Source organism: Nicotiana sylvestris, chromosome 12 (assembly GCF_000393655.2).
Source record: "Nicotiana sylvestris chromosome 12, ASM39365v2, whole genome shotgun sequence".
NCBI classification, from domain to species: Eukaryota; Viridiplantae; Streptophyta; class Magnoliopsida; order Solanales; family Solanaceae; genus Nicotiana; species Nicotiana sylvestris.
Window position 1 is genome coordinate 17,092,616 of NC_091068.1, and position 72,089 is coordinate 17,164,704.

The 72,089-nt window shown below is 36.5% G+C and overlaps 2 protein-coding genes, 2 long non-coding RNA genes and 1 pseudogene across 4 annotated transcripts; 1 reads left to right on the top strand and 4 right to left on the bottom strand.

The window, feature by feature from the left end:
- Positions 1-2,728: 2,728 nt before the first annotated feature.
- Positions 2,729-4,112, bottom strand: LOC138884239 (uncharacterized). Its single transcript, XR_011404418.1, has 2 exons — positions 3,653-4,112; positions 2,729-2,908 (listed from the first exon to the last, which is right to left on the bottom strand). It is a non-coding gene; the product is annotated as an uncharacterized lncRNA (long non-coding RNA).
- Positions 4,113-13,007: 8,895 nt separating this feature from the next.
- On the bottom strand, positions 13,008-15,347 carry LOC138882729 (uncharacterized). The gene has a single exon (XM_070163353.1). It carries the CDS (start codon positions 15,345-15,347, stop codon positions 13,008-13,010), a length of 2,340 nt encoding a protein of 779 aa, XP_070019454.1.
- Positions 15,348-20,940: 5,593 nt separating this feature from the next.
- On the bottom strand, positions 20,941-22,335 carry LOC104249588 (uncharacterized). Its single transcript, XR_716799.2, has 2 exons — positions 21,897-22,335; positions 20,941-21,130 (listed from the first exon to the last, which is right to left on the bottom strand). It is a non-coding gene; the product is annotated as an uncharacterized lncRNA (long non-coding RNA).
- Positions 22,336-30,158: 7,823 nt separating this feature from the next.
- On the top strand, positions 30,159-40,695 carry LOC104249586 (B3 domain-containing protein REM10-like). The gene is made up of 7 exons (XM_070163354.1): positions 30,159-30,227; positions 38,140-38,434; positions 38,792-38,928; positions 39,217-39,493; positions 39,742-39,869; positions 39,983-40,214; positions 40,457-40,695. The coding sequence occupies exons 1-7, from the start codon at positions 30,159-30,161 to the stop codon at positions 40,495-40,497; spliced, it is 1,179 nt and encodes a 392-aa protein (XP_070019455.1). The 3' UTR covers positions 40,498-40,695.
- Positions 40,696-41,204: 509 nt separating this feature from the next.
- On the bottom strand, positions 41,205-51,381 carry LOC104249585 (TMV resistance protein N-like; annotated as a pseudogene).
- Positions 51,382-72,089: the final 20,708 nt, after the last annotated feature.

Genomic DNA, 72,089 nt, shown 5'->3' on the forward strand with positions numbered 1-72,089 from the left:
AAGACAATTCCTAATTAAATTGTAAAATCAAAAATAAAACTACACAAATATTAATTAACACTTACAACAATTAACACACAAATTAAAACCTTAAAATAAAAATCACCCAATGACAATAAATAGAATAAAACGCATATTTTTGTGATTTTCCTTTTAGAGCCAAATGATGGTTTAATTAATTCCTAAATGCATAATTAAATCCTAAGTATGCATGCAACATGTATTTTTTGTATTTTTCAATTAACTACAACAAGGTAAACATTTACGGACAAAACACAAATAATTATCAAAAATGCCACACAAATCCTAACAATTGTACACCAAGAGAATTTTGTTTTATTTTTGATTTCTTTTGGAGTAGTTTTCGTGAAGCAAAAATCACGTGCTCACACTTGCTAAACGAGTAACTAACAATGCCAAATCAGAGTGCAATTTGTAGGATTTCAAAAGCCATGGTTGTCCAGGACCCCACACTCTAGTCTTAGAGTTAGAATAAGCGATGAAGCAAAATTTTCCAGAATATCCTAGCAACAGTAGTGCTCCCACATTCTCTGTAGAACCTATGGAGCTAAGGGCATGAAATTTAGTCCAAGATCCCATACACTTAGAGCCACTGCAGTTACGCGAATGGTTACTAAAAAGAAATTAGCACAATGAACAAATCAAAATAGACTCAAAATATGTTGATCATTGAATCCCCCAGTAGACCCATTCACATCTTCAAGAAGTACTTTAACAAAATGCCTTGTACTTAGAATGGCACCCTCTTTCTCCATAATACAATTATCAAGATATTGATCTTCAAAAATTATAGGGTCCATGAAAAATTCAGCAAGATACATGTCGTCAAAGGTTGCCAATTCAATTATCCATGTAGGAGGGTTGCTATCAACAGAGGAGGCATCTATGTACCTCGTTGACATATCGCGGCCCAGTTGCTCATGTGACACTATATGAATTTGTGTACCTCTTGAAGCTTGGCATCTAGAGAATACCCCTCTATTTTTCAAGCTCTTATGTGTTGCGAGATTTTGAAAACCATCAGGCACCAAGGACATAGATGGTCGATCTAATAGGTAAGGAGAAAACTTTGCAATCTCATCACCTTCACCATCTAAATCAGTTTTGGTGATAAGTGGAACAAATCCATCAATTTGTTTTAAATCGTCATATTTAATAGATAAAAGCACACCTGAATCATCCTTAAAACCTTACCTTGTGTCAAACCAATAGTCCATGGAATTAGAAAATGTGATGGTCCTTATTATTGGTTCCGACGCATAGTATAGATATGTGCAAGACCTCGTATGGCAGCCAAGACAAGTATCAAGCATACAACCAGCGTTTAAAGTGTCACTGATGTCACACCCCTTTTTTACCCTTCCAAAAGATATGTACAAAATGTAACGTGTTATGCTACGAATTTGTGGGTTAAAGAGTTTTTCCAATTAAAGTGACAATTTTGAAATAGGGATTATTTTTGTTATTCAGAGTGGCCACTTGGAATTGATTTGTTGGTGTTCCAAGTCACCTTTTATTTGAATCCCTAGTCAAAGGAAGGTTTGACTCTTTTATTATTGGTCTGCGAAAACAAAGTCCGGATAAGGAATTCTGTTGACCGAGGAGAAGGTGTAAGGCATTCCCCGAGTCCCGTGGTTCTAGCACGGTCGCTTTATTGACTACTTTTGGCTTAAATTAATTTTGGATAAACTGTGATTTATATTATTTTTCATATTTTTACCTATCCGCTTTTATCTCTTGATTATTAGAAAAATTAAAGAATATTTTTTAATAAGAAGATGTCATAACCACACTACGCAAGCGAGTGCATGATCGACGAAATTTATTATTTAGTCATAACGGCGCTACGCAAGCGAATCCGCAGTCATGACAAACGATTGTTAGCATGTTATTTACGTCTAGAAAAATTACTACATTTGAAGAGATTTGTTTTGAAAATAAAATAAAAAATCAACTATCGCGCTACGCAAGCGAATTCGCGATCTTAACAAAAAAATATACTAAATTAAGAATTAACTAAAATTAATGGGCATGGTATGAGATTATTAAATTAATTTATCGAATATTCGAACATCACGCTACACAAGTGATTCCGTGAGTTAAAGCTCTCCTACTAATTGCCTAGCGTTTAAAAAGGAAATGAGTTAATTAAAAATAGTAGAAAAATCTGATATTATTACTATTTTTCTAGCTTTATAGTTGGGAAAAATTAAGCAAATAAAAGTTGGACCAACTTAATCTATTTTAAAAGAAATGAGCCAACTTCTTGTTAAAAAAAAATGGGCCAGCTTGTAAAGAGCTCTTGGGCTGCTGGAATTTGTTATTAAAATGGGCCAAGAAATGGATTTTAATTGGCCCAATGCTATATAGAAGAAAAAGGGGTAATTTTGTTGTTTAAAGGTAAATGGGCCAGCTTTTATTTTTTGGTTCAAAAAGGCCCAAAGTTGATACAATCTTGGTTCTTTACTTAATTTGCATTTATGACCATTAACTACATAGTCACAATTGTATAAACGCACACTTTACAAAAATAGCCACTTTTGCAAATCTGGAAAAATGGCCAGATTAAAAAAAAAACTTATCATAACATTCCTAGAAGCATATGTTGGCAGTGAAATTTCAGCAACTATAACGAACGCATGCTATGTGTTATACATCTAGAGTAATTCATGGCATACTTAGATATCACATTCAAAAAACTTGCAACTCAATATTCAAGTATTATGAAGGACTATATTCACATCATCACATGCTTGATACATAACAATAACATACAAGCTCTTTTGTTGTCAAATTATTCATCATATCAAACACATTTAAATGGTGCAGTATGTTCAAGTTGTTCCCATTGTTGAAAATACGTACGTTACGAGTCTTAAAGGATTACCTGGATAACAAAAGAATAAACAGTAGTTCAGCAACTAAAGCAGCATAAAAACAGCAGCAAATCCGTGTTAAAACAACCCAAAAACTTAGAGAGGAAACCCAGAAACGAACTCTAAAGAGGACTTATATTTTTCTAAAAGTTTGCACTCTAAGATTCACTCCCAAAGCTCACCATTTCAGCTCACTTTTCATGTGTTCAACTGCTGATTTTTTTTTTATGTTTTTGTGTGTTCAAAGCAATTATTCCCTCCCCCTGGAAGTGTGATTGAGTCCCCCTTATATATCAAAACAACCAGCTATTTCAAAAAATTAAAAATCAATCTTTTTGACAGATTTTCTACAAAATCTGCTCTTAAATTCAAAAGGCCAGACTTTCTGGTTCAAATCTTGTCAAGTATTTCAAACAAAATCTGTTCTCCACTATTCAAAGGCATACTTTTATTCAAACACTGTCCAAAAGTCTACATTTTCTTACCAAACAATTTGACTTTTGAGTATTGTACTCAAAGAGTCTTGAACCGGTAAATAAACAACCAAACAAGTACCATATACGCTTAAGTATTCTCCACTACCTCGCTTTTATTAATACAAAACTATTTTACTACTTCAACAAGTGCAAAACAGAAAATTGAACATTTCAAACTTCAAAAACTAATGCTAAAATAATTAATAATAGACCAAAATAAAATCTGAAAATTAAAAATAAAAATAAATAATCAGCCATGAAAAAGAATAGGATTTTTACCATTTTACAATTCAAGTGTCCGAAAAAATGGTGGTATGCCAAAAGAGGGTGTTCGGGGAGGTCGCCGGAATTTGGCCGGATTTGGGTCGCCGGATTTTCAGGGTGAAATTGGCATCAATAGCTAGGTCTTGAGGAGCTCTATCCATTGATGTAGGTATTGTGGGGTGGTAGTGGTTGGAGCTTCAAGGATTTGGGCAAAAAAGTGACGGGAAAGTTTCCAAGATCTAAGATTCAAGGAAGTTTGAGGGATTTTTGAAGGATTTGGTTTGGAGATATGGAAAGAGGAAGTTGTGGAGATTACATGGTGTGAATTTGGAGGTGTTTGGAGGTGGTCCGCCGGCGGCGGCGATTTCCGGCCGACGGCGGTGGGCGGAGATGGGGCGGCGTAGAGAGAGTGAAGAGAGAGAGAAGAGAAAAGAAGGAGAGGGAAAAAAGAGAGAGGAAATAAAGGGGAAATGGGGCAAAATTTTGGGGATTTTGGGCTTTAAATACCTAGGATGAAGATCAAACTAGGACCTTTGGATTAAATCAAGATGGGTGGATGAGATTGAATCTTGTTACTTAACCAAAACGACGTAGTTTCAAGACCAAACTACGTCGTTTTAAGCTCTTCTTGGCAGCCCTATTTTGGACCGGATTTGGGCTCTTTGGGCACAAATTTTGGGCTAATTTTGGCACAATTTTAATTAAATTACACTATCTCAATCCCTACCCCATTTATCAAACAATTACTCAACTCTTAAAACCTATACATACACAAATAAGAACAAATACACACACACACACACACACATATATATATATATATATATATATATATATATATATATATATATATATATACAAGGCAAAAATTAGGCATTTACAGCTGGTCCTCTTTGCTCGAGAACGTGAAGAGTTTTCATGCAAAGAAAAGTGAATGTCTTAGCTAATTTTTGCTCACATATCACTCCAATGGAAGCAATTTTTGAAAAAAGGTGACCGAACCTTGCTTCCGAGGTTGCCTACATATCCTTGGCTATAAAGGAATCAGGTCAGTATAGTTTTGGAAAAATTTGGTAGTTGGGACTACCGGACACTAGAGTTAAGACTGTTGCTGTTGTTGTTGTCGTTGTTGCTGTTGTGGTTACTCGCTTATTACATCAAAAGAAAAAGAGAAGGGCATTATATATGTCTGCAAACTAAGAGTATAAAATTCCTATACAAAATTCCTATCCATGTGTCTTCTGGAGTCAAATCTTGATTCTTGACTTGCTCGCATGTGTTGACCGTAGATTGGATCTTGATGCTTTTTGAAGAAAAGATTATGACTCAATCTCGATGGCTTGCTTTCTGGATCAGAATTTGAGAAGATGAATCTCGAGAAGCTGGGTTGCTGATACATTATCAAAGCTAAACTCCGACTATCTTGTGATCGAAGGATTTCTTTCTTCTGATGAGAAAACTGAAACTACAAGCTTTAATCGTCACTTGCGCTATATGGCAAAGCCTGCAAAGCCATCAAAGACAAACAAAAACGAACAAAATTTTTCTGCCCCAGTCTGGCACTAGGAAAATTTTGTGAGTTATTAGACAAATCTGTAAATTATCTAATTTATTGAAAAGGAAAACAGAAATAGTAATATAAACTAGCTAAAAGAGATAAAATTTGGTAACGAATGATAGTTTAACCAGGGATCAGTACCTTGTACTATTGAAAGGAAATGTAATCAGGGGCTGGTACCCTCTCTTACTGGAAGGAAGTAGAATCGGGTGTTAGCACCATGTATTATTGATAAAGTGTTGAATCCCTCTAGGCGAAACGGTTCTACCTGAGTTAAACTATGTAAAATACCCTGAGCGAAGAGTACTTCTACCCGGAAACTATGAGCTGGATCCCCCTAGGCGAAAAGGTTCTACCTGGGTTAAGTTAATGTAAAACAACCTGAGCGAAGAGTACTTCTACCCGAAACTATGAGCTGGATCCCCCTAGGCGAAAAGGTTCTACCTGGGTTGATCTACGTAAAACAACCTGAGCGAAGAGTACTTTTACCCGAAACTATGAGCTGGATCCCCCTAGGCGAAAAGGTTCTACCTGGGTTAAGCTAATGTAAAACAACATGAGCGAAGAGTATTTCTACCCGGAACTATGAGCTGGATCCCCCTAGGCGAAAAGGTTCTACCTGGGTTAAGCTAATGTAAAACAACCTGAGCGAAGAGTACTTCTACCAGGAACTATGAGCTGGATCACCCTAGGCGAAAAGGTTCTACCTGGATTGAGCTACGTAAAATCAACCTGAGCGAAGAGTACTTCTACCCGGAACTATGAGCTGGATCCCCTTAGGCGAAAAAGGTTCTACCTAGGTTAAGCTAATGTAAAACAACATGAGTGAAGAGTACTTCTACCCGGAACTACGAGCTGGATCCCCTTAGGTAAAAAGGTTCTACCTGGGTTAAGCTAATGTAAAACAACCTGAGCGAAGAGTACTTCTACCCGAAACTATGAGCTGGATCCTCCTAGGCGAAAAGGTTCTACCTGGGTTAAGCTAATGTAAAACAACCTGAGCGAAGAGTACTTCTACCAGGAACTATGAGCTGGATCCCCCTAGGCGAAAAGGTTCTACCTGGATTGAGCTACGTAAAATCAACCTGAGCGAAGAGTACTTCTACCCGGAACTATGAGCTGGATCCCCCTAGGCGAAAAAGGTTTTACCTAGGTTAAGCTAACGTAAAACAACCTGAGCGAAGAGTACTTCTACCCGGAACTACGAGTTGGATCCCCCCAGGTAAAAAGGTTCTACCTGGGTTAAGCTAATGTAAAACAACCTGAGCAAAGAGTACTTCTACCCGGAACTATGAGCTGGATCCCCCTAGGCAAAAAGGTTCTACCTGGGTTGAGCTACGTAAAACAACCTGAGCGAAGAGTACTTCTACCCGGAACTATGAGCTGGATCCCCCTAGGCGAAAAAGGTTCTACCTGAGTTAAGCTACGAAAATGGGAAGTGTGAACAACAGTGATGCAAGCTGAAAATAATGGAGATTTTAAGGAGCTTACGTTTGGTGACATTCGTTCATTTTGGATCGACATTCTACACCGCTTTGTTCCTGCTTCAAGCAAAGAAAAATTTATGAGTTTTCAAAGTGGTGGTTGGTTTGTGGCCTTTATGCCCTGAGTAGCTTGATTCACGGCCACTGCTGTCGAAAAATCGATTCAGTCAGCGTGGTACCGAGATGCTCTGCCTCTGCATCATTTTCTAGAGACCTTGTCTTTACAATGCTGCCCCCAACTGTTTTATACCCAAATGTTCATGGTACCGCTACCCTTGTATCTAAGGCAAGGCGATTTTTCTTTAAAATCAAGCTCAGTTGTTTTGCACCTAGTATAAGTTTGTGTCTGTAGTGCTCATCAACTTTTCTCATAAAGCAGGTCCTGCTTAGGTGACCTTTTCAGTTTTTTTTTACACTTTGTTTGTCTTATCGAATAAGATGAGAGATGGATTCGTGCCTTCGTCAATGCCATATATGCCCCAAATTGTGCTCGACATTACGGGGAAGCTGTAGCCAGTTTTGCAGCCCTTTCTTTGCTTCGATTTTGATGCAGGATTAGACCGAAGGGGACTCAAAGAAAAATTATGGGTAAAAACAGAATAATAATTGGAAGCGAAAAAGAAATGTGCTTAAACAAAAGGTGTCCCTTTCGGGGAAAGGAATAGAGAGACTTATCCGGAGGTATGTGCCGACTTTAATGAATCATGACATGCATTTTAGACTGGATGCCTAATTTGTCTGAGCTGTCTAATTCTCAAAATCCACCGCAAATGTTCATCTTGAATTTGTCTTGGTTGTGCTCATGCCGGAGAATCGAAGACCCTTATTCGGCTAGTAGCGCCCATTGCAGGTTTTCGCTAACTAACCTCTCTCATTTCTTTACTAACCATCACCTTATGGTGCCCATCTGGGTTTTCACCAATAAGACTCTATCATTTCTCTGTTCACTATCGCCTTATAGTGCCCGTACGGTTTTTCACTGATAAGACTCTCTCATTGCTTTTTTTTTCTCTTTTTTATTCTTTTTTTTGTGACTATGATACTGTATGAGGGAGGTTTCCCAACATCTTTGGCATGGGGACTTCAATCATTCTTAAAAAACATCGATCAAAAGTTCTTGAAAGGTAAAAAGGCGAAATGAACCTTGAACTGAATTACAACTTTTGGAATCATTTTTACAGAGAGAAAAAAAATCGTGAAATAAAACAAACTTCTGCCCCAGTTTTGGAGTATTGGGAATATGGATTTTTTGTTCTGATGGGACCGAACCCATGGTAAGGCTGCCTACGTATCCTTTCGGAATCAGGTCGGACGTAGTTCAATTTTTTAGATTTTTTTTTACAAGTTCCAAGAAGTGAGAAACAAGGAAGACAAATACGGCTCAAAAGGATTAACAAAAAGGGTGACACCTATTTGGAATAGCGAGCGAATGATAGCCTTCACCACTTCAATTTGAGAAAATCAATGCGTGAAAATTCTACAATGGGTATATATCAGACATAATATCTTTTGACTGCATCTGCGTTAATAGTCATGTCTGGTACCCGTCTTTCTTCATCTACCAAGTGCAAGGCCCCTTTTGGTAACACTTTCTTGATGATGTAGGGTCCTTGCCAGTTCGGGGCGAACTTTCCTTTAGCTTCTACCTGGTGCGGAAGGATGCGTTTCAAAATCAGTTGGCCTACCTCAAACTGCCTTGGGCGCACTTTCTTATTGTAAGCGCGTGCCATTCTTTGTTAGTATAACTGGCCGAAACACACTGCTGCTAGCCGTTTTTCATCGATCAACATCAGTTGTTCTAATCGGGTCTTGACCCACTCAGTGTCTTCAATATCTTATTCCACAATAATTCGGAGAGAGGGAATTTCGACTTCAGCGGGTATCACAGCTTCAGTTCCGTATACAAGAAAATAAGGAGTTGCGCCAACAAATATGCGAACAGTCGTACGGTATCCCAAAAGAGCAAAAGGCAACTTTTCATGCCATTGCCTGGAACCTTGGATCATCTTCCTAAGAATCTTCTTGATGTTCTTGTTTGCTGCTTCAACTGCTCCATTGGCTTTTGGCCGGTAAGGGGTAAAATGGCGATGCATGATTTTAAATTGTTCGCATGCCTCCTTCATCAAATGACTATTTAGATTGGCTGCATTGTCAGTGATAATGGTCTTTGGGATACCAAACCGACAAATGATGTTGGAGTGAAGAAAGTCTACCACTGCTTTCTTGGTGACTGCTTTGAAAGTGACGGCTTCCACCCAATTGGTAAAATAATCAATCGCAACCAAAATGAATCTATGCCCATTTGAAGCCTTTGGCTCGATCGGCCCAATAACATCCATTCCCCAAGCAACGAAAGGTCAAGGAGAGGACATGGGATGCAACTCCGAAGGAGGCGAGTGAATCAAGTCACCATGAATCTGGCACTGGTGACACTTGCGAACAAATCTAAAGTAATCTCGCTCCATGGTAAGCCAGTAATACCCTGCCCGTAGAATCTTCTTCGCCAAAACATATCCATTCATGTGAGGTCCGCATACCCCTGAATGCACTTCACTCATGATCCGCTTTGCTTTTGTAGCATCTATGTATCTCAACAAGTTTAAATCTGGGGTCCTCTTGTACAGAATTTCCCCATTCAGGAAGAAACCACTGGCGAGTCGCCTTATAGTTCTTTTTTGATCTCCTTTGGCATGCTTTGGATATTCTCTTGTTTTCAGGAATTGTTTTATGTCATGATACCATGGTTCACCATCTGGTTCTGTCTCGATTGTATTACAGTAACCATGCTGATTCCGAACTTGGATTTCTAATGGATCAATATGGGTGTTGTCTGGATAAGGGAACATCGAGGCTAGAGTAGCCAAGGCATCGGCTAGCTCGTTGTGAAACCGGGGAATGTATCTAAACTCGATAGATTTGAATCTTTTGCTCAAGTCTCGTACACATTGTCTGTACGGAATAAGTTTGATATCTCGAGTCTCCCATTCGCCTTGGGCTTGCCGGATAAGCAAGTCAGAATCTCCCATAACTAATAGTTCATGCACATCCAGATCGATGGCCATTTTCAAACCCATGATACAAGCTTCATATTCTGCCGTATTATTAGTACAGAAGAACCGAAGTCGGGCCATTGCAGGGTAATAGTGTCCAATAGGTGAGATGAGGATTCCCCCGATCCCAACTCCTTTGATATTGACAGCCCCATAAAAATACATTTTCCATATAGGGTGATCGTCTGGAACCACTTCCTCTATCGAGTTGACCTCTTCATCCGGGAAGTATGTGCTAAGTGGCATGTACTCATTATCAACTGGATTCTCTGCCAAATGATCTGCCAAAGCCTGTGCTTTCATCGCGGTGTGAGTGACATAGACGATGTCAAACTCTGTTAGCAGGATTTGCCATTTTGCGAGCCTACCAGTGGGCATTGGCTTTTGGAAGATGTACTTCAAAGGATCCATTCTGGATATGAGGTAAGTAGTGTAGGCCAAAAGATAATGTCTCAACTTCTGAGCGACCCAAGTCAAGACACAACATGTCCTTTCTAAAAGGGTGTACTTAACCTCATAATCGGTGAACTTCTTGCTCAAATAATATATTGCATGTTCCTTTCTGCCTGTTGCATCATGTTGCCCCAGAACGCATCCAAAGGAATTATCCATCACTGATAGATATAAAAATAAAGGCCTACCAGGTTCAGGTGGAACCAGTAAAGGGGGTTTTGACAGATAATCTTTGATCCTGTCAAAGGCCTTTTGGAAATCGTCCGTCCATCTGACAGCGGCATCCTTTTTCAGCAACTTAAAGATGGGCTCGCACGTGGTTGTGAGCTGAGCAATGAACCTACTGATGTAGTTCAACCTCCTGAGCAAACTCATGACCTCTTTTTTGTTCTTCGGGGGTGGCAGATCTTGAATGGACTTTATCTTAGATGGATCTAATTCGATGCCTCTCCGGCTGACTATAAAACCGAGGAGTTTCCCAGCTGGGACCCTAAATGCACACTTGGCTGGATTAAGCTTAAGGTCATACCTACGAAGCCGTTCGAAGAACTTTTTCAAATCACACACGTGATCGGCTTGTGTCTTTGATTTTATGATGACATCGTCGACATATACCTCAATCTCTTTGTGCATCATGTCGTGAAAAATGGTGGTCATGGCCCTCATGTAAGTTGCCCCTGCATTCTTTAAACCGAATGGCATGACCCTATAACAATAGATACCCCATGGCGTGGTAAAAGCGGTCTTTTCTGCATCATCCTCATCCATTAGAATTTGGTGGTACCCAGCATAGCAATCCACAAATGATTGGGCACATGCTTTGCGCAATTATCTACAAGAATGTGGATGTTTGGCAAAGGAAAATTATCCTTTAGACTTGCTTTGTTCAGGTTCCTATAGTCAACACAAACTCTAGTTTTTCCATCCTTCTTTAGCACGGGCACAACATTGGCCACCCAGGTGGTGTATCGGACAGCTCTGACCATATTAGCGCTTAGTTGCTTCATTATTTCTTCTTTGATTTTGTCGCTCATATCTGTTTTAAATTTTCGTTGCTTTTGTTGCACTGGTGGAAAACCAGGATACGTAGGAAGCTTATGAACCACCAGATCAGCACTTAAACCCGGCATATCATCGTAAAACCAAGCAAATACATCTTTGTATTCAAATAAAAGTTGAATCAAGATATCTCTGGTTTTTTGTTCAGTGTGAATGCTTATCTTCGTTTCTCTAACTTCTTCAGGACTTCCGATATTAATCGTCTCAGTTTCATTGAGGTTTGGCTTAGGCTTGCTTTCAAATTGTTCCAACTCTCTTTTTATTTCCTCAACAATCTCATCTTCCTCATATTCAACCTCTTCATGCGTTATTTCGATATTAGACAGCTTTTCAAGATCTGGGCATGAATTCTGCATGCATGTCATGTTATTAAAGCCGGCATTAACAAAACTGAAATGAGAATAAAATGACAGGAATTAGGAAAAGAAAAATATAGGAAACTTAATAGGAAACTAAACCGCATTTTATTGAATTCGAAAGGATAGAAGGGTTAACATCAAACAAACAATCATCCTGAGATATTTGGATTACAACCCTGAAAGTAACCCAGAATACAAAAAAGGAAGCTGCAAAAGCAGACTACCAAGACTCCTCCCTTGTGGGGAGAGGAGTTGCTTCCCAGTTGGCGAGCATGGTGTCTGGGTCAATTAGTTGCACAACGGCACAACTAGTGCCTTCACCAGCCTGGATCATATTCACTTCAGAAAACATCTCGCTGAGGTCATGGCAAATTTCATCAATGTTTGCATGCGCCGAGGAATTTTGACCCTCTTAGAGTCGTGGCTTGACAAAAGTGTAGAAAATATGAGGGATAGGCTGTTGCAAGACCCATCCACTCTTTTTGCAGTGTTTGGATTTGTTTTGTCTGCTTGTGTTGGCCTGAAGCCTAAGCCAAAAGTACCTCGGTTTCCTAACGAAGAAATAGGCTCTGAAATCCCTTGCAATGATGCCCCCAGACCTTTCCCTGGCTCATAACCTTGTCTCATCATAACCGTAGCCATCATTACAGATGTGGCGGAAAGACAAGGATGCAAAATGGGCTTTCCTTCCTCGACATGGTCCACAGCAACCACTTCAAAAGCTTGATAGACAATGGACTCAGACCCTTCCTTGGCCTCAATACAGGGGATTAACGGGTCTTTATAAATGGAAGACTCGTCTTCTACGTGAACAATAATTTCTTGCCCGTCATGTTCGAATTTTAGCATCTGGTGTAAGGTGGATGGCACAGCTCGGGCTGTATGGATCCATGGCCTTCCAAGAAGAAAGTTATAAGAAGTGACCATGTCCACTACTTGGAAAACAATCTCAAAGTCCACCGGCCCAATCGTCATGGTGAGGTTGATTTCCCCCATGGTATCTCTCGCTGAGCCATCGAAAGCCCGGATGCGAACATTGCTGGGTCGGATTCTGTCCGTATTGATCTTCATGCTTTGCAAAGTAGAGAGAGGGCATACATCTACACTTGAGCCTCCATCAACCATGACTCTCTTTACATAATGCCCCTCACATTTTACTATCAAGTTCAACGCCTTATTGTGCTCAGCTCCTTCCTCGGGAGGTTCATCATCGGTAAATGAGATTCTGTTTACCTCAAAAAATCTATTTGCCATCTTCTCTAACTAATTCAGTGTGGTCTCTTCTGAGATATGTGCCTCGTTCAGGACCTTGATTAGTACACGGGCATGCTCTTTGGAATGTATGAGCAGAGATAGTAGAGAGATTTGGGCAGGAGTCTTTCTTAGCTGGTCAATGATTGAGTAATCCTAAGCTTTCATTTTCTTCAAAAACTCTTCTGCCTCTGCTTCAGTGACTGGCTTCTTTATTGGAAATTGGCCTCCTCTGATTTGCTTGGCCTTCATCAACTCTTCTGGAGAATAACACTTCCCCGATCGAGTCAAACCTCCAGTTTCCCCCACTTCCTCTATGATTTCCTTGCCTTTGTAGGTCATCACAGTTTTGTTGTAGTTCCAAGGGACAGTTTTCGTGTTTGTCACAGGGGGTTGCATGGCAAGTTTGATTATGATCGGCTCTGTTATGCCATTCGCACCACCCCGATTCTGCCTTGTGACGGGGTGTCCTCCAAGGACATACAACCTTGGGCATGGAACATTGAAGCGAACCTCTAACCTCGAGACCTTGGGCACAAATAAAGTTACCTTTTCTGAGTTCAGGACGCCTTTCACAATTAACGGCACATCTCGGCTTGGTCTTACTTCCAGACTTATTCCTTCTTGAATTGCTCCCACTGTCATTTCTGTTTGGCCGACCGGCTTGTATTCCTGATCTCGGTCAATCATTCCCACGAAATGAACATCGTTGTGTTCCGACAATGGGTTATTTGTCACATTAGGAGGGTCCTCGCCATTCGTTACTACAATTAATTTTTCAGAAATGAGTCTTTCTATGGCTCCTTTCAGAGTCCAACAATCATCGGTGATATGCCCTGGGGCACCTAAATGATATTCACATCTAGCATTTGCTTGAAATCCATATGAATTCGGATGCATATGGTGGGGAGAGATGGGTCCAATCACGCCTATTTGCTTCAGCTTCTGGAATAGACTAGAGTATGATTCAGCCAATGGGGTGAATTTTTCTGTCGGCCTCTGCTCTCGACCATAATCCTGCCTGGGACGAGCATTGTAGGGTGACCGAAAATTTTGTTGCTGAGGTCGGGGGCCCCTTGGAGCTGGTGCCCGTACCTGATGATTGGGAGGCCGAGCATATGATTGAGCATTGAACACCATACATTGTGGTGGTCCCACAGAGTATTGAGGAATTGGCGGGGAATAGTAATGTTGAGGGTAGCTGGATCGCCCCTGCTGAACTTGCACATAAGGGTGTGATGCCCCTCTTTGAACTTCCCTAGATCCCGAGGTCATCATAGAACCTTCATCTCTCTTTTTCCTATTTGCAAAACTTCCCGACCCATTTTGGATGGCTTGAGTGGTGGATTTGAGAGCAGCCTGACTTACAATTCTGCCAGTCTTTAAGCCATTTTCGACCATTTCCCCTACCTTGATTGCTTCAGCAAAAGGCCTACCCATTGCAAACATCATGTTTTGGAAATAATCAGGCTCTTGAGCCTCCAAAAAGACAGTGATCAACTCATGATTATCCATGGGTGGCTTAACTCTGGCCGCCTGCTCCCTCCACTTGATGGCGTACTCCCTAAAGCTTTCCGTCGGATTTTTTTTCATATTGGATAGGGAATTGCGGTCTGGTGCAATATCAATATTGTATTGGAATTGCTTGACGAAATCCTGGGCCATGTCATCCCAAACATGCCAGTGAGAGATGTCTTGGTCAATGAACCATTCGGAAGCTACCCCCACAAGGCTTTCCCCAAAGTAAGCCATTAACAGCTCTTCCTTTCCTCCCGTACCCCTCAGCTGGTTGCAGTACCTTTTCAAGTAGGCGATAGGGTCGCTGTGTCCATCATATTTCTCAAATTTTGGGGTCTTGAACCCTCGTGGCAAATGGATGTGAGGGAACATGCATAGATCACTGAATGAAACACTTTTGTGACCACCTAGTCCCTGTATGTTCTTTATATTCTGTTCAAGACTTTTCATTTTCCTGGCCATCTCATCGGGCTCAATCATCGTGGCAGGCATTTGATTTTCCACTGGTGATTCATATCGAGGAGTCTGATTGTATGGAGCCGAGACCCCAAAAGCCATATTCGAAGAATAGTATTGTCCATCATAAGCATGAGATGGTGGCTCATTATTTGGCTTCGTCACAGGAGGTGGTGGCGGGATTGTACATACCGGTGCGCCAGACACGACGAGAGGGGTGTTCCTGACCGGTGCGGCTGGAGGTCGCATATTAGAGGTACTGGGGGCAGCATGGAGGCTGTAATTCGGCACATACCCTGGTGGTAGAATGGGGTCGCTCGTTGCATGGAGCGGTAGTTGAGTAGCCTGGGGTATGGTGTAAGTTCCCTTTGAGGGACCCTGGGGTGGAGGTCGACCGGAAACCCAAGCTTGATATACATATGATAGTTGTTGTCTCAATTTTCTTATCTCTTCAGGCTCTTGCTCAACTGACTGACCCTGCGGATTGTCACTGACCAACTCGATTTCATCACTGTTATCCATTACTATTGGTCCCTTAGATCTTGTGAAGTAATGATGTGCTGCCAGATTTACCACAAACCAGCCACCTTAAACTTACTGGATTAAGAGCCAACAAACGTGTTTTGGTTAGGCATTTTATAGATATGAATTACACGTAATATGTCATGCTCCTAACATTGCCACTATTTCTAAAATGATTTTGGAAGGCTTCAATGTTTCATTTCGGCTTATCAGCTTGTTGATTATTGTTATTTCCTTCTTCTCTTTTTTTCGTTTTTTTTTCACTCGCCTTATTTGATCCCTTACTTTAGAGCCATTTAAAATAAAAACTTGATCGAACCTTTTGTGGGTTGCCTACATATCATGTCACCGCATAAATCAGATCATTACGTAGTTCAGTAGTTGTTGTTTTTTTTACAAAACAAACATCTTTTTGGTTCATTTTAGAATTTTTCTAAAAAAAAGTCTTTTCATTGATTTTCAAAATAATTCTTTTTTTTTATACAAGACTCAAAAGGCAAGAGTTACATAAAGATAAACAAGACCAAGCCTGACTAAAACAGACTTTTTAGGATAAAAGGCAAAACAACAAGACTCAAAACGCCAAAAGACTCTTACAGACTCGAAAACAACAAAAGCATAATGAAAAAGGACTGATAACTAAAAGAAGACTTTGATCTTTGCAGTAGAATCCACCAACATCGCTGTAATCAAGGCTCTTGTTCCTGTGCCTGACCCCCAACGTTGCGGTATATCCTCTCCAAGTCTGCAGATATATGACGAACAATGTTTAATGATACTTCTGCAAACCGCTCGGGCGTCATTCCCTGGCAACTCCTGCGTGCTCTTGAGGTATATGTGGCTACCTCGAGGATCTTTCCTTTAATGTATTCCTGAGCCACATGCAACTCTTGATTTTTCTGACCACGTGTCTCAGCAAGATCTAGCGCATCATGCTCGCGGTCCAAGGCCATATCTTTCTGGCGTCGATTTTCTAGTAACTCCCCCTCCAACCGATTTATCATACTCTGGTAGTGATGTCTTTCTACTTCAAACTCCGCGATCTGTCTCTCCTTACTTGATTCAACTCCCTCTAATTGATCCCTTAAACCTTTGATTAGTGGAGCGTAACTCATGCGCTCATGATCACGGACTACCCTGAACTGGCCTTCTCTCTCTTCTTGTTGCTGTGCGGTTGTGACCATGTTCTTCTTTCGAATTTGGGATTTGAGTGCTTGCCTCTCTCGTGCCCACTGAGATTTCTCTTTCTCAAAAGCATCATACAGCAAATCCTTGTCTACTTTAACAATGCTGAGCTCTTCTTGCAGTGCTCCAAAGTCAGATTCATAACCCCTTTTCATCTCTTCCGCAACCAGCCCAACTCTGTTTCGAATTTCAGCCTCCCACTCCGTGGTGCTCTTCACGACTATACCTGGTCTATCTGCGAGAGCATCTTGGTTATAGAACCACTCAAGATAAGAAGGATTCAACTCACCACTTCCTCGATCTGCCACCATGGTGCCACGCTCGAGTATCTTAGTGTCATTCCAAACACGTTGGGCATAAGCTTCACGAATGGGATCCTCTAATGTTGCTTCCCAGATAAAATTTTCCATAGTCTCTACTGGGGGAACTATTTGTTTGTGACCCAGCTGACGTAGAACTCTCATGGGAACATATGGCTGATAACCTCGAAGCCCCATTAAGATCAAAAACGGATGGCAAGATGACTTATAGATGACATATTCCGCGGTGAACCAAGGATAATTCCATGTGATCTGATCATCTGTTAAGGAGTGAAGATACTTTCTCCAATCATTGACACTTTCTGGGAAATTGCGGATCTCTGACTCACTCTTCAATCTAGCATTATACTGGAGAACATGATTACCCCAACAAGTACGGTGGTCTACCTGATAAGGACGATGGAAAAGATGATCCATGAACCACATCTAGAGCAGGAGGTTGCAACCTTCAAAGAAACCTTTTCCTTCCCAGCACCTGGTCAAGGCGCGAAAGGTATCTGCTAACACCATTGAAAGAATATAGGAATCATTTCTTTTCATCATCGCTGTGACTATCCCAGATAACCGAATGTTGATCATCCGATCCTCTCTCGGGAAGACAATACACCCCAAGAAAGCTACAATGAATGCTTTCCGTCCATGGCCTCGCCATGTGTGTTGGTTATGTTTGTTAATTAGCTTCTTCCCATATTCTGAGAACCCCCTTTCATGCCCATACATGTCATACAAGAAATCTAGGTGGACCTGCCCTTACGCCACATGTGCTATCTCGATGTGGTTGATCCACATCTGCTCAAGGAACTTGGTAGCAGTAACGTCCTTGGGAGCCAAAAGTCTCTTTGTTTGACTCTTATGCCCCAGGTCGGTATATTCAGCGAATTCCTCCAAGGTAGGAGTCATTTCAAACCCATTGATACGAAACACATTATTCTTCGGGTCCCAGAAATAAACCAAAGCCTCAATGAGTTCTCGTTTGGGCTCAATCCCCATAATGTTTACCAAGTTTTTCAAATAATCTTTGATCTTTCCTTGCTCAAATCCATCCATGTTGTTCCACCATCGCTTCAATAACCTGGGCACTTTGTCGACAATCTTAAATGGCGAGTGCTCTTCATCTCTCAGCCTCTTGTCAGGTCTCCCACTAACTGAATCCATATCGTACCTATATAAATAAAATTATGAGGTCGGGTCCAAATCTTAACTCGAAGAAATGACACCAAATTCTGGATAAGACAACGGACAAACTTTATATGATAAGAGGGCTAGACTCTGGAAAGATTACTTAGGTATCTCGCCGAGGAAAAAAAATAGCTGGACAAAGGGCAAATAATAAAAGGCGACGAAGAGGACAAGATGGTTATTTTTATGAAAATGGCTCTTCAGCACCTCCAAGAAAAGTACTAATGCAGTCTCGATAAAAACATCTGAATACATGGATAAAAAATAAATAAAAACTTAAAAATGTAATGTTGACATTGGCAAAAATGGCTGGGAACAAAGGACGACATGACAAAAACAAAATGACTATTTTTACGAAAATAGCCCTTCGACACTTCCGAGGAAGGTTGAAAGGCGGTCCCGGCAAAACGGTCAAAAATAAAAACGAAATGGTAATAGGTGTTTAAAACGACCAAAGTAATCATTTTGTATGAAAATAGCCCTTTGGCACTTCCAAGAAAGGTTTTAAGGCAATTTCCGCAAAAATGGTTCCACATTGGGGAAAAATGGTAAAATATTAGCTATATCTACGAAAACAACCCTTCGATGGCTCCGAAGAAGGTTTCGAGGTTGTATTGAAAAACATGATCAGACGTAAAGACAAAAACAATAAAAAAGTAAAAGAGAAAGAAAAGAAAAAAAAAACTATCGATTTATTTTTATTTATTAAAAGAAAAATATTATGGACACACCGATTTCAAAAACTCTTACAAAAATGGGGGCCAACCCTGATGAAGGTTTCCTACGTACCCCACTAAAATTGTGAGAATCGGACCTGCGTAGTTCAAACCAAGACTAGGCCATTTTTATATTATTTTTTTATTTGGTAAAAATGAATTACCTGTACAAAACTGGGGAATGACTTTTCTTTTTTTTTTTTCTTTTTTCGCTCAACAAATTTTCTAAAGCCGGTCAACAAATGCAAGCAAGCCTTTCAAATGATGCAACAAGTAGCACATAAGTGAACATGATGGTCTCAAAAAGGATACCTGTCTTATACGGACTCGGCCCCTATGCCGAGCTTCGCTAAGTCAAGTGCATATGATGCAACAAAACGATCCTACTAGGGATAACCAGTCATATGGCTTGTTCTTCTATGTTTCAAAAGTCTTAGGGGATGAGGCGTATCTAGACTGGCCATAAAACGAGCGAACAACTCGAGTTGGGAAGGGGTAGCGTACCGGGAGCAATACTTCTACGGCTTAACTACTGGACCCTCCTCGTTCTTAAATATGGGTGACTAATAATCCTTCACCGGGAGCCCAGGCCCACCGGCTTTATCTCAACAAAGAATGAGGCGCGTATCCGCGATTCCCAAGGTTGTATTCAAAAGACTCAGAGGGGGGTGCGCAAGAAAACAATTTATCAAACAGTTCAACAATATCAAAGCGGTATAGAGCAAGCAAGTAGCACATTATGCCTAAATAGAGTTATAAAAAAAATTAATAAAGCCAAATAAAGTCAATGTACAAGCTCGAATTCATGCCGGATGTCCCAACAGAGTCGCCAGAGCTGTCACACCCCTTTTTTACCCCTCCAAAAGATATGTACAAAATGTAACGTGTTATGCTATGAATTTTTGGGTTAAAGAGTTTTTCCAATTAAAGTGACAATTTTGAAATAGGGATTATTTTTGTTATTCACAGTCGCCACTTAAAATTGATTTGTTGGTGTTCCAAGTCACCTTTTATTTGAATCCCTAGTCAAAGGAAGGTTTGACTCTTTTATAATTGGTCTGCAAAAACAAAGTCCGGATAAGGAATTCTGTTGACCGAGGAGAAGGTGTAAGGCATTCCCCGAGTCCCGTGGTTCTAGCACGGTCTCTTTATTGACTACATTTGGCTTAAATTAATTTTGGATAAACTGTGATTTATATTATTTTTCATATTTTTACCTATCCGCTTTTATCTCTTGATTGTTAGAAAAATTAAAGAATATTTTTTAATAAGAAGATGTCATAACCACACTACGCAAGCAAGTGCATGATCGACGAAATTAATTATTTAGTCATAACGGTGCTACGCAAGCGAATCCGCAGTCATGACAAACGATTGTTATCATGTTATTTACGTCTGGAAAAATTACTACATTCGAAGAGATTTGTTTTGAAAATAAAATAAAAAATCAACTATCGCGCTACGCAAGCGAATTCGCGATCTTAACAAAAAAAATATACTAAATTAAGAATTAACTAAAATTAATGGGCATGGTATGAGATTATTAAATTAATTTATCGAATATTCAAACATCACGCTACACAAGTGATTTTGTGAGTTAAAGCGCGCCTACTAATTGCCTAGCGTTTAAAAAGGAAATGAGTTAATTAAAAATAGTCGGAAAATCTGATATTATTACTATTTTTCTAGCTTTATAGTTGGGAAAAATTAAGCAAATAAAAGTTGGACCAACTTAATCTATTTTAAAAGAAATAAGCCAACTTCTTGTTAAAAAAAATGGGCCAGCTTGTAAAGAGCTCTTGGGCTGCTGGAATTTGTTATTAAAATGGGCCAAGAAATGGATTTTAATTGGCCCAATGCTATATAGAAGAAAAAGGGGTAATTTTGTTGTTTAAAGGTAAATGGGCCAGCTTTTATTTTTTGGTTCAAAAAGGCCCAAAGTTGATACAATCTTGGTTCTTTACTTAGTTTGCATTTATGACAATTAACTACATAGTCACAATTGTATAAATGCACACTTTACAAAAATAGCCACTTTTGCAAATCTGAAAAAATGGCCAGATTAAAAAAAAACTTATCATAACATTCCTAGAAGCATATGTTGGCAGTGAAATTTCAACAACTAAAACGAACTCATGCTATGTGTTATACATTTAGAGTCATTCATGGCATACTTAGATATCACATTCAAAAAACTTGCAACTCAATATTCAAGTATTATGAAGGACTATATTCACATCATCACATGCTTGATACATAACAATAACATACAAGCTCTTTTGTTGTCAAATTACTCATCATATCAAACACATTTACATGGTGCAGTATGTTCAAGTTGTTCCCATTGCTGAAAATACGTACGTTACGAGTCTTAAAGGATTACCTGGATAGCAAAAGAATAAACAGTAGTTCAGCAACTAAAGCAGCATAAAAACAGCAGCAAAACAGCAGCAAAACCAGTAGCAAATCCGTGTTAAAACAACCCGAAAACTTAGAGAGGAAACCCAGAAACGAACTCTAAAGAAGACTTATACTTTTCTAAAAGTTTGCACTCTAAGATTCACTCCCAAAGCTCACCATTTCAGCTCACTTTTCATGTGTTCAACTGCTGATTTTTTTTTTATGTTTTTATGTGTTCAAAGCAATTATTCCCTCCCCCTGGAAGTGTGATTGAGTCCCCCTTATATATCAAAACAACCAGCTATTTCAAAAAAATAAAAATCAATCTTTTTGACAGATTTTCTACAAAATCTGCTCTTAAATTCAAAAGGTCAGACTTTCTGGTTCAAATCTTGTCAAGTATTTCAAACAAAATCTGTTCTCCACTATTCAAAGACAGACTTTTATTCAAACACTGTCCAAAAGTCTACATTTTCTTACAAAACAATTTGACTTTTGAGTATTTTACTCAAAGAGTCTTGAACCAGTAAATAAACAACCAAACAAGTACCATATACTCTTAAGTATTCTGCACTACCTCACTTTTATTAATACAAAACTATTTTACTACTTCAACAAGTGCAAAACAGAAAATTGAACATTTCAAACTTCAAAAACTAATGTTAAAATAATTAATAATAGACCAAAATAAAATCTGAAAATTAAAATAAAAATTAAAAATCAGCCATGAAAAAGAATAGGATTTTTACCATTTTACAATTCAAGTGGCCGAAAAAATGGTGGTATGCCAAAAGAGGATGTTTGGGGAGGTCGCCGGAATTTGGCCGGATTTTGGTCGCCGGATTTTCAGGGTGAAATTGGCATCAATAGCTAGGTCTTTAGGAGCTCTATCCATTGATGTAGGTATTGTGGGGAGGTAGTGGTTGGAGCTTCAAGGATTTGGGTAAAAAAGTGACGGGAAAGTTTCCAAGATCTAAGATTCAAGGAGTTTGAGGGATTTTTGAAGGATTTGGTTTGGAGATATGGAAAGAGGAAGTTGTGGAGATTACATGGTGTGAATTTGGAGGTGTTTGTAGGTGGTCCGCCGGCGGCGGCGGTGGGCGGAGATGGGGCGGCGTAGAGAGAGTGAAGAGAGAGAGAAGAGAAAAGAAGGAGAGGGAAAAAAGAGAGAGGAAATAAGGGGGAAATGGGGCAAATTTTTGGGGATTTTGGGCTTTAAATACCTAGGATGAAGATCAAACTAGGACCTTTGGATTAAATCAAGATGGGTGGATGAGATTGAATCTTGTTACTTAACCAAAACGACGTAGTTTCAAGACCAAACTACGTCGTTTTAAGCTCTTCTTGGCAGCTCCATTTTGGACCGGATTTGGGCTCTTTGGGCTCAAATTTTGGGCCAAATTTGGCACAATTTTAATTAAATTACACTATCTCAATCCCTACCCCATTTATCAAACAATTACTCAACTCTTAAAACCTATACATACACAAATAAGAACAAATACACACACACATATTTATATATATATATATATACAAGGCAAAAATTAGGGCACAACAAGTATTCGACTGATATGAAACTTATCATCTGGGACCAAGCTAGCAAAATGATTTTTAAACATAGTTGAAGAGTGACTGAGATGTTCTCGTTGAGGACTTCGAACAAACACCTGGGCTTTCCCAAAATTTTCAGTTTCCAAATCAGATTTCATCATAGAGATAAGTGTCATTTCATCCAACAGCTACTTAGATTCACCAAACAAACTCTTAGAAAAAGTAAATGGCTCAATTTCACTGGGTACAAGCTGATCATGTCCAGCAAGAGAAACGAGTAGTGCGTTATCGCTTGCAAATTGAAAAGGCATATCGGGTTCATTACTTTGGAGAATTCGTCAAACACCTTGCCCTTAATTGAAGCGTCACTCTCCAAAACGAGATCTTCAGAGATATGAGTAGATTGTGTAATGGAAGCACGAACCTCATTTTGGTGAGAGCATTTATTGAACACTTGGACCTCATTTGAAGATGCATCTTTTGAATCATATTCCATAGCTTCAGCAACGACGTTAGTATCTGATCGCCCAGTAGCAAAACAAACCAATGACGGATTGGTCAAACTCACCACCAGACCTGCCAAGCTCCGTTGTGGAAATCGCAATCACAATTTTGTCGTAAAATGCTTCCAATCCAATAATTGTTCGATCCAATACAACCAAGTGAACCAAGTAAGAGCTTCACCATCAAGGTATAAGTAAGGAAGAGGTAATCAATCCTTCTCGGAGAAGCCAAGGTAGACGAAGTACTGCTCAGCCCGGCAAATCCAACTCTCGATGTTGTCGCTGCCATTGAATCGATCTAGTACCGCCATTGGAGTACTCTGGATGAAAGCACCAATGTAACAAATCAATTCACAACACAAACACAGACTTATATATTCTAATCGCTGAACGGAATTACACTCAAGTAGGAAATACTATTAGAATGAACAACAACAATTAGTTGGGAATTGAAGGAACTAGAAAAGGACAAATAGAAAGATATGAGAAGCTTCAGATAGTAGAAGGATAGAGATGAGGAGCATAGACTTGGCCTAAGCATAATCACAATTCGCATACCCCTCTTCCTTGCACAATATGATAATTATACAACAACACTTTCCTCTAGCGCAATAACTCTTTGACACGTGTACTTCAACCTGGGTCCCAACGGCAGTCCAACAACCTTGTTTTGGGTTGTTTAATCATTTGACCCCAGCTAAAACCATTCTCAGGCCCAAGTGCCTCATTTTGTTCGGCCACATTCACAACAAAATATATATATTATCTGCTATATGTATGGTATAATTTAAAATATAGACACCACCTTTTAATCGTGTATCGCAAAACCAAAAGGTGGTGTCTATATTTTAAATGCCATAATTTTTTTAGTGTAATTTAATTCCATATTTTATTTCTTGACAATGTGACAGAAAAGCCGAGCCCCAGCATCAAGTCGTCAAATAAGGCTTCTTCCCATGCAAAAGCAGTTACTCACTTTGAATGCACTATTAGACCATATTGCCTTTCAAGAAGTTTCTTGGTATGTCTCAAAAATTTATTTCGCGCAAATTCTTCAAGAATCTTTGGCTAAAGCAATAGCATGATTTTACATAATTAGCAGTGTCGACTTATCGTGAAATTTAAATTCAGCTTTGTATGTTCTACTGGTTTAGCTCTAGAGCGATAGGATTCTAATGTTGTTCTTCCTCACCCAAATTTGTTTACTTTTGTATTATTTTTCAAGTGTGTTCTTTAAATTTAATTAAAATTTTCCAGGTGACAGATGATAGTGCAACTACTCGGATAAAATAAAGCATGTGCACTATTTTTGTTATTCTTTATCTTTGTTAAGTGAATATGTGAAGAATATGAACTGTTTAATGATGTATGCAAATTGTTATACACCACGGCAGATTCTTCCTCAACTATTTGCAAATAGTCTCACCAACAAGATGTGCTATTTGATTATAAGAGTTGAAAGACAAAGGTCGTGGAATTTAAAGCTAAGTTCTAATTGCAAAAATCGAGTATATATTGGAGGTGGCTGGCGTAAATTCGTTGCTGATAATCGTTTAAAGGAGGGAGATCGTATTATGTTTGAGGTGTTGGGAATAAACCCCGTAAAAATAGTATTCACGGTATTAGTGATAAACGCAGAACACTAAGTTATGGTTAAATCAGCAAGAATAGAAATGCAGCAATAATGACACCAAGATTTTACGTGGAAACCCTTCTGAATAAGGGAAAAAACCACGGCCAAGAAGAGCAACTGATATCACTATAGCGAGGAATTTTACACTGTGTAGTAACGAGTAAAAAATACTCCTAAGACCACTACACCCTCAAAAGAAATAAACACTCTTTTGCTTTTTCCACCTCACTACAATATCTCTCACACTCTATTTTTCTTCACAAACTATTTTCTTATAGTTTATGGAATACCTTGCTCTCTCTTTTCTCTCTTTGTTGGTGTGTAGAAATGAGAGTTAAAGCTCTCCTTTTATAGCCAAAACCTCACTCTCTAAAGCCTACAATATTTGACAATTTACACACCCTTTTCACAATTTCAACAAGGTTGGCTACCAAACCAAACCAAGTCAATAAAATTGGCTACCAAATTATACAAATTCAACAAGGTTGGCTACCAAACCAAACCAAGTCAACAAAATTGGCTACCAACTCATTTGAATGAGATGGACACCATATCAATCTCCCTCTCCAGCCTCATTCATCTAGAGGAGGTAGCACTGTCTTCTAGTTTGAGTGCATGCCGACAAGTTCTTTGCATAACTCGAACTTGTCTCTTGGTACCACCTTGGTCAACATATCTGCAGGATTTTCACTCGTGTGAATCTTTTTTACTTGAATTGATTCGTTCTCCACTTGCTCACGAATGCAATAATATCTGACGGCAATGTGTTTTGTTCTCGCATGGTACATGGAGTTTTTGCTCAGGTCTATTGCACGCTGACTGTCGCAATAGACAACATACTCCATCTGTCGCAATCCAAGTTCTTGAAGAAATCTCTTGAGCCATATCATCTCTTTGCTAGCTTCAGTAACCGCAATATACTCCGCTTCAGTTGTAGATAGTGCAACACACTTCTGCAACTTCGACTGCCATGATATAGCTCCCCCTAAAAAAGTAAACAAATATCCAGTAGTGGATTTTCTATTATCAAGGTCACCTGCCATATCAGAATCTGTATAGCCCTTCAAAATTGGATTTGATCCTCCAAAACATAAGCATTCACGTGAGCTTCCTCTTAGATACCTGAGTATCCACTTTACAGCTTCCCAATGCTCTTTTCCTGGATTTTCGAGAAATCTGCTAACAACACCGACTACATGAGCAATATCTGGTCGAGTGCATACCATTGCATACATCAAACTTCCAACGGCAAAGGAATAAGGAATCTTGGCCATTCTCTCTTTTTCCTCCGTTGTTGCTGGACACATCTTCTTGCTCAACTTCAGATGACCAGGAAGAGGTGTGCGAACCAACTTAGCACTTTTCATATTGAAGCGCTCCAGTACACGTTCTATGTACTTCTCATGTGACAAGTAAAGCTTCCTTTCGTTTCTCGAACGAGTAATTCTCATGCCCAAAATCTGCTTAGCATGACCCAAGTCTTTCATTGCAAAAGACTTATTCAACTGTTTCTTCAACTCGTCAATCTTAGAAGAATTCCTGCCCACAATCAACATATCATCCACATATAGCAAGAGGATGATAAAATCGTCATCAGAAAATCTTTGTACAAACACACAGTGATCTGAAGAAGTCTTCTTGTAGCCTTGCTCCCCCATAACAGACTCAAACTTCTTGTACCACTGTCTGGGAGCTTGCTTCAATCCATATAGACTCTTCTTAAGTTTGCATACAAGATTTTCTTTACCTTTTGCCTTGAAGCCTTCAGGTTGTTCCATATAAATCTCCTCTTCTAAGTCACCGTGAAGAAAAGCAGTCTTCACATCCATCTGCTCAATCTCCAAATCAAGACTGGCAGTCAAACCAAGAACTGTCCGAATGGAGGACATTTTTACGACAGGAGAAAATATTTCGTCAAAGTCAATACCTTTCCTTTGACCAAATCCCTTGACAACCAATCTAGCTTTGTATCTGGGATTCAAACTATGTTCTCCAGCTTTAACTTTGAATACTCACTTGTTCTTCAAAGCTCTCATGCCCTTAGGCAATTTCACCAACTCATAAGTATGGTTCTCATGCAGAGATTTCATCTCATCTTGCATTGCTTCAATCCATTGATCCTTGTGCTCATCTTCTATAGCCTCCGCATAACATTCAGGTTCTCCCCCATCAGTGAGTAATACATACTCATTGGGTGAATAACGGGAGGAAGGAGTACGAGGTCTAGAAGACCTCCTGAGTGGAATATCTAACTCGTCAACAGCTTCGTGAGTATGAGCATCTACCTCATCAACATTAGCATTGTTATTACCATAACCATCAATATGTTGATCTGGAATATGGTTCTGGGCATCACCATCATTATTGAGCCCACCAGCGTCATCCCCATTTGTATGAGGAACTTGATCAAGATTAACTAAACCTTCAGAACTTGAAGATTTTAACTTCTCCGCTTTGTTAATATCTTCAATGGTTTGATCCTCCACGAAGATAACATCACGGCTTCTCACAACCTTCTTCTCAATTGGATCATATAGCCTGTAACCAAACTCATCAAGGCCATAACCAATGAAGATGCACTGCCTTGTCTTGGCAGTTAATTTTGACCTCTCATCTTTAGGCACATGTACAAAAGCTTTGCAACCAAACACTTTCAAGTGGTCATAGGAAACATCCTTGCCATACCAAACTTTGTTTGGAACATCACTTTGCAAAGCAACCGCAGGGGTAGATTAATAACATGTGCGGCGGTCAACAAAGCCTCACCCCAAAAGGAATTCGGCAACTTTGCTTCAAAAAGCAAACATCTGACTCTTTCCATCAATGTCTTGTTCATCCTTTCTGCTAAACCATTAAGCTGGGGAGTCTTAGGAGGAGTCTTCTGGTGTCTAATACCCTGTTGTTTGCAGTATTTGTCAAACGGTCCACAATATTCACCACCGTTATCAGTACGAATACACTTCAGCTTCTTTCCAGTTTCTCTTTCAACTGAAGCCTGAAACTGCTTAAAGACACCTAACACTTGGTCTTTAGTCTTCAAGATGTAGACCCAAAGTTTCCTTGAACAATCATCAATAAAGGTAGCAAAATAAAGTGCACCACCCAAAGTTCTTGTCTTCATTGAACCACATAAATCTGAATGCACCAACTCAAGCAACTCTGTCTTTCTTGAAGGAGGTTGAGACTGGAAAGAAACTCTTTTTTGTTTTCCAGCCAAGCAGTGCTCACATTTTTCTAATTTTGCACTTTCAAAATTTGAAAACAATTTCTTCTTGGCCAGAACATTTAGTCCTTTCTCGCTAATGTGGCTAAGCCTCTTATGCCATAATGTTGAAGAGTTATGGCTCTCAACGGCATTCACCATATCAACACAGGTAGAGGCCGTAGTCCAGTATAGACCACGACGATTTCCCCACGAGCCACAATCATGGAGCCCTTAGTGAGCTTCCACTTTCCAGCACCATTGGTACTGACATATCCTTCATCATCTAAAACACCAACAGAGATCAAGTGCAAACGAATATCAGGTACATGTTTTACATTGTTTAAAACTAGTTTATCTCCAATACTAGTTTCCAAACAAATCGTTCCAACACCAGCCACCCTAGATACAGTCTCATTACCCATACTCCGAGTTCCAAAGTCACCCTGAGTATAGGACGAGAAAAATTCCTTCCTTGATGTCACATGAGATGCGGCACCACTGTCCACAACCCAGTTTGACTCATCACAAGCAATATTTATCAGATCCGCATCAAGGACTGTAACAAGATCTTCTGTAGTGACGGTGGCCACACGATTGCCATCTTCTTTCTGTTCTTCCTTGTCTCTGTTCTCCTTTTTCAAAATCCGGCAGAACTTCTTTGTGTGCCCTTTCTTCCCGCAATGATAGCACTCAATATCTTTAAGTCTGCTTCTGGATTTGCTTCTATTATGTTCTCTATTTTGAGAACCCCGATTCTTGCTTCTCCCCCTAGAGTCAGTCACCAAGACATCTGATGAGGAGGAACCCTGAGATTTTCTTCTCATCTCTTCATTTAGAAGGCTGCTCTTGGCAAGATCCATAGAGATCACACCATCCGGAGCAGAATTTGATAATGAAGTTCTAAGAATTTCCCAAGAATCTGGTAGGGAACCAAGTAGAAACAAGCCTTGAATTTCTTCATCAAATTTAATGCCCATAGCAGATAACTGGTTCATGATCCCCTGAAAATTATTCAGATGATCTGTCATCGCGGAACCATCGTGGTATTTTAAACCCAACATCTGCTTTATCAGAAACATCTTGTTGTTTCCAGTTTTCCGAGCATACAAACTTTCAAGGTGCTCCCATAGGGTCCGAGCATGTGTCTCCCCAGAAATATGGTTCAAAACATTATCGTCAACCCACTGTCTAATAAAGCCGCAAACCTGCCTGTGTAACAGATTCCACTCTTCATCTGATTTATTATCAGGCTTTACAGTGGCGAAGACAGGTTGATGAAAATTCTTGACATAGAGCAAATCTTCCATTTTGCCCTTCCAAATGGCATAATTTGTGTCATTCAAGGTAACCATTCTACTAGTGTTGGCTTCCATCGTTTATCACAAATACAAATACTATTTATTAGGAGACCAAAGTAATTCTTTTCTGATGTGGAAGTTCAGACTGTGCTGCAACCACAGAACATACTCAGACAGAACCTTGGCTCTGATACCACTTGTTGGGAATAAACCCCGTAAGAATAGTATTCACGGTATTAGTGATAAACGCAGAACACTAAGTTATGGTTAAATCAACAAGAATAGAAATGCAGCAATAATGACACCAAAATTTTGCGTGGAAACCCTTCTGAATAAGGGAAAAAAACCACGGCTAAGAAGAGCAACTGATATCACTATAGCGAGGAATTTTACACTGTGTAGTAACAAGTAAAAAATACTCCTAAGACCACTACACCCTCAAAAGAAATAAACACTCTTTTGCTTTTTCCACCTCACTACAATATCTCTCACACTCTATTTTTCTTCACAAACTATTTTCTTATAGTTTATGGAATACCTTGCTCTCTCTTTTCTCTCTTTGTTGGTGTGTAGAAATGAGAGTTAAAGCTCTCCTTTTATAGCCAAAACCTCACTCTCTAAAGCCTACAATATTTGACAATTTACACACCCTTTTCACAATTTCAACAAGGTTGGCTACCAAACCAAACCAAGTCAATAAAATTGGCTACCAAATTATACAAATTCAACAAGGTTGGCTACCAAACCAAACCAAGTCAACAAAATTGGCTACCAACTCATTTGAATGAGATGGACACCATATCATGAGGTTGTTACTGATGGAAGTACATCAATATGGAAATTTCAAGTTGTTAGTGATGCAGAAACTCCAATTGAGAAGTCTCAAGGTAAGTTTTCTCATCTTATAATCAGCAATATGATCTTTTTCATTGTCATAAGAAGTTACTATTTTGTGTGGTATTTATAAATATTACTCTAAAATTTCACTTTCTGTTTCTTCTCTATATAAATAATGTAGTTAAGAGAGTTATATGATTATCATTTTTTTTTCTTTTTTCTATTGGGGTACCTTTTTATTACTTCTCAGAGTACTAAATACATCTTCATTGGCTTCAAATCAAAGACTAAAGTGCAATTTGTTGTATGTATTCACTCAACTCCGTAGATAACTAAACTGTAAAGGCCATTTCCACTTGAAAAAATAACATTCAAATTCACTGATTAGGAGGCGAGTTATTTCATAATTGAGAACGAGAAATTTCGATACAGTGACTTTTGTCTGAAGCAGAATTCGAACACATAATGGTGTTCTTACACTAGACCAAAGCTCTAGAGCAGGAGGTTTGTTATTTTAAATTATTAAACTGTTTGATTTAATTAGAATCTAGTCAAGTTCAAATTCAAACTATTGAACTTTATTTTCAAATCATATTCTGTTCTAATTAATTATTTCCTTTCAACATGATTTGAGGAGTAAGAAAACTTTTTAGGGATATGTACATATGGGTTATTTTGTAAAAACAAATTGAATTCTTTCTTGATTACATAACTAGACAATTATTTTGAACCAAAATAAAAAAATAAATTGGTTACTTATTGTGAACCGGAGGGAGTGTCGCACCTCCTTTTTGCCGCGCCCGCGAGGCGCGTGGGGAGTTTTCTCCAATTAAAGGACAGTCGAAACGGGATTTATTTAATCATTTAAGAGTCGCCACCTGGGAATTTTAAGGCGTCCCAAGTCACCAATTTCAATCCCTGAATCGAGGAGAATATGACTCTGTTTATTATTCTGCGAACCAGAAATCCTGAGTAAGGAATTCTGTTAATCCGGAAGAAGGTGTTAGGCATTTCCGAATTCCGTGGTTCTAGCACGGTCGCTTAACTGTTTTTATTATTGGCTTAATTATCTTGATTTTATTAAATATATTGATGTTACATGATTTTTTACTACCGCTTATTGAGGACCCTTCTTTGAATCGAATTACGCGTACGTATATTCGTGTTTTAAATTTTACAAATGCGGAATTGTGTCACGCGTACGTGTACACGATAACTTTTAAACAATCGTTTTTCGAAATTGTGTTGAATCAAGAATATTTGTTTTTCTTGAATAGTGAATCGTACATCTCGGGTTTTTATGAAATTGATTTAACGCCTTTAAAAAAAATCCTTTTTTATTAAATATTCGTTCGAAATTGCGCGTACGCATAATCCGAATTTTTACTTTTTTAAAAATATAATCAGGGTACGCGAACGTATCCCTAATTGCACAAAATATTCGTAATAGTTTAGGGATTTTCCACAATTTGTTTATTATATTCATGTATTTCTTTTATGTGAAAATCATGAGAAACTCCTATTTAGAGGCCTATAAATTCTTTGAAAAGAATTCGCAATCTATTAAAGGTTGTTCGTCGATTATGATTTCCGAATATAAGTTATATTCATTCCAACTATTCGAATTCAAAGAACAGAATAAAAATATGATTAATACTATTTTTAAACAAATATGACATATATATATATGCCAAAGAATAAATTGCATATGAAACTGAAAATAAATGATTCATAAAGGAAGGAAATATTTTCCGAGAATTTTCATTATTTACTTAATGCAAATTCTATTTCTAATTATCATTGATGTAAAGTGTGGCAATTTATGCTTGTACATCTCTTTTCATTCTCATATACTCGCTTTTAATCTAATAGGCCTAATTATTTGGTCACTTTGTTTTATGAAGGTAGATAAGCATCGAATTTATAGAAAAGGAATTATTATACAAGTTAATTCAACAAAGTTACCTTACATGCAACCTAACTGTTTGGCGTAAACATTCATAACGTTTTAACATCATGATGAGCTATACCAACTTACTTTACTCATATGATTATACCTGTCATCATACCATATAATAACTTATACCAATCTAAACAAAATCATATTTGTTACAAGATATTCTACTAATGTAACTTCTTAATCTTTACATTTAGCTAATGGTATTATGGGATGTAATCAATGGCCCATTTTTATGCCTTACTCCCTGTTTTGACAATTCACATATACCTATACCAATGAGATTTCGGAATGGCTAACATTATTACAAAGCTTTATATGAATTTCAAAATAAGACAATTAACTCATAGCTATCAAATTGAATTCACTACTAGTTAACTAACATGAAACAAAAAAATGAAATTTAAACTAATGAACTTGGACAATTGGAAACAGAATTGCAATTCAGGCTTCATGGATTTGTCATGTTGAATCTCTTTTCAACATAAAATTCAAAAGATAAGTACCTGGAAATGAAGGTAGAAGAAGTAAATTTCAGCAGTAGCAGCAGTAACAAAATACTGGCAGAATATCAGTATTTCCACAGATTTGAGCAATAACAAGACCCGAGAAACCCAGATTCACAAGAGTAAAGCTTCTTTTAAGAGACTTCAGATTTTTAACTGAAGAATGAGATCGAACAAATCCGGACAGATTCAATACCAAGAGTAATATTTCTGATTTTTTCTGTTTTCTGTTGCTGTATATCTGTGTGTGTGTGTGACTGCTTTTTTGTTCCTTTTCTGTTTCTTTTTCCTCTCCTAAAATCTCTCAAATTCTCCTCTTCTGAAAACTGATCCTAAAAATCTGTTTGCTTCCCTAATTTCACACTCTCTTTTTCTCTTAAAACTCCTTCTCTCTCTGAAAACTGATTTTTTCTCTCTTCAAAATCTCTTCAAGTCTCTCCTAAAATTCTCTAAGGTCTGTCCCAGTCTGCTGTCCAGCTCCTGTATTTATACAGGGCTGGTTGTACCTTTTTCATGGTGGTTGGACCCTTTTTCCCTTTAAAAATTAAAAAGTTTCCATTAAAACTACTTTTTAATACTTTATGTGATCCTAACATGATTTTCAGCAGCCCCATTATCCCTTGTTCCCCTTTATTACTTAAATTATAGCCATTACATTCCACTTTCAGCCCACTACTATTATCACATTACCCTACTGTTTCATTCCAGAAATATCCCAGAAATCCTACTGTAATTACTGCCTTTAAACTAAAATTCAGAATCTGTTACAAAACAGATTTTAAAATTTGTCCAGGCTTGATTATCCTTCTGATTTTAACAGCTAGAACCAATTCTAAACAACTTCCTAACACAGTTGTATCTATGCAACATTGTGAACTTGAATTCAAACTTAACATCTCAACAACATCACACAGAATTTAACAGAACAAATCAACTAAATTTGAAATATGTATGAATGCAGGGGCATGGTCAGTATACTGACACTGCCTGAAACCAACTGCCCAAAAATTAATACTCAAATGTTTGATAAACTTTCTGACTTATTAAACAAGAACCAACTAATTAGCAAGGACTAACTAACTGATTACAACAACATGATAATAGTCAATCAAAACAGGTGAGCAGGTTATTACAATGTATTATCATAAACGGGAATTCATAATGTAACTAATCGACGAACTTAATCGAGTCGATTACACATATTGTAAACAAACATAACCAACAGAAACATTTCACATTCGGATTAAGTAGATAGGTAAGAGACATAAATGACAGAATTAATCAAAACAAAATATGAAAAATTAACAAGCTATTAATACAGTCAACAATACACGTAGAATGCACAAAAGAAATAGAAAAAATACCTCTGAATCTTCAAATTTATTCAGGCAGACTCAATCTTGAATTCGGACATTTTTGAGACTGAACAGACTTTATTCGAAGTATTCTCAGTTGAGAATACCTCGATTAAAGTCTGTTAGACCTCAATCTTTCACTCGAATCAGAAAAATTCCAAGATTGGAAAATTTAGGGTTTCTGGTTCTTGGATCTTAAATCCGAACATTTCCGGGCTGATTCGAAGGAAACCAAAGATGACACAAGGGTGAGGGGAGCCTAGGGGTCATTTGGTATCATTTTAGAACAAGTCTGAGTTTGTTCTTGTTTGATCCGAATCTTCAAAAGAAGATTCGAGAAACTCGGAACTGATTCGAGCCAAACAAATAACAGATCCATACTCAGGATGACTAGGGGAAGCTATGGTGTTAACTAGGTGTTGTTTGGTTTAGATCTGAACTTGGCTCGAATCTTCAAATGAAGATTCGAGAACCTTCAGGGAGATTCGAACCAAGCAGATAACATATTTGGATAGAGGAGGTTCAGGGGGTTCTGGGGTGTTAAGGTGGTGACCGGCGGCGTTGATGCCGCCGGGTTTCAGGCGGTGGGATCTTAGGGTGGCTAGGGTTAAGGGGGGGTCTGGGGAAGATGATGAACAGTGATAGGAGGGGGGGGTGTTCAGTTAGGGGCCGGGTAAGGCTTGGGACTTATATAGGGGTGGGGTGGATTGGTATCGTCCGTTGGATCAAGTAGAATGGATGGCCAGGATTAATTCATTAAACCAAACGACGTCGTTTGATTTAAAGTTGGGGTCGGACTGAATCGGGTCAATGGGTCGGGTTATGGGTTGCGGGTAAGGGCAGGGGATCTTGACCGTTGATTGGATTTAATCCAACAACCTTTGATGAGAGGTGACCAAACGACGTCGTTTGGTTCTGGCTTTGAATTGGACCGGACCTGGGAGTGTTGGAATTGGGCTGTGGAAGGGTAATTCGATTTGGGCCTGGATTTTAAATCCAGGTCCAATTTTCCCATTCTATTTTATTTTATTTTCTGATTTTATTATTAATAAAAAAATCCTAATAAAATTATAAAATAATTTTTAACCTTACATAAAAATATTAATTACTTCATAACAACTATTTAACACATAATCAAAACATTAATCACACAGTAAAAAGAAATAGAACGAATGCATATTTTTTTGTGATTTTATTTAAATTATCTCTTAAATGCATAATTAAATCCTATATGCATGCAATATGTATTTTATTTTATTTTTTCATTTTATTATGACAAAAATAAACATTTACGGACATAACACAAATATTTAACACCACGCAAATTCACAAATTACACAGTAAAAGAAATTTATTTTATTTTTTGATTTATTTTTTGGAGTAGTTTTCGTTAAGGCAAAAATCACGTGCTCACAGGGAGTAATAGTGTTACCGGTAATGATTAATTTTGCATGGAGGGGGAAACTGTCAGCAACGCTGTTTTTCACTTTCCAAGGATTACTTACTTTCCAGAAGTAGAGAGTTTACCCCCTTGCAAAAAGTGTTAATCAAAGTATAATGTAAATTTTAGGGAAATTTTCGTTTATGTACCATATAGGAAACTATATTATCAAATATATTCATAGTATGAAAATTTCACGCCATACTAATAGTTTTTCTACAAAAAAAATAGATAATTCATTAAATAAAGAACATTATAATTGTAGGCTTCCTTATTTAGGCGCGCTAAAATTGGGGAAGTAAATATTCTTCTAGATATTTCATTAAATAAGGAATCATTGTAGTTGTAGACGTCCTTATTTAGGCGCGCTAATATTGGGTTAATTGTCTGATTTTAATGGATTCGATCTCATCTTTTTAAAATATTTAATTACTTGGAACTCAACTGAAAGAATTAAAAATATACAAGCTATTCTAGGTTGTCAACACTTACGTCTAACGTAACAATATTGCAGATGCGTATTAGTAAGAAAAAGGTGGATGATTTAGTATTGTTTTGGACAAAAATATGTATCTAAAATGTGAAACATACATTTCAGGGGAAGCATGTGGAGTCCAAATATGTACCCAGTTTGTAGATATTTTGTAGATAAATTGTAGATTATTTGTATTCTGATTGTAGATGCTTTATTTTCTATTTTCACAAATAAAAAACGCCTAAAACTTCTACAAATCTTCTGGAAAAAAACGCAATTATGTCAAAAATCCCAATTATACTACAATTGAATGGGAATTGGGATATTAAAATTCAATGTACCCAGTTTGTAGATATTTTGTAGATAAATTGTAGATTATTTGTATTCTGATTGTAGATACTTTGTTTACTGTTTTCACAAATAAAAAACGACTAAAACTTCTACAAATCTTCTGCAAAAAACGCAATTTTGTCAAAAATTCCAATTATGCTACAATTCTGTGATTCTCTTGTATGCTCTTGTTACTCCTTACGAAACTGTTATGCTAAATATGGAATCCAAAAAAATATGATGAAGGGATAGATCTTCCTAAGCAAAATCCTCCCATGAACTGTTACAAGAAAATTGACTTTTGCCAACAATTGAAGCATCAAAAGAAAAAGATAAAAAGATCTGTTCGAGCTCAGAACATATTGAGAATCAAACTCTGGGAGATAAACCTTAGTGTGAAGGAACCCGAAATCATAACCATCAAATCGACCAGGCTTGTGTTCATCTTCCCCGGGCACAAAAACATTGGGACAAGATTGCAGAGCTGCCTACAGTACCTTGGCTATGGAAGAAATAATGGGATTTTGATACAGAATTCGTGGGTGTGGGAGGGAAACGTGGGTGAAGGTGTGGGAATTGGAGAGAGAAACGTGGGGAGAGTGGTATTAGAAGGAATATACGGTACCATTAAATTAGGAGTGTAATTAGTACCCTTAAAACCCACTAATGGTATATAATTGGTAATTAGGTATACTAAATGTAATTATATTAAACCTTAAACATTGAGGGTAATTTCCTAGTAAAAATTCCATTTATACATATACTGATTTTTAAATGAACTAAAGATATCCTATATGGTAAACATTATCACCGTAGGTTTGACTGTTTGAGTGATTTAGACGGCTAATGCATATTTCTTCCGTCCTAATTAATTTATATGATTGATCCAAAAAGAATATTACTTTTATGTTCAGAAAATATTTGATTTAAGTTTCTCATTTTATTTTTAATGCGATAATCTATAAGCTCATAAATATTTATGTCCAGTTTTATATCACAATTTTTTTAAAAAAAATATTGTTTCAAAATTTCATGCCGATCAAATACCATCAAGTAATTTGAAATGGCTCATATATATGTTTTGAACTATATACGTATTGAACACTTTTATATATTTCTACATTTCTGAAGTGACCTTAAGGGGTCGTTTAGCATGACGGATAAGCAAAATAATTTTGCAATAAAAATTACCGTCTTATTCCTTATTTAGTTATTAATCCTGGAATAAATTATTCCAGAATTAAAAATAGTATCGGAATAACTTATATATGTTAGAGGGTGGAATAGTAATCCCAGAATAAATTATTCCAGAGTTAAACAAGAAAAATTGACAATCCCAAAATTAATACAACATATCAAACAGTCAATAAATAATATCGTTATGATAACTAACTCAAATATTCAACATAACTTATAATTAATTTCAACATAACTTATATTCAAACCAAACGACCCCTAAGACTTAGTGTTGTCATATCAATATCCTGATTGAAGTGCAGAGTTATTCAATGGTATTAATTGGTTCCTATTTCCTATATCAGAAAGCTGCCTTCTTTATTTATTCCGGTAGTAACTTTCAAGTTAATTTCCTGTGCAACTCTGTAGTGTTATTCTACAGAAACTATATCTCCTTAATTGGCAGCCATGAAAAAAGTTCCTCCAAAGAAACCTCATTTTTTCAAACCTATTCTGCCTGGTTTCAAGAATGGTCTAGTAAGTTATTATACTTTTAATTGTTTCATCTTTCTATATATTATTCTGTTATATGTATATTATATAAAGGTGAAGGAGGGGGAATGTGAGAGACCTTGTAATAGTATAATGTCACGTCCTGAAAAAAGATATGAATCATACTTTATGACATGGCTATTTTAATCACACATATTTTTGTAGTGCAGAAAATTCCTGTAGGTTTCTTGAAGTATCTGAAGGGACATAAGAATGAACATGCAATACTTAGAAGGGGTAGCAAGCAGTGGCGGGTGAAGGTGAATGGCCGTCGATTCGAAGCGGGTTGGGCTGAATTTGCACAAAAGCATGGTTTGCAGTTAGGAGATGTGTTGATTTTTAGACATGACGGAAACATGGAGTTTGAGGTTACCATATTTGATTCAAGTGGAAGTGTCAGAGAATATTTGCAAGAAAAAGTCCATACTACTGTTGAAGAGACTTCAAAGAATTTTGAATTTGAAGGTGAAGTCTTTAAGGCCTGCTTGTTATGGAAATTAAACTATAACTAAAATACATGTTTTCATTGATTAGTCCGATAAATAATAATAGCAACAGGAGTATATATTAAGGTGAGGGATCGTGAAATTATTAAAGCTTTTTGTCCCACCTTTTTACTTTAAGCACTTGACTTACTATATAGTATTTATATAAAAATTTATGCTCTGTGCCGACGGTACCCAGTTCAGATGAACCCGGTGCGAGTACGCACAAATGATCATCTGGGCAAATATGAGCTTCGGCCCTCTGTTGATGTTAACAAAAAAAAAATCTGCTTTCTATGAGTGATTTTCCATATTTAATTTCTTGACAATGTAACAGAAAAGCCAAGCCCCAGCATCAAGTTGTCAAACAAGGCTTCTTCCCATGCAGAAGCAACTTCTCTTGACAAGTTGTCTTTTGGTCAATCTCATTTTGTATGCACTATTAGACCCTATTGCCTTTCCAAAAGTTTCTTGGTAAGTCTTAAAACTCAATTCATGCAAACTCTCTGCCAATGGGCTATGTTAGATTGGGTAGAGTCCCACATTGGTTAGGAAATGTGCTAGTGGTCTCCTCATATGGACTTGGGCAGTCCTCTCCTCGCGAGCTAGCTTTTGGAGTTGAGTTAGGCCCAAGCGTCATATCTTTACAAGCTAAAAGAAACATATGTGCACCATTTTTTTCTCTTTAGTTTTTTTGGTTATAATATTCGAAGAAAAAGAGACTATTTAATGATGTTTGCAAATGGCTATACACCATGTCAGTTCCTTCCTCAACAATTTGCAAAAGCGAATGGTCTCACAAACAAGAAATGCAATTTGATTATAAGAGATGGAAGACAAAGGTCGTGGAATTTAAAGCTAAGTTCTAGTCGTAGACCTCGAGTCTACATAATTGGAGATGGATTGCGTAAATTCATCGTTGATAATTGCTTAAAGGAGGGAGATCGTATAATGTTTGAGGTCGTTACTAATGGAGAAACACCAATATGGAAATTTCAAGTTGTTACTAATGGAGGGACTCCAATCAGGGAGTTTCAAGGCAAGTTTCTCATCTTATAACCAGCTGCCCCTCTTATTTCTTTGTTAATCTCTTTTATTGTCATATGCACTTCCATATTCTGTGTGTGTAGAATCTCTTGTTTTTTTTTTTGGCTGTCTAAATTGTGTGTTATACATTTTTCACTTAATAGAATCTAGTCAAGTTCAAATTCAAACTATTGAACTTTATTTTCATATCATATTTTGTTCTAATTAATCATTTCCTTTCAACATGATTTGGAACAACAGACATTAGGAAAAAGCCCTCAAACATGAGTCCTCTCAATGCACAAGTATCTACAACTTATGGTGATGATAATGATCTTCCTTATTTTATTTCAACCATTAAACCTTATTGCACCAAGAAGTCAGTTTTGGTAAGTGCATGCTTTGAACTTATTTTAGTTATATTCCTTTTCTTTGCCTTTTTTGTTTTTGTAATGACAACTGATCAAACTTGTTCTAAATAATGGAATAAATTGTGTGGTAGTATCTTCCGCTGGATTTTGTAAAGTCAAATGGATTGATGGATAGAAAGTGTGAGTTGATTCTGAAAAATGAAGAAGATAGATCTTGGTCAGTGTGGCTAGGGAGAGAAGGACGTCATTTTGGAATTGTAAGGGGATGGTCAAAATTCAGAACAGCAAATGGTCTCCAAGTAGGAGATACTTACAAATTTGAACTCATCAAAAATGGAGAAAAACCTATAGCGCACTTCCATTGTAAGTATCCTTCCAGTTCTAATATATTTTTATGGAGTTTAAGTTTTATGCTCTAGGGGTATGAAAGCATATTTACATAAATATGTCACTTATTATTCTTGCAAAGAGTTAATTTAAAAGTTATTTACATGTTTTGTTATACTTTGAAATTATATGAAATTACTAACGATGTCATAGTGAACACATTATAATGGGCTCCCTAGCAGATGCTGTTACAACTTTCATAATAATGTATTTTGCAGGCAAATATTCTGAAAAGGTTTCAAAGAGGGAGGGACAGTAGTGAAGCAACCTGAGATTTGGGGCAAAATTTTGTTAATGCAATATATGAAAGACTTGAAAGTAATGACTGGCCTAGCCAGCTTTTGTCCAGGCTCCAATTACTCGGTATATATATGGCTTAATTGTGGTTGTATAAACTACTAGGGTATTTTGTACCATATGGCCTTTCCTAAGGTCATTTGTTAAATTATGTTCTCATTAGTTCAGTGTGCTAAATTTCATCTTTTAAAGTAGTTGGTTGAGTTTTTCTTTTTTCATAAAAATTTAAACCACTGAGTAATAGATGGATTGAATTAATGACATGTTCTTGATGCATGATAGTTATTTAGCATACTAACTCCACTTAATTAGGACTCTAAGCTACGGTTTTGAGGTCTTTTTGAATAAGCATCATAAAATTAGGTTGTTTTAGTTCTATGTTCTTTTAACTGCTAATCTGAATCAAATATTATCAGTTTTTCTGATTCAGTACCATGTCCTTCATTTTTATTTTTATTTTTGTTTTTGCACTCTCGTATTTGCCGACTGTCGTATGAAGTCGTCTTCTTTTTCATTCTTTTATTATTTTTTATTTTCATTTCAATTTGGGTCACAACCTTTTGAATCAATGATCAATGCTATACTTAGGGGCCGTTTGATTTCATAAATTAGGCATGATAATACAAGCATAAAATTTAACAATAACAATATAGGAGTTGTTTGGTATGATGAATAAGTAAAAATAATCATGGGATAAAATTTAGTATACATCGGCTATGTATTGTTTGGTTACTAATGCTAGGATAAGTTATCCCAGGATTACGGATTACCGGGAGTTATACGTGCCAGAGGCTTGAATAGTAATCCCAAGATAAACCAGTAAAATTGACAATCTCAGGGTTAATACAACATACCAAACACAATAAAAAAAATTAGGATAACTAATTCTAACATAATTAATCTCAATATAAGTAATCCACAGTGTTTTGATACCCGGCATAAATGACTCATTTATGATGGAGCACCAAGATATGCTGCAAGTAATGTCATAGAATCTCCATCGGCTGTCACTACTCGACCTTGCTTTGCATATCTTTTGGTTGTGAATATATCAGATCCTAAGAGTTGTGTGCCGTTGCCGTTGACAAAATCCATGGCTTCCAACATATCACATAAAGTCTTTTAAAGTTAATGTGATGTGCAAGACACTTCTGGTTCTTCGAAACTGAATTATTTTGCAAATGAAAAGGTGAATATCAGTTTCGGATGGAGGGTACACGAGAGTAACTTCTTTCGTATAAGATGGCCATCACGATAGTATCTATCTGTGACATTCAAGTTCAGTTCCATAAATTAAATCCAGAGTGCTCCTTCCTCAACATCTGCAGTCTCTTGCCTCTGCTTAGCCAACTGTTGATCAAACTGGGCAACTGCCGCATAAACTTCTCAGCAAATGCACTGGCCTGAAAACATGGAGATACAATTCTCACCGTGATGTAAGAAAACAAGAGACATTTCCAGAAGGTTGCTTTTCTTGAAGATACAATAAGATCCCTTATTTATTTATCATTTTATATTTAACATAGTGAGTGCAGATTGGCAAGTATTGAAGGAATGATGGTATGGAAAAGTAGAAAGTTCTCGGACCAACCCCCCCGCCCCAAGACTCTCAATCTTGGGTTGATGCTCTACTTGGGGGAATGGAGATAACCAGATAGAGGAGAATGTTTCCCTTACTTGATGAATCTTGGTACAAATTCAGTTGAGAACTATGAGAATTTTTTCCAACTATAGGGATTGATGTTTAAACATCACACAGCAAAGCCAATCAAACTGTAAAAGGAACCACCGTAAATGAACAAGTCAAAGAACAAATTTTGAGTATAGCATAGAACTTCAAAGGCTAACATTTGTATCCAATGCAAGATTTGAAGATAGGCTTTTGGAAAACGGGTAAGATACAGTTGCTCATGCGGGTAAAGCAGTTGTCTATTGACCAAAAGAAACCTTGAGCATGGTTAAACATAACTTTTTAGGGCATCAAATCTAAGTTGTTATGATCACTCACTTTGATAGGAAAAGCCTGTGGAACGTCATGGATTATCATTTTTCTGTCACTATATTAGTCTTGCCTGCACTTCTGAAATCTTTTCAAAATGGCAGATTAACTCTTTGGCCTCCATAACTTAAATAGTGGCTATTACTCCATCATAATTTCCCTTAGTTTATAGTATTAACTTTTCATGTTAGAGTTTACTAATTTTCAAGTTCAAAATCCTGATTTTGTGAGTACTTTAAGGTAAGAACTGAATTATGATCGCATGATTCCAGGATCTGATTGGAGTATCGAAAATTTAAACTTGTTCATATCCTTAACTCACCATGGTAAATCATGGGTCAGCACAAGCGGAGACAAGATGGAGAATCAATTGACAGAACTCAGTGTTGATATGTACATCACCCATTGATGAGCTCCTGTCAAGGGGGGAAGAAGAAACAAAACAAAAAGGAAAAAAGAAAGAATGTGAGGAAAATAATTTATTAGTTTTGGAAGAAGATTTAATAGCTAATAGAAGGAGAGAATTATATAAGAAACCAAGTCATAAGGTAGATACCTACTATATTTTAAGCTAAATCCCTGGGTTTACAGGAAAGAGCTGTAAAGTTTCTGAAGACACTGGCCACTCTCCCACAGAAAGTAGAATGTGACCTTTGTTTCTTACAAGAGGAGCAACTGGATTCATTGGTCATGGAATCATGGTGTTCACTATTGTCATATCTGCCCGTCCTTATCCCAATGCATTGTTCTGTTGGTTCATCATTATTTTCCCTCATTTGTAACAAGGCCTGAAGCTCAGTTTCATCTTTATACAACAAACGAAGTCCAAACTCCTTCATTTCTCCACAAAAAAGTAGCCTAATAAGTCCATAGTCATTTGGTGTTTTTCCATTTGCCTTAGATGTATCCCATAAGCCAGCAAGAGTTACAACGAAAAAATGAATAGTTGATTCTGTATCGTACTTTGAATGGTTGCATAAGGCAAGTTTCTGGGTCATCCACGACATCTCATCATTACATAAGGGAATCAATTGAGCTGTGGTTTCAATTAGGCTGCCAGAGTAACATACAGCAAATCCCAAGAAGTTATCACGTACATACCAATTTTCAGGCAAATTGACTGATACACTAGTATCAATTCCCTGATAGCGAAACCAACTTGGGATCTTCTTCCCAGGATACTCAATGGTAAAAACTCTCTGTGACAAGGAATCTGAAGAAGAGATGTCATGCTGCAAGGAAGCGATATTCTGAAACAGGCTATGTGCAAACAAATTATAGATCGAATCGTTGTATGCATCATACTTATCGTACAGTGGTGTGAATATCAGCCACTGTAATTTCTTCTTCTTGGTTGCTAAATTATGAATACTTTTCAGAACCATATGACTATCTGCATGCAATTCATCTAAATCTGGTGGAAGTTCTGGCAGCTGTGTAAGACTCCTGCACTCTGTTAAATGCAAGGATCGAAGCGCACCAAGTTGTGCTATGCTTCTAGGCAAATGCTCAAAATTATTTCCCCTGAGATACAATACTTCCAAAGAGGATAAGCATCCAATGTCTTCTGGAAGTCCACCATCCACTAGATTACAGTAACTGAGATTCAAAATTTCCGATGAATGTAATCCTTCAGCCACCGGAGGGAACACAAAGTTCACTTCATCTTCGAGGCCTACTTCTGATTTTTGCTTTGCGAAGCTCAAGAATCTAAGCTTGTTCAGCCAGACAATAGAAGATGGAGGTTGTGAGATTAGAGTATCTCTGGCATCAAGCCGCTCCAAGTTTTGTAAATCCCCTATAGCTTCTGGAAAGCTTACAAGCTTTGAGCAACCTGATACATCTAGATTGACTAAACTTTTCAACTTACAAATGCTGCTGGGAAGTCTTACAAGGTTTTCTAAACCTCTCAAATCTAGATCCCTTGTCACACTGTCGAGCATGTGAATTTCTAACTCAAATTTCATGCTTCCCAGGATTTCTGGAAAACTTTCTAAATTGGAGCACTCGTGTAGATACAAATATTTAAGGGAATCGATGCACAGAGCTGGAAACCTCTTAAGGCATTTACAATTAGTCAAATCTAATGTACAGAGCTTTCTAAAAAATCCTAGGGAATGATGAACCTCTTCAAGATTTAGACAATTTGACAGATTCAAAGTGTCCAAATTTGGCATCCCTACGAAATCCGGCAACTCTTTTAGGCTCTTGCAATTTGTTAAGTCCAAGGATCGAAGAGCACCAAGTTGGGCTATACTTGGAGGCAAATGCTCAAAATTATTTCCCCTGAGATACAACGCTTTCAAAGAGGATAAGCATCCAATGTCTTCTGGAAGTCCTCCATCTATTACATTGCAAAAACTGAGATCCAGATCTTCCAATGAGCGTAAACCTCTGTTCACCGGAGGGAACACAAAGTAACCTGCAACTTGGCCTTCTTCTGATTCTAACTGTCCAAAACTCAGGAATTTAAGTTTGTCCAAGCGCACAATAGAAGATGGAGGTCATGAAATTAGAGTATGTCTGGCATCAAGCTTCTCCAAGTTTTCTAAATCCCCTATCTCTTCAGGCAACATTTCAAGTTTTGCGCAATCCGATACATCTAGCTTCACCAAGCTTTTCAACATACCTATGCAGCTTGGAAGAGCTACAAGGTCTTCTAAACAGCTCAAATCTAGTTTGGTAATATGAGTTTGTAACTGAATATATGATGGTAGTTCCCTTATCTCAGAGTATCCCATGTCAATCTCTAACTCCAGCTTCATTCTTCCTATGATTTCCGGAAACTTTTCTAAACTACAGCAATCATGTAGATAGAGATATTTGAGAGATTCCACGTTGACACATGGAAACTTCTTAAGACGTCTACAATAATTCAAATTCAACTGAATGAGTTTTCTGGAACATCCCAAGGAATGGTGAACCTCTTCAAGATTACTACATTTCTCCAGATCCAAATACTCCAAATTTGGCATCCCCGTGAAATCTGGTGTGCATATCAGGCTTGTAGAGACGCTGAGATGTAGCTTTCGTAGATACTTCAAATGCTGTTCAGAACATAGAAAGAATGAGATAGACAAACAAGAACAACCAGGTAAAAGAATCATCATAAAATATGGTGCAGCTCAGGATTTCAATAGTAAAAGTCATGCCTAGCGGGCTATCTGTGAATCTAGCAATTATTTGGCCAAATGCATATACAGCCTTAAAGTCACAAGTACTTTTCATTTAGACACCTTTTGTTAGTTTGGGTGCACCTCTACGACTCGAGAGGGGAGTGAATTGGGACGTACCAAAATTTTCGCAATCTCCTAAAATTAGCCTAACTTTTGTTCCACGAACCTGGTTTCCTATTGAACACCTAAGGCAATATATATATATCTTACTAGGAAAATGTTTGAATGAGTTTTAAAATTGAGCTTTTTAGTTAAAATGATGATGAGAAGATTTGGAAAAAATCCTTCTCAAAAAAGAAAATTAAAAAACCTTCTCAAGAAAGATCTGAGAAAAAGATATTATAATACTCCGAGAACAACCCCAAAATTACACATCAATTTGAGTTTTTCTAATTACTCTCTTCATCCCAATTTATGCGACGTGTTTGATTAGGCACAAATTTTAAGAAAGAAATAAATACTTTTGAAACTTGTAATCTAAACAAACCATTAATGTGTGGGTACAAATCATCTCATTAACGGTAAAATAAAAAATTAAAGTAAAATTGTTTCTACATAAAAAAGTGTGTCATTCTTTTTTAGATAAATTAAAATTAAAAGTATGCCATATGAAATGGCACAGATGGAGTAACTTTTTCATTTAAGGACATGCATCATGATAAGAATGTGACACTAACACTTAAAGGTGAGTTCTATGGAGTAGTGGTTAGACCAACTATGCTTATGGGGCAGAGGGTTGGCCAGTCAAAAACTCACACGTTCAAAAGAAGAAAGTAGCCGAAATGAGGATGCTTAGATAGACGTGTGAGTAATACTAAGAGAGATAAGATTAGGAGTAAAGATATACGGAGCAAGGTGAGAGTGGCCTCTGTGGTGGACAAGATGTGGGAAGCGGGGCATGTGATGTGCACACACCACCCTCTCCAGACCTCACTTGTGGGATCACGGGTATGTTGTTGTTGTTGCATCATAATCCTTGGACAAGCTAAACGGAAAGTATCTCAAATTAATAAAAAAAAGCGATAATATTTTCTCAATATCACTATATTAAAGAAAACAGTTAGAGGGAAAAGGGAAAAAAAATAGAATTCAGCATGTACCTTTCTTCCCATCCATAAATGACGCAGTGAACTGGACCAGAAATCAAGATGAACAAGCCTTTTGGGTTCAAAATTTTCTGGCAATGACTCCCAAGGATAGTGCTTCCAGACAAACCAACGCAAGCTATTGGGCAGGTGCTCGACGGAGCCATCATGGCAATTGACAGAACATATGTACAATATCCGAAGTCGTTTCATATTTTTCATGGCCTCTTTGTTAAAGCATAGTTTTTTAAAATAAAGAATCCAGATTGCTTCTATTGCCTTGGTCCCCTGGTAAAAAGATCATTAGTCTACAAAGTATAACTTCAAATGTTATGTAAAATCCGGTTGCCAATATGACTACTTTCTCAATCCTTGTAGTGCCAAACTTTGTCATGTTAGTAGTATTTATTATTGCACTTGAATTTCTTGAAGAACTACCGTCACTCAAAAAATCTAAGGTACAACTTTTTTTTTTTTGAATAACCATGGTGTTCGGGTCAGCTTACGCGCACCTACCACAATTAAAAAAATCTAAGGTACAATATTAGTTTTTAAGAAATATATTGCTTAAGAAAAGCATTTTGTGCAATTAATTCTATAATTCTACTTTCTAATAACACATTTTTTGAGAAGTTCTTTGGAGTCAAGTCTAAAAGTTTTCATGTTGTGATAGAAGAAAATTGCAATTGAAACAACACCAATAAATTGTTTCATGTTTAAATATAAAAATTATCAATGCTAAAGTGAATTCCTGATTGAGTTATTATGTACAACATTTATTACAAATTTCAAGTTAATCCAAATGATGAAATTGGATAGATTCAGTGGCTGCTAGACAAATTGGCTTAATAACATAAGAAAAACGAATTAGGCAGCATTAAGAAAGTGCTTATTAGACGAATTAGTCAGTTAGCCAATTAAACTTACTTTTGCTTCGCCTACTAAAGTAAACAACTAACACGACTTACGTGTGAGAATATGAAGCAAGAGGAACTTGGCATTCTCCCTATATGTCTTTGGAATATGAAAACTAGAAGTTGAATATTATTGCATTGCTTAGCCTACTTACCGTACTGTTGATCATCACTTCTTCAAAATCTTCAGCAAGCCATAACCTGCTACGCTCTCCTGGATCCTTTTGTGTGTTCACTACATATTTACCCATATCTTGTAATAAGTCATGCATTTCAATTGTATCTTTTTCAGAGATGAACACAAGAGATTTTTCAATTAGGACACGCAATCCAATATCAGCTCCAAAATCACAGCTCTCAAGAATTTGCATGATCTCATCTTTTCTTACCCCTCGTAAGAAGCATGCTATATCTAGAAATATCTCTTGTTGTATGGGCTTCAATCCATCATAGCTAATTTTGAGTTTGTCAACAATTTCTGAATTAGAGTTATTTTTCATTTGCTCTATAGCACTTCTCCACTCAGTCATATCCCTCTTATGTAAGAAAGAACCCCACAATTTCAGGGCTAAAGGAAGGCCTTTAGCATGACTTACTACCTCCAACGTTAGCTTCTCAAAATGCTCATCTGAAACTTCTTTCTTGAAAGCATATTGATTGAACAACTGAATAGCTTCATCATCAGCTAGTGTAGTTACTTCATATATTAGATCATTCTTCCCTATCAAATGTTTGTCTCTAGTTGTCGCAATAATTCTACTGCCATTGCCAAACCAACCAAGATCCCCTGCTAGGTAATCCAAATGATCTTTGTGATCTATGTCCTCAAGCTACTAAAACCTTCTTAAAACGAAGTCTACGAGCCATCAGGTGATTTCCGTCCTCCTTGTTATTCACGTAATTATCTTTTTCCCTTAACAATTCAGAAAGAAGGATATTCTGCAAAGAATGCATCCCACATTTATTTTCTTTAACATCCGTAAGAAAACAAGCAACTTCAAATTGATAGGAGAGTGTATCAAAAATGGCTCTTGCTATTGTCGTTTTACCGACTCCCCCCATGCCCCAGATTCCCACAATCCGAACATCATTGATTTCTAACTCGAGTAGGGACTTTACTTTCTCGAGATGGGTATTTATTTCCACAACATCTTGCAAATAAGATAAAGAAATCTTGCATAATTTGGACGAAATTTGGTCAACAATCTCATGAATACAGTCTGATTCAATCCTACAAGAAATAAGAAGATTGTTGATATACACAAGTAAGAAAGTCAAGAATAAGAAGTACTTCACACTGTAGAGTGCATAATTATGATAAAAGGAGTATGCACATAAATCAAACTCTTGAAGAACCAATAAAAATATTGCCTGTGTACCAATGGCATTGACTAATTAAACTGATAGGAACTATGCCTTCTTACTGATAGAAACATATATAATCAACCATCATTCTTTTTTATAGAAAAATATAAAATAAAACATTGTTAATGTCTAAATGGCAACCAAGGATATTAGATTGTGCATGCACTATTCTTAGCTCATAAGTAAATTGATTTGATTCACCCCTTTCTACATTTTGGTAAAAATGATAAGTTTATTTAGTGTAGATTCAGTTTAACTCATTTTTAAGGTACAGATTCTTTGTTCTATGGTAGAATATGTCTAGTCTTCACAGCAGCATCAAAATTTGAATGGAAATTATTCATCTCGCAAAGAAGATACAAAAAGTATTCTTGCATAATATGGAATAACTTTGGTCGACAATTTGCAGAATATTCTCTGATTCAATCCAACATAATAAGAAGATAATTGTAGATAAATGTAAGAAAGTCAAGTATTAGTAAGTATTTCATATTGTTAGCGTGCATAAACATGATAAAGATATTAAGCACATAAATCAAACTCTTGAAGAACCAACTGGAATGTTCTTCTTACTCACCCTTGGCGGATGTCATATCCTTTTAGATTTGTTGCGGCAGTTAGCGCAGTCCTCCATCTTTGCAACTTCCGCATTCCTTCAACATCATCGACTTTCCACCTTGACTCATGTTTGTCAAAGGCTTCAGCAAAACTCTCCTTTTGGTATCGAACTGCTGATGGATCCACATCATAGAAGATTGGTATTACCAAGGTTTGTCGTCCAAATTGATTAGCGTTCCATTCCATGATCTTCACTAGTTCATCCAAGCACCACCTGGATGAAGCATAGTTCTTCGAAAAAATGATGACGGCAACTTGAGACTCTTCAATGGCTTTACATAGTTCTTCTGAGATCGATGCGCCATGCTCTAACCTTTTGCCATCTTGAAAGGTGAATATTCCCCTGTTTTTCAAACCTTCATACAAGTGACTTGTAAATGTTTTGCGGGTGTCTTCACCTCTAAAACTTAGAAAGACATCGTACTTCCATTGAGGAAACTGTGAAGCTTTATCAGAAGAAGATGATGATGTCATGGATTTAGTTAATTGGTTGAAAAGAAAAAAATAGAGTTGTGTGGATAAATTGTGGTTGTGGTAAGAGATCATTTGATGATATTTCGAACAATTACAGCTTGTTTGGATGGTTGTTACCTATTGTATTGTATCGTATTGTTACTTTAAATACAATGTTTATTTTGATTGTTACTTAAATTTCATCATATCGTATCGTTAAATCCGTCGTTACGTAACGATGAAATGTGCCACTTTATGTAACGACCGATTTGGTGTGGTCGCGTCGTTACCTTGTCCTTTTCTCTCAATTTCACCCTTCATTATTATTAAATAATTTTATTTTATCATTTACCCTACTTTTTTATATACCGTATCATAATTTTTCTTTATAATATTGCAAGCTTATTCATCATATTACTGGTGCATGATAACATGAAACGACGGCAAAACGACACAATCCATCCAAACATTATATTCATCAAACGATACAATACAGTACAATACAATATGATACGATACATTATGAAACGATATAAAACAACCATCCAAACAAGCTGTTGGTAGGAAATTTCTGTGAAGCCAGTTGATTAGAATTATTATTAGTGGTCCCTTAAACTTGTTCAATTCTTCCATTTTGACACCTCAATTCGGACTAATAACTATTGAACCATAATAATATCAAGAAATGCATCTATTTAACACAAAATGCTCATATTGCAAAAAGAGTGTTTTCCCTTTCCCAATAATAATCTTCATTCTTTTTTTGTTTTTTGGGTTAAAAAACTCACATTTTTGTTTAATCACCATCTTCTCCATTTCACCGTCTATAACCTCCAGTCCGTCAAACAGCGGCCGAACGACCACCACTTCACTACAAATAGAACAACCCTAATGACCTTCGACTCTGCTGCCTTCCTCCATTGGTCAGCCACAGAACCACCATCTGTTAAATCCAATAGAGACCCCTTGATTCCGTAGCCGCCAAGCCATCACCAAAATTCCACGGCCTCAACACATCTTTAATTATTCTGACCTTGAAAACCATAAATATTGCAAGGGACCGACTGAAGAAGAAATAGAACAATACTTATCTTTAGGACAGTCAAACAAAGGAAACACAGGGTTTCATCATTCATCAGTGTAGCGATATGCTGAGTTCAGCCAGTGTGGATTTGCAGAAATGAAGGGGAGAAAAAAAGAGAGGGTGAGAGTACCGATGTGTAGTAGCTCAATAGCTAATTCTATCCAAATAGGACCTAAAAGGAATTAATTGAACTAATACTTGGGTCCAATTGACCAATTACAAACTTTAATAGATGTATTTTTCAAATTAATAATATTTCACTTTAATCAATTATAAAAACTAAAAGTACCTTCATAAAATGATTAATATCTATAAATATTATGCCATAACATCATTCAAATATTTTGCGGAAAAAATAATTTATCAATTTTAACTGAAAAATGTATGGCATGCAATCTGAATTAATAAGTGAATACTGCTAAAGCAAATAAAATGGAAGAAAAACAACAACAACAACAACAACAACAACAACAACAACAACAATTTAAAATCCAAAAAAACAAATTAACATAATACTCTTATGTAAAATTATAACATAACTTAAAATAAGTTTCAACATAATTTAAATAAATATAATTCAAAAGAAAAAAAAATATAAATCTATAATTTTATTTAAATTCTACTTTAATGACATCACTCATTGTATGCTAAGTTTATTAATAATTCATCGTTTCTAATAATAGGATGAGTAGTTTCAAAACTAGAATAATAACATATTTATGCAAAATGAGAAAACAAAACAAAAAACATAAAGAATGAGCAACTACATGGGATCACCCAAAAAAAAGTTGCAAATGAATATTATTTAAAAATTAAAAAATAATCTATCATTTTAACAAAGTTAAGTTTGCATATAACCTCATCTAATAACAAAGTTCAATTTTAATGACATAACTTATTATAAGTCAAATTTGTAGATGACTTATTCTTTCTAAAATTACAAGGTATAATTTTATAGAAAAATTAGAATAATAACATAGCTAAGCGTAATTAAAAAAAAATATAGAAACAAAATATGAGAAATTATGGAGAAACACGTAAAATAAATATTACGAAATGAGAAATAAGGAAATAAGAAAAAAATATAAAAAAATAATAATTAAAAACTGAATTATCATTTTCAGGAACTCACACTTTCCTTTAACCTTTATTTTATAATTTAAACGCATTTGTTAACAAAATATTTATGCGGATTTTTTAAATTATATACTTATTGAAACTAAGTACACGCGGAACGCGCGTAAGCAGATATTAGAATTTATATATATTATATTATTTATATTAAAAGCACGAAGTCCTTAGCGAAATATCGTTCGCCTTTTTTACCTTTAAAAATAAATTTTTTTATTCGACAAAATTGTAATTATAATTAAATTATTTTTCTATTTGTACTTAGAAATTAACTAGAATTTTGGTTATTAAATCGTTCCTTATTGAACTAGGTAAGAAGCTCTAATATTTAGGAATCAATAATTTTTCTCATTTTGAATAATTTAAACCAAGTAACAATTAAGCAATATTTTCGCCTCTGCTTACATAGACACAAAATCTTGTGTTTAGCTTCATGGTTCCTTGTCTAACTTCAATAAGAGATACAAATGTTAGCTTAATTTGATCTAACATTTGTTTCCAAAATTTTCACGACTATTTACTTTAGGATATTTTAAAAGTTAATCTCTTGTGGAAAACTCTATCAATAAGAAAAATAATCTAATTAAAATATTGTTAATACACATGATTTATATAATCAACATTTGCTAATTTAGAATTAGCACTTAATTAGTTAATTAAACTCTTTTTAATGAAGCTTTTATCTTTTTAAACTCTCTAATATTGAGAATTTAACATTTATCAGAAACCATGAAGGTAATAATGATGACATATAAACATCTAAATTTCTATTCAACTATATTGTTTGTTAACAATGTAAGGTAATTAGCTTACGAAAATACAAAGCCTTAGTTTACATAAATACAAGGCTTGATTGCTGATATTATGTTTGATTTGTATTATTTTAAAAAATAAATTAAGCTCAAGCATATTAAACTCGTGACTACAATAATATGAAATCTATTAAATTTTTTTACCATAAGAATAGGTCCAATTAGCTTACCTATAATTTTGATAAACTGCGGAGGAAATATAAGATTTTTATGTACTTAAGTTACCAAAAATAATTCATCATAATATTGAAAACAAATCTATATATACCAGATTAGAGAAAAAACTAAGAACACTTTTCTAATTTTTATCAATCTCTCTTGTAATACTAGAAAAAGTAAAATAGTTTGTGAAAAATATCTTAACTTTATTTTTCTACATAAAACATTTATTTCAGAATCATGACATAATAATAACTGATCTATTATTTATTCTAAAAAAATGCAAACCTTATATTCATAAATTAGAATTAAGTTGAAAGCTGTCTATTGATTTATTATACAATACTTAAAAAAAAATATATGTCATGTACTTCTAATACAACTAATTTAATTTAATTCATCATCATGTTCAAAAGATATTAAGTTTAGCTATTACATATGTTTGTATTTATTTTAACCAAAATTGTTATTTTTCAAATATTTGATCGTTATGTATATATATTTGTTCTTTTTATTAATTGACGCAATACCCACGTGCAACGCACGTACACTAAAACTAGTATATATATATATATATATATATATATATATATATACACGTCACTACTAAAATAATGCATGCAAAAGAGATCCATTTCACCACTGCTTGTATTTTGCTTGGTATGCTTCAATTTTCAAGTCATAATTTACACCAAACATATTAAACAAATTTTAAAACAAATTCATGAAGTAGGCGTTGGGACATGAATTCCATTTTTTTTTTTCAAATTTAGAATTTCACTAAAATTTGGATTGAAGTTGTGTTTGGTTATAATTTTTGCAACATATATGGATGTCTTTTTTTTCAAATCATGAAACATAATTTATACCCTATAACTTGAAAAAAAATCAAAACCACCCCAATTGATTATCCTACTTGAAATAAACAATCAAAATGCTATTATTTAACTGTTATCATATTTTGTTTTACTGAAATATATAGAAGATGCAAAATCAATATCACATTTTCTAATTCTATTAACACACACAGAAGGTGCAAAAGCAGGCATAACCACATATTTCTCATAACCTAATAATCAAACTTCCAGTAGGCAGAGTTCAAGTATCAACTAGGACTGCTGTTCCACCATTAGTCGCCAAAGATGTATCTGCTAAAGATGAAAAACTGATGTGATCATTTTATAAATTTTAAAATATAGGGTAAATTTGTAAAACTAAAAATTAGCAAATTCTCACTTTCAATTGAGAAACGGGTGGGAATCAATTTTTTAAATTTGAAAATGAATTTTCAAGTAAAAAAGGAAAAATTGGTAAGAATAGAATAACCAAATATTGTTTACAAAAAAAATTCGAAAAAAAAAAGAAAAAATTTTGTATGTCTAAACGGGTTCGAAATTTTAGTTTTATAATTCAGTTTTCGAATTAGAAAAAGAGATTTTTTCTTTCCTATACCATATATGAAACATTATTACCAAAAATGTGCATAATTTCTAATTTACCCGTCATGTCCACATTTTTTCTACAATTATTATACCAATCATTAAATACTAATTAATAGTAGCTGAATCTTCCTAATTTGTCGAGCTAAAATTCAGGAAAAAAATCTACTAAAAAGATTTGGTGTAAATCAGATCAAATCATATCACGGAAATCCTTTATCTTCAATTTATAATCAAATTATGTTCTTCGATATTCTCACAATCACTACAAATCAAAATCTCATTTCGTCATTAAATCAAAATCACTACAAATCAAAATCGCTACAAATCCATCATTAACAGCCATTAAAAAGCTTGAAAGCTTTAAATTCAAATTTGGGTTTTCAAAAATCATTATTTGTTTGGATTGGGTGTTGTTGAAAATATTTGAGAATATGGTTTGGAGTTTATATCTCAATTTTTAGAGAGGTTTTGGTGAAGATTAGACTTGATTTTGACTGAATTTCAGATTGAAACTCGAAGAAGAAGAAGACATATTACAGAAATTGTAGACAAATTATAGATATTTTGTAGATAAATTGTAGATTATTTGTATTTTGATTATAGATGCTTTATTTTTTGTTTTCACAAATAAGAAAACGACTAAAACTTCTACAAATCTTCTGAAGAAACGCAATTATGTCAAAAATCTCAATTATGCTACAATTGAATGAGAATTGGGATATTAAAATTCAATGTACCCAGTTCGTAGATATTTTATAGATAATTTATAGATTTTCAACATAGATTGTAGTTTAATTGTAGTATAAATGTAGTAATTATACAGATACCCTTACAAATAATACTGCTTTATACATACTTAAACTGATTTGTAGTATATTTGTAGAATTTTTGTAGAAAATTTGTAGATGAAGAGAAAAAATTTGTAGTCAACATTTTTTCAACATAGATTGTAGTTTAATTGTAGTATAAATGTAGTAATTTTGTAGATAATTCTGAAAATAATATTGCGTTATACATCCTAAAACTGATGTGTAGTTTATTTGTAGATAAATGTAAGAATTTTATAGATATTACCGTAAAATCAGATTTTCATAGAATTTGAAATATATGTGGCATAGGAATATAAAAATCTCTTTTATTTATTTCAAATTCTGATCAATCCAACTGTAACTACTTCATATTTTTGTTGTATCAAATGTGTGTATAAAGTGTGCGAAATCAAGAAACTCAGATTAGAAATAGAAAACGTAAAACAGAAGTAAAAATAAGAAATGGAGAAGTAGAGAATAGAGGAGTTTCCTTGTCGGAAACCGTCAACGGCGGCGAAGATGTATTTAGTTCAAATTTTGATCAATCCAACTATTGTCGCACCTCCTATTTACCGCGCCCGCGGGGCGCGTGGGGAGTTTTCTCCAATTAAAGGACAGTCGAAACGGGATTTATTTGTTTGTTTCAGAGTCGCCACCTGGGAATTTTAAGGCGTCCCAAGTCACCAATTTTAATCCCTGAATCGAGGAGAATATGACTCTGTTTATTATTCTACGAACCAGAAATCCTGAGTAAGGAATTCTGTTAATCCGGAAGAAGGTGTTAGGCATTTCCGAATTTCGTGGTTCTAGCACGGTCGCTTAACTGTTTTTATTATTGGCTTAATTATCTTGATTTTATTAAATATATTTTTGTTACGTGATTTTACTACCGCTTTTACTTATTGTGATTAAGGATCCTTCTTTGAATCGAATTACGCGTACGTATATTCGTGTTATAAATTTAAAAATGCGGAATTGTGTCACGCGTACGTGTACACGATAACTTTTGATAATATATTTATTAAACAATCATTTTTTCGAAATTGTGTCGAATCAAGAATATTTGTTTTTCTTAAATAGTGAACCGCACATCTCGGGTTTTTATGAAATTAATTTAACGTCCTCGAAGAAATCCCTTATATTACATATTCACTCGAAATTGCGCGTACGCATAATTCGAATTGCTTTTATTGGTATAATCAGATTACGCGAACGTATCCCTAATTACACCAAATATTCTTAATGATATTATGAATTTTTCACAAAATTGTTTGTTATATCTACACATTTTATATGAAAATACTGAGAAATTCATATTCAAGGGATGTCTTTGAATTCTTTTAAAAGAAATTCACAATTTATTAAATGTTGCCCGTCGATTATAATTTCCGGATATAAATTATATTCAGCCCAACTATTCAAGTTCAAAGAAAAAAATAAAAATATGATTCTAGCAACTACAACATATATATGCCAAAGGATGAATTGTATATGAAATTAACAAACATGATTTATGAAGGGAAGAAGTATTTTTGAACAAATTTTTCATTATTTAATTAGTGCAAATCCTATTTCTAATTGTCATTGATATAAAGTGTTGCAATTTGTATATCTCATCTTATTCTCATATACTTGCTTTTAATCTAATAGGCCTAATTATTTATTTAAGATGGTAAATAGGCATCAATTTGATAAGAAAGGGAATTATAAATCGATTAATAATATTGCCTTACATGCAACATAGTTGTATGTCTAAAACATTCATAGCATTTTAACATCATAATGAGATACATCAACTCATCATCCCTTAATGGTTATATATATACCTATTATCACGCCATATATGAACGTATAACTCACATCATTCAATCCATAACTAAATCAGGTAAAACTAGCAATATAGTTTTTGACATTTTTATATTACTCTTTATTCAACTATCAACATCTAACCTTAATCCACAACCAAACAATCGAAATACACTAACCATGCAATTTCTTGATATTTCAGAATACTCTATACCTGACTAACAATGTCATAGGACTTAACTAATAGCCAACTTCATGCCATGTTCCCTATCTTAACAATTCAATCATAACTATACTTTAATGAAAATTTAGAATGGAAAACATTATTACAAAGTTTTACATGAATTTCAAATAAAGACAATTAACTCATAACTATCAAATTGAATTCACTACTAGTTAACTAACATGAAACAAAAAATGAAGTTTAAACTAATGAACTTGAACAAATGAAAAATAGAATTTTTGCAATTCAAGCTTCATTGATTTGTCATGCTGAATCTTTTTTCCAACATAGAATTTAAGAGATAAGTACCTGGAAACGAAGGTAGAAGAAGTAAGTTTTCAGCAGTTGCGGCAGTAACAAAATCAGCAGAATAGCAGTCTTTCCACAGACTTAAACAATAATGAGACCCGAGAAACCCAGATGCACAGTAATAGTATTTTAAAGAAAACTTCATATTTTAACTGAACTATGGATTCAAATAAATCCGAACAGATTCAATAAAGGGATAATATTTCAGATTTCAGTTTCTTTTCTGTTTCAAATTCCTGTTTTTGATTTATTTATTTTTTTCTGTTTCTTCTTTCTTCCAATCTGATTTTTTCCTTCTCGGATTTCTGTTTCTCTCAAATGTATATGTATTTCTGTGTGTATTTTCTATGCTTTAGAAATCAGCCTCTCTTTTCTTTCTTTTTCTTTCCTATCTTTTCTTTCTTTTTCTCTGATCTTTTTTCTTTCTTCAATCTCCTAAAGTCTGCCCCTAAAAGTCTATCCAGCTTCCTGTATTTATACAGGGTTGGTCCTATCTTTTTTAAGTGCTTCTTGGACCTTTTTCTCCTTTTAAAATCAGAAAGTTTTCCATTAAAACTGCTTTTGAATACTTTAAATCTAAGTGCTCTTATCCTGATTTTTCAGCAGCCCCATTATCCCTTGTTCCCCATTATTACTTAAATTATAGCGACTATCATTCCATTATAAGCACACTATCACATTACCCTACTGTTTCAATCCAAAATAAACCTGAAATACTACTGTATTTACAGCCTTTAAACTAAAGTCAGAATCTGTTACAAAACAGATTTTAAAGTCTGTTTTAACAGTTATAACCATTCCTAGGATTAACCTCCTAATACAATTGTATTTAACCAACCTTTGTAAATTCGAATTCAAAACTAACATCACAACAATATTATACTGAATTCAGCCTAATAGTTCAACTGAATTTCAACATTGGACGAAAAATTAAACAAACACAGGAGCATTGTCAATATACTGACAATGCCCTGTTCAAAAAACAATATATACACATCATACATTTTAATTTACTGATTTGTAAACAAACATGATTTAATTGACGAGTATTAATCAGTTGACTATTTACAACATTTGTCCATAATCAGTCTAAAATAATAGAAGCAGACTATTTCAATCAGCATTATCATAAATGAGAATTCATATTATAACTAATCGACGAACTTAATCGAGTCGATTACTTACATTGTAAATAATCACAACCAACAGAAATAGTTTCATATTTGATCATATAGACGGGCATGAGACAAAGATGACAGAATTAATCAAATAAAATCATGAAAAATTAACAGGCTATTAAGACAAACAACAATACACGTAGAATACACAAAAGAAATAGAAAAATACCTCTGAATCTTCAAACTTCATACGGACTCGAACTCAACTTGGATTCGGACTTTGTTTGAAATCAAACAGACCTTAGTCGAAGTATTTTCCACTGAAAATACTTCGACTAAGGTCGATTAAACATCAATCTTTATTTAATTTGGGCAGAATCCAAAAGTCTGGTATTTCTAGTTTTTTTTTGAAGATTCGATTTGGGACTTAACCATTTCTGGTCAGATTCGAGGGGGACCAAATACGACACAAGGGTGAGGGTAACCTAGGGGTCATTTGGTGTCAATTTAGAACAGATCTGAGTTTGTTCTTGTTTGGTCCGAATCTTCAAAAGAAGATTCGAGAAGCTCGGAAGTGATTCGAGCCAAACAAGCAACAGATCCATACCTAGGGTGGTTAGGGGAAGCTATGGTGTTATTTTGGAAGCCATTGGAAAGGTTGGAGTTTTCAGACCCACCTTCGATTTAGTATTCGAAGAGTTGGGGTCTGATTCGAAGAAAACTAAGGTCAGATCTGTGTAGAAGATGTTCAGGGGTTCTAGGGTGTTATTTTGGTGACCGGTGGCGTTGATGCCGCCGGGTTTCAGGCGGTGGGATCCTAGGGCGGCTAGGGTTAGGGGTGAGTTTCGGAAGGGATGATGAATAGGTGAGAGGAGGGGGGGTGTTCAGTTAGGGGCCGGGGTAGGGATTTGGGATTTATATAGGGGGAAGGTGAATTGATACTAACCGTTAGATCAAGTAGAATGAAGGGCCAGGATCAGTTCATTAAACCAAACGATGTCGTTTGGTTTAATGCCAGGGTCGGTTGAGTCGGGTCAATGGGTCGGGTTACGGGTAAGGGGGGTGAGATCTTAACCGTTGGTTGGATTTGATCCAACGGTCCCTGAGAAGCTACGACCAAACGCTGTCGTTTTGGCTCGTCTGGATTGAATCGGACTTGGGGTTGCCTGGATTGGGCTAGGGGGGGGGGTAATTTGGTTTTGGGCCTGGATTTTAATCCAGGTCCGATTTTCACATTCTATTTTATTTTATTTTATTTTTTATTTCAATTTTCTAATTTAAATTCCTAAATTTAATTATAAAACAATTTTAACTTCTAGACAATATTAATCACTTTATAACAACTGTTCAACATACAGACAAAACATTAATCACATAGTGGAATATTTAAAATAGAACAAAAATGCATATTTTTGTGTTTTTATTTTGAATTAATGCATAATTAAATCCTAGATATGCATGCAACATATATTTTATTTTATGTTTCATTTTATTAGGACAACGTAAATATTTACGGACATAAAACAAATATTTAACAAACACCACGCAAATTCACAAATTGCATACTAACAGAAATTTATTTTATTTTTGATTTATTTTTGGAGTAGTTTTCGTAAGGCAAAAATCACGTGCTCACAGCTGCCCCTCTTTGTGCGGAAACTCGAAGAGTTTTCGTGCAAAGATAAAGTGAGCGGATACGAACGATTTTTGCCCGTTCAAATACTCCGTGGGAAGCATTTTTTTGGAAAGATTTGACCGAACCTCTGCTTCAAAGGTTTCCTACATATCCTTGGCTATAAAGGAATCAGGTCAATGTAGTTCGGGAAGTTTTGGGGTAGCTGGGACTACCATGAGACTGTGATGTTACTGCTGCTTCGTGCTGTTTTTACTGCTTGCTGACCTCCTTATTACACCTTACTTCCAAGGTAATACAAAAAGCTAAACTAGACTATGATACATGAATTATAAAAATCTTATCTAGATCATGCCCTTGCGTTTCTTGTTGTCTTGATATCTTGGTGACTCTTGGGCATTTGGCTTATTCTGTATTCCTTTTCATTGTGTCCCGTATTTCTTTCATCTGTTTGGGACTCTTGTTGTTTCTTGCTGGGGATTTTGTTGGATTCCTCTGCTTTATTGATTCTAAGTGTGCTCCTTTTTCATATGAGCGGGCTTTTGATTTCAACACTTCAATTGCATTCCCTCGTTCTCCAGGTGGGTGCCTTGACTGCTTCTTTTCTTTCTTCATCCTCATTCTCCAGGTGGACGCCTGACTTCTTTTTAACTTCTTCATCCTCATTCTCCAGGTGGACGCCTGACTTCTTTAATTCTTATCCTCGTTCTCCAGGTGGACGCCTGACTTCTTCAATTCTCCATCCTCATTCTCCAGGTGGACGCCTGATTTCTTCAATTCTTCATCCTCATTCTCGAGGTGGACGCCTGACTTCTTCTTTTCTCATCCTCATTCTCCAGGTGGACGCCTGACTTCTTTAATTCTCATCCTCATTCTCCAGGTGGATGCCTGACTTCTTTAATTCTCATCCTCATTCTCCAGGTGGACGTCTGACTTCTTCTTTTCTCATCCTCATTCTCCAGGTGGACGCCTGACTTCTTTAATTCTCATCCTCATTCTCCAGGTGGACGCCTGACTTCTTTAATTCTCATCCTCATTCTCCAGGTGGACGCCTGACTTCTTCTTTTCTCATCCTCATTCTCCAGGTGGACGCCTGACTTCTTTAATTCTCATCCTCATTCTCCAGGTGGACGCCTGACTTCTTCTTTTCTCATCCTCATTCTCCAGGTGGACGCCTGACTTCTTTAATTCTCATCCTCATTCTCCAGGTGGACGCCTGACTTCTTCTTTTCTCATCCTCATTCTCCAGGTGGACGCCTGACTTCTTTAATTCTCATCCTCATTCTCCAGGTGGACGCCTGACTTCTTTAATTCTCATCCTCATTCTCCAGGTGGACGCCTGACTTCTTTAATTCTCATCCTCATTCTCCAGGTGGACGCCTGACTTCTTCTTTTCTCATCCTCATTCTCCAGGTGGACGCCTGACTTCTTTAATTCTCATCCTCATTCTCCAGGTGGACGCCTGACTTCTTCTTTTCTCATCCTCATTCTCCAGGTGGACGCCTGACTTCTTTAATTCTCATCCTCATTCTCCAGGTGGACGCCTGACTTCTTTAATTCTCATCCTCATTCTCCAGGTGGACGCCTGACTTCTTTAATTCTCATCCTCGTTCTCCAGGTGGACGCCTGACTTCTTCTTTTCTCATCCTCATTCTCCAGGTGGACGCCTGACTTCTTCTTCTTTACCAGGTATTTCCTGACACAAATATTGTCTTTGCCCCTGTTTTAAATCAAAGAAAACTTCGTTAGTTTAAAGCAGGGTGGTTAACTGGGGTATTCTTGCCGATGGTGAGGCTTCTCTTCGTCTCTTTTTTATTGCCTTGGAATGGTTGAAAAAGACCGTTTTGTCCTTGTAATTGATCCTTGACTATAGGATTTCCCTCTGTATGTTTTCCTTCAAATCCTTTTAACTGTAATCATATGTCCCTTCTGACTTTGCTGATCCACTTTTGATTTCACTTTTCTTACACCAATATCTTTTTATCTCCCGCCTTTCATGGCCGTATTTTGCATCATGTAACCTTGAATCTTGGTAGTATACCTTGACATTCCTTCTTATTTGTTTGGAATAAAACTTATCTCAAAGCTTTAGAAAAGTAAGATTATTAGTGACGAAACGCGCTGATTATGACAATTATAGAATGAAAAGAAAAATCCAAATTTGGATGACTGTCGGAGAAAGAATAAAACTTATCTGATTGGAGTTACTGACGCCAATGATCAGGGTATGCATTTCGGATTAATCAACCCAGTCTTTTAATCAATCTCTTCTCAATTGTCTTATTTTCGTTTTCCCCAAAATTTCCATAATCCAACTTCATTTTTCATTTCACAGACATGTTGGACTTGCAATATCTCAAAGAGTTTTCACCGATAAACCTTCCTCATTTGTTCATTTCTCACTTCCTTTTCGCCTTATGGTGCCTACGAAGGTTTTCACCAATAAGACTCTCTCATTTTTACTTTTCTCTCAACTTTCGTCGCCTTATGGTGCCCGTGTGGGTTTTCACCTATAAGACTCTCTCATTTTTACTTTCTTTTCTTGTTTGTACCAGAGTGTTATGAACCATCTTCATTTGCTTGTCTCAACATTTTTCTAAGATTGATCGAAAGGTCTTTTTGGTATGGGGTTAGAAAAGGGAAAAGGTATTAAAAGCTAAACAGTTCTTGGTATGGGTTAAAAATTACAACTCTTGAGATCTTTTTCTTATTTGCAATACAGTTTCTTTGCCCCAGTTTTTGATTGGGGTCGCTTGACATAACTTTTTGTGCACATTATGTATATTGTGCACCCTATGACCGAGCCGTGAGGCGCCTACGTATCCTTCTTTTGAGGAATCAGGTCAAACGTAGTTCACTAAATAATAGTGTTTTTTTTATTATTTATTATTACTTCAATTTGATTTTCATCGATTCCAAGAGAGGGTAGGAACGAAACAAATATGGCTCAAAAGGGGAAGCAAAGGGTATAGTGTTTGGATAGCAGAATAAATTGCCTTTGTCATTCCAATCTTCGAAATAATGCTAAATACAAACATTCAAAAGTTATGCATAATATCTTTTTACCGCGTCAGAATTGATCGCCATGTCTATGCATTTGCCTTCAATATCTGTTAAGCATAGTGCACCATTCGATAATACTCTGGTCACAATGAATGGTCCTTGCCAATTCGGGGCAAATTTGCCTTTTGCCTCAACCTGATGTGGAAGAATACGTTTCAGCACATGTTGACCCACTTCAAACTTCCGTGGACGCACCTTTTTGTTGTATGCTCTTGCTATTCTTCTTTGATATAATTGACCATGACATACTGCGGCCAATCGTTTTTCATCAATCAAGTTTAACTGTTCCAGACGGGTTTTGACCCATTCATCATCATCAATCTTTGCTTCGGCGATGATCCGAAGGGAAGGAATCTCAACTTCTGCAGGAATTACTGCTTCAGTGCCATATACCAACAAATAAGGAGTTGCTCCTACTGAAGTGCGAACAGTAGTGCGGTATCCCAATAATGCAAATGGTAATTTTTCATGCCATTGTTTTGAACCTTCTACCATTTTCCGAAGTATCTTCTTTATGTTTTTGTTGGCTGCCTCTACTGCTCCATTCGCCTTGGGCCGATATGGGGTAGAGTTGCGATGTGTAATCTTAAATTGTTGACATACTTCCTTCATTAAGTTGCTGTTAAGATTAGCACCGTTATCTGTGATGATCACCTTCGGGATTCCGAATCGACATATGATATTTGAGTGGACAAAATCGACCACAGCTTTCTTGGTCACTGATTTGAATGTCTTGGCCTCAACCCATTTGGTAAAATAATCAATAGCTACCAGAATGAACCTGTGCCCATTGGATGCTGCCGGCTCAATTGGTCCAATCACATCCATGCCCCAGGCAACGAAGGGCCATGGTGCCGACATTGTGTGCAACTCGGATGGTGGAGAATGAATCAAATCTCCGTGTATCTGGCATTGATGACACTTGCGCACAAAACTGATACAATCTCGCTCCATGGTAAGCCAATAGTAACCAGCTCGGAGGATTTTCTTTGCCAACACATATCCACTCATGTGGGGTCCGCAAACTCCTGAATGTACTTCAGACATGACAGCTGTAGCTTGTCTGGCATCTATGCATCTTAATAATCCAAGATCTGGTGTTCTTTTATACAAAACTCCTCCGCTTAAGAAGAATCCATTTGCCAATCGTCTAATGGTCCTCTTTTGATCTCCTGTGGCTTGTGCGGGATATATCCCCATCCTGATATACTCCTTGATGTCGTGGAACCATGGTTCACCATCAAATTCTTCTTCAACCATATTGCAATAAGCGTGCTGATCGTGGACTTGAATATGTATCGGATCTACATAAGCTTTGTCCGGATGGTGCAACATTGATGCCAGGGTAGCCAATGCATCGGCAACCTCATTATGGATTCTTGGAATATGTTGGAATTCCACTGATTGAAACCGCTGACAAAGATCATGTAGACATTGTCGGTATGGTATGAGCTTCAAGTCTCGGGTTTCCCATTCTCCTTGAATTTGATGTACCAAAAGATCCGAATCTCCCATGACTAAGATTTCTCGGATACCCATGTCTGCGGCTAGCCTTAACCCCAAAATGCAAGCTTCATATTCACCCATATTATTGGTGCAATAAAATCGCAATTGAGCCGTAACAGGATAGTGATGCCCTGTTTCAGAAATGATTACAGCTCCTATCCCGACTGTAAGCACGTGATTTTTGACCCTCCCCGAGAATTTTCACATTTTTAGCATGAATATGTGAAATTGGGTCCAATATAGCTATTTTAACTATTTTTACTTTATTTCGTTGCAAAAGAAAATTTCAAAAATATATATATAAATTTTAGTTTATGTATCTCTCATAAACTTGAAAAATACAAAAATTGTACTTTATTTTGGTACTTTATATAAATTCAAAAATTACAAAAAAAAATATAGTTCTATTAATGTTTGCAGTCATTATAATTTTGAAAAAATACAAAAATATTACTTCATATTTTTACCTTTATTAAAGAACGAAAATTACAAAAAAAAGTAGTTTTATTAATATCCTATAGTCATTTTAACTTTGAAAAATACAAAAAATATTACCTCATATTTTATCTTAATATTTAAAACGAAAATTACAAAAAAAAATAGTTTCATTAATATTTTGTAGCTATTTTAAACCTTGAAAAATATTTAAAAAAGATATAGTTTTGTTTAAATACTAGTCTTATTTTTGGTAGTTATTTTGCTTACATAGGACTAGTTAAGCAACGTGTTCCTATTTCTCGGGTCCGGGCAAAAGAATAATATTCGGGTTTAAACTACCCGGTTTTAGGCCTAATTTTCGGACCTAGCCCATAATAAACCGTGTCCAGGACACGTGGGGAACCCCACCACGCGTGGGGGACATATGCCTCGAACCCCACCACGCGTGGGGCTCATTTTCATGGGCATTGTATTACAAAAACACGGACAAACACATTTTTAAGGGGGACTTTTGGAATTTTGAAAGGGTACTGTTCATCATCTTCTTCTTCATAAAGAAGAAGAAGAAAAACCCTACAAAGAGAGAGGAGACCCCGTCACCTTCCCCTCCATTTTCCCTACTCCCCCAGCAACGAAAACCACCCTCAAACCTAACCCAAAACCACCAGCGACACAGTCCAAATACCACCCTCTCTCACGTCGGACCCCAGCTCTTCGACCTTACGTCCAAACGACCACCGGCTCCGACGACACCATCTCCCTCGTCGTCTCAAAAACCAGTCCGTCAAACCTCCATCCATAACCCAGCCCGACGAGCAGCAACAACGTCGTCACTGTCCAAACACCATATCCGAAAACCACCCTCAAACCTAACCCAAAACCACCAGCGACACAGTCCAAATACCACCCTCTCTCACGTCGGACCCCAGCTCTTCGACCTTACGTCCGAACGCCACCACTGACGACGCCCAGTTGCTGCTGCATCGTCACTACACGAACGACCCTCCATAGCTGCTCCTTTCATCACCTCCAACGACCCCTTTGTCGCAGCTTCACGCAACAGTTGATGCGTCGAAAAAATACAGCAATTGTTGCTGCGTCGCTGCGTTGCTGAGTAGCTCAGTCGTTGCTTCAGTCCGGTGAGGTTGTTTTGTTCGTCGAGGTCCGGCGCGTCGAGTTTGTTCGTTGAAGTCGATGTAGGGGTTCGGTCCATGGCTCTACGTGTTTCTGTTTATGCAGGTTAGTAAGCCTCGATGTATTGGTTTAAAGAAATTTTACGTTCAATGTTTGAAGTTGCAATATATCAATTGATATGATAATTTTCTGCTTATGTTTTACCGTATGCATTTTAGTTCATTTTTGTGTTATGTTATTATTGTTTACTTGATGTCATTTGATTTAGTTGTATTAGTAGTCCTAAGACACAGTTTGACGTTGATTCGCTCGTCCCTTCATTGTCTCAGTTTATTTGGACAAGATTAGTATTAGTACCTGTTGTTACTACGCCCGAAATACTCATTCGCTCAACTCCTTTTATTAAAGCTTGACAAGTTATGAGATTGTATTTGTAAAGAGGCTGTAGGGTTTAGTATGGTTAAAGGCGTAAAAATGGCATCCCTTTAAAAATAAAAATAAAAAATAATAATAAAATAAAATAAAAAAATAATAATAATAAAAAAATAATAAAATGAAACGAGCCTCACCAAATAAAAGGGACAAATTGCGGGGCCCTCACAAAATATATGTATTAAATACTTAGATTCCGGGATGGGTCGTTTAGCAAATTTCACGGCCCTACCCAAAATAATAATGCGCTAGTTGCTTTAGGCGCGCCTTTAATAATGTTATCTCCCTAAACTCGGGTGCACATTTATGTGACCCAAATCCAAATCTCAACGGAGTCGAAATATGTCTCTAGTCACGGGCACATTGATTGTGACGTGGCCCGAGATGCATGTCCATGACGTTGCAAATTCCTTTTAAAAAATAAGAATGAGATGAGCCTCGCCGAATAAAAACACAAATTGCGGGGCCCTCAGAATGTATATATATTAAAACACTTAGAATTCGGGACAGGCCGTTTAGCGAATTTTACGGCCTTCCCCAAAAATGACAATACGCTAGTTGCGTTAGGCACGCCTTTAATAATTTAATTTCCTTAAACTCGGGTGCACATTGATGTGACCCAAATCCAAATCTCAACGGAGTCAAAGTGTGTCGACAACCACGGGTATATTGATTGTAACATGGTTCGAGATACATTTTCACAACGTTGCAATTCTTGATAAAAACAGTAAATGATGAAAGCGGTTAAAAGTTAAAATTTTGCACATGGTTCATAATTGTATTAAAAATCAGATAAATAAGCCGAATATAATAATTGAGCGACCGTGCTAGAACCACGGAACTCGGGAATGCCTAACACCTTCTCCCGGGTTAACAGAATTCCTTATCCGGATTTCTGGTACGCAAACTGTAATATAGAGTCATTCTTTTCCTCGATTCGGGATTAAAATTGGTGACTTGGGACACCCTAAATCTCCCAAGTGGCGACTCTGAAATAATTAAACAAATCCCGTTTCGATTGTCCTTTAATTGGAAAAAACTCCCCCTGCGCCCCCCGGGCGCGGAAGAAGGAGGTGTGACAGCTCTGGCGACTCTGCTGGGGATGGAACCCAGAACCACTGGTTCAGGGTTAAGAATTCGAGCTTAGATAAATTGTTATATTTGGCTTTATCTGATTTTCACATGTTTTGAGCCTAATGTGCTAAATGCTGCTTTTACCGCTTTGATATTACTTGAACTGTACATATAAATTGTGCTGAAACCTTTCTCTCCTTACCTCCGGGGGGAAGCTCGCTGGACGAGACTCCCTATTCTGTTAGTGTCAATACCTGAAATAAGAAAGAGGTCGGACAAGTTACAAAGCCGGATGATCTCGCGGGTCCCCGGTACGTAGCCCCCTCCTCGGCTCGAGTTGTCCGCTCGGGTACACAGTCTAGAACGTATACCCAGGTTATAAACCCAGTATGACAAAACCGCTGCTGGAAATTAAACCCAGAACCGCTGGTTCAGGGCTCAAGGATTCAAGCTTAGAATAATTGTTATATTTGGCTTTATTATCTGATATATATTACATGTTTTGACATAACATACTAAATGTTGTCTTTTATCGCTTTGATATTATCTGAATTGTATATAAACTGTGCCGAAACCCTTCTCTTCTTACCTCCGGGGATGTGCTTACTGGTTGAGACTCCCTATTCTGTTAGTGTCATACCCTAAATAAAAGAGGCTCGGAAAGTTTCTAAGCCGGCTGGCCTTTTGGTTCCCGGAAAGGAGCTCCTTCCTCAGCTCGAGTTGTCCGCTCGGGTACACTGTCTAGAACACCGACCCAGGTTTTTGAACCTAGTATAACAAAGCCACATGCCGGATCCCTAGTAGGAACGTTTATTTGCATCATGTGCATTTGACTTAGGGGACTCAACATAGGGGTTGGGTCCGTCTAGGACAAGCAACCTGAAAATAATAGACAATCTTTCGGCATCCTATGTGCTACATGTTGTATTTAGTCAAGGGCGTATGGGTCATTTGGTCATTTCCAGCATGATGTTATTTTAATCAAAGCATGGGGAACATTTGTGGAATCCAAGAAGCCTTGGAATTCCCTATGTCCCCCACGCTTGCTTTTTGGGAAAGCACATGGGGAACATTTGTGGAATCCAAGAAGTCTTGGAATTCCCATATGTCCCCCACGCTTCATATGTTGGGAAAAGCGCATGGGGAGCATTTGCGGAATCCAAGAAGCCTTGGAAATCATTATGTCTCCCATGCCACATTTTTTGAAAGAAATAATAAATATAAAAAATAAAAATACAAATAAAAACAAAGCATGAAAATTCAAAAGATTTGTATGTTTTCATTATTTTCCACAGGTTAAAAAAAAAAGAGTCGTGAAAAAGAGGAGAGAAAAAAAATGACAGTGTAGAGATATAACTACTTATTTTTAGAGAAAAATCAATGTCCGAGTAGTATCGAAACTATGCCGAAATTTTGAGAAAATGAAAAAAAGGTCTTATTAGTTTGTTATATTAAAAGCAAAGAAAAATAGAAGAAAAAAATCATCATTGTTCTGTCTTGTTTTTAAAAATAAAAAAATAAAATAAAAAAAAAAAACGGTTTGTGTTGCCATTAAATGAAAATGAAAAGTCTGGTTTTTTTTAAAATATTTCTTTTTATTTTAGTTTGCTTGTCTATGAAACTGATAAAAATACAAAAAAATAAAAAAATATAAAAAGAGTCGGGCGTTGAACGTGATTTTATTATTTGTTCCAAAATAAATATATATATAATCCAAAAAAAAAGGTTCAAAAGAAAATCCGAAAATATTTTGATTCTTCTTTCAAAATTGAAAAGAAAATTCAAAATTCAAAAAAATATTTTTTTAGAAGCATTTCTTTTATTAAAAGTAAAATTCCCAATATATTTTCTTTTTCTTTAGAATAAAAAAAAACAAATGAAAATTCAGGAAAACATATCCTCCTTTTACTTTTGAAATTCTCAAAGTGAAAATCAATAGAAAAGGAATTTTTACAAGTCTTTCTTTCAAAAAGAAAGCAATCAAAAAATATATATATACTTCCTTTCTTCTTTTGAAGCAGTTCTTTCACAAATTCCAATTAAAAAAAATGTTGTTCATTTACTTATTCACGATGCCCGAACTACGCGGGTTTGATTCTCACCGGATGTGAGATACGTAGGCAACCCTCATCGGGTCCAACCCCACCTTTTGCTAAAAAGCCAAAAACAAATAATAATAATAAAATAAAAAATTATGTCAAATTTTAATTTTTTGTCATAAATAAGTCAGGTGATGTTGTTTTGTCATAAATAGCCGAATGTTCCCGAAAGGGACGCCAGAAGGCTGACTTGGCATAAACATCCACCTTTGGGTCATTTTTGAGATATGGACCCGCACAGCCTTAAGAAAGCTTCGTCCCCGAGACGCTGAAGGGCCGTGTTTTGCAACACCAAGTTTTTATTATAATTTGAAAAAAGAGTCGACGGTCAGGTGAATACCGTTTGAATTTTGTCATAATAAGCCGAGCCAGCTTCGGCCGCGTCTTAAACCGCTCTTGCCGAAATAGCCTTAGAGTATCTTTCAGTTGTCGAAAGGTTATTTTCGTAAAAGAATGGACAAGTTTGTAAAGTGTCAAAATAATCCTCCCCGGCCTCAAAATTCATGTGAGAGTTGGAAAGGGCCACGTTTGCAAAAAAACAACCATTTGGTTAAAATTAGCAAATGGAAGAAGGAAGTTGGCCATTTGTTTTGAAGTTTGTAAACCTTTTGATTAAAATAGGCGAGTTGTTTGATTTTCAAGTTTGTAGGTCATCTTTAAACCTTTGAAACCCAGTTTGTTTTAATATGAAAAATGAAAAATGTTGAGTATTGTTTATCTTTTATTGGCCGAACTACGCAAGGTCTGATTCATGCGGGGTCATGATACGTATGCAATCTCCATAAGATTCGACCACAACAAAAAAGAGATGAAAAAAAAAAGAAATGAAAAAAAAGAAATGAAAAAAAGAATGAAAAAGAAAAAGCGAAAAAAAAGAAAAAAAAAGAAAAACATCGGAAAAAGAAAAAGAAAAAAAGATGTTGTTAATAACGAGGACCGACTGAGTCCATTCTAACCTGTTTGTTTTGCAAATAAGTTAAGGTAGTTGGTTTGTGGTAAGCCGGACAATGACACCCGGAATCCTTTACTTGCACCTCATGATGCACACTCTGCGAGGATCAGGCCTGATGACAGAAGCATTCGAGTCCTATTGGGAGCTTGTTGACTAGGGGTAATGATATTGAAGTTGGCAATGGTCATTGCAGTACTAATGCAAAGCTCAGTGGCTACGATGCCAAGTTTGATAAAATGGGAGGACGCTCCCTTCCTTGGTTAACAAGAAAGAAGCAACTGGTGGCTTATTTTGTTGTCATTTCTGTTGTCCGGATTATTAAGGTTGTAATTTGATTTTTGTCCTGTGTCAAACCTTCTTATCTTTCCATTTTGTCATAGCAGTTTGTTTTAAATTTTGTCCAGTTTGTTTTAGGATTTTGTTCTGGATTGTTTTGTTTGTTTTGTTATTTAAACCATTTCACCGGTAGTCTAATACAAAATCCGGTCTTTTATTATTTTCAGTCATCTTTTTGTTTAGTCCTTTTATCATTTCGTTCAATGCCGATTCTAGGGACATGACATGCACCCAGTTTGGGCCTAATCTTAAAAGTTAATCATAAAACCCTGGGAAGGTGATCAAACCATTTAAAGGAAATAAGGACGGTTGAAATTATTCGGAGCTCGAGTCATATGGAACTGGGGCAAGTAAAATATGAAGAAAAACCGTTAAAAGCAAGAT

What these genes read in the sequence shown, in the direction of transcription:
- LOC138882729 (XM_070163353.1), bottom strand. Translation starts at nt 15,347, where the DNA reads ATGGATAACAGTGATGAAATCGAGTTGGTCAGTGACAATCCGCAGGGT.
- LOC104249586 (XM_070163354.1), top strand. Translation starts at nt 30,159, where the DNA reads ATGGAAGTACATCAATATGGAAATTTCAAGTTGTTAGTGATGCAGAAA. An exon ending in TCCAATCAGGGAGTTTCAAG is followed by an intron (nt 39,494 to 39,741) that starts GCAAGTTTCTCA and finishes TTGGAACAACAG; the next exon opens with ACATTAGGAAAAAGCCCTCA. An exon ending in ACCTATAGCGCACTTCCATT is followed by an intron (nt 40,215 to 40,456) that starts GTAAGTATCCTT and finishes TGTATTTTGCAG; the next exon opens with GCAAATATTCTGAAAAGGTT.